Genomic DNA, 70,799 nt, shown 5'->3' on the forward strand with positions numbered 1-70,799 from the left:
CCTCATCTGGGCCCCAAGCAACCTGGGATCCAGGAGGACAAGCTGGGGACACCACAGACATGACCAGTAAAAGGACTGGAAGCTCCTGTTCCATGGGGCACTTGGGCAAAGTCGGTTCTCATTGTTGAGCTTCCCAACACCAGCACAATTCAAACAGAGCCACTTAAAAGTTATCTGATCTCTGGTCGGTTCCCGAGTTCTGAGATTTAGCCAGTTACCATGGCAGCCGCTGTCCAATTAAAATGCTCACATTTATAGAAACTGGCTGAAGCATTTGAATCTGACAGGGCTGAAACGCCGAACAGAGAATGTCATTCCCCAGACACATAAGGATGCTTTATCCAGAAACCATGGCGGTGTCTGGCCTGAGAGACAGACCCGAAACTCTAGGCCCTGGCACCGATGGACCGCATGACCAGGAGTAAGCATCCTACCAGAAGGTGTCCCCCACTGACACTTTCGGTGCCTGCGTTACCGTCATTAATGCACTCACTGCGTTGAGCACCTTCTCTGCGTCAGGCAAGGCACTGAGGATAGATGGTGAGCACCTCAGTGTCCTGTGCTCACCTGGGCAGGTTTTCAGGGAGGTCAATGAGAAGCCAGAGAAGCATCACACAGTATGAGAAAGACAATGAGAACAGAGGGTGGGGCTGCTGAGGTACCAGACCAGGGAAGGGGATCGTAGGTACTTCAGGTGAAACCTAAGCTGGGTCTTGAAGGGTGAGCAAATGTTAGCTGGAATGCAGTGGAGGACTGGACAGACCCGAGGAAAGGTGCTCAGGGGGAGAGAACAGCGGATGCAAAAAGCCCAGATGGGAGAGCATTCAGGGCGCAGCCGGCAAGTCAATGCGACCAGAGCATGGAGAGTGAGGGTGAGAGAGGAGAGATGCAGCTCAAGAAGAAAGGGGGTCCCTTGGTTCTCACGGGCTTCCGGCTGCCTGGCTCCCCTTTAAAATCAAATAGCCCAGGTTCTAGCTGGTTTGGCTCAGTGGACAGAGCGTCAGCCCTCGGACTGAAGGGTCCCGGTTTCCATTCTGGTCAAGGGCACGCACCTTATACCTTGGTTGCAGGCTCGATCCCCGGCCGTGGCCCTGGTGAGGACACATGCAGGAGGCAACCAATTGATGTGTCTCTCTCACCTCGATGCTTCTCTCCCACTCCCTTCCACTCTCTCTAAAAAATCAATGGAAAAATATCCTGGGGTGAGGATTAACCAAAAACAATAAATAAGAATACAATAAAATAGCCCAGGAACAAAATAGTTACAGGGAGGTGCTCTGCTTGGGGAAGGAGGGGCGCTGTCCCCAAGGAGAAGGGAGCTGAAAGGGGATGCCACGGCCACAGCTCCCCAATGCCCATCAGCCCAGCCAACCCCAACCCCTCCTTAACCAAGAGCTGTCCACCTCCCGCCTCCTGTCTCCTCCCAATGGCACCGCAGCTCAGATCCCCTGGACGTGCCATTTCAACTTCTCAGTCATTCCATTCAGCTCTTGGAGCAGGTAGTAACAATGCATTGCACCCCAATCTAGGTTTGGCACTGTGCTCCGTACTTTACAGGCTAAATGCATTCATTCCAAAAATTATGTTTAAGCACCTTCTATGCAACAGGCAATATAATTCAAAATCTAGGGACATGGCCATGAAGAAAACAACAAACTCCTGGCCCTCAAGTAACATGTTCTCGGGGTTACGTCACATGTCAGGAGGTCACAGTAGTCTGAAGATATAAAATCCAGTATAGGGACAGAGAATGACGGAGAGGGATGGTCAGAAAGGCGGTCACCTGAGCCGAGACCTGAGGTAAGTGAAGAAGTAAGACATGTGGAAACCTGGAGGGAGAATATATCATACTGCGGGGACAGCACAGGCACAGACCCTGTGGTGGACATGTCACTGCTGTGCTCCATCGGTGAGGCTGGAGGAGCAGGAGCAAGGACCCGGGCAGGAGGAGACCAGGCCAGGTCAGTGGAGGAGCGTCAGACCGTTCTCAGAGTCACGTGAAAAGGTTGGGTACCGGTGTTGTTCCAACATTACAGATAGAGCAGCTGGGGTTACGTAATAAGCCCAGGGCCCCAAACCTGTTCTAGACAGAGCTGGGACTCAAACCAAGGCGCTCAATCTTTAGAACACGTGCCCTTCATTGCTCCCTTAGAATGTCTGATCAACATGCTGCAGATAACTCCCTGACGGGGGTGCTCAGAGGTAGAGCATCGACCCATGCACTGAAGGGTCAAGGGTTCGATTCCTGGCCAAGGGCGAGTACCTGGGTCACAAATTCAACCTCCAGCCCTGGTGGGGGCACATGCAGCAGGCAGCCAATTGATGTGTCTCACATCAATGTTTCTCTCTCTCCCTCTCTCTAAAGAATCAATAGAAAAAAATATCCTCGGGTGAGAATTAACAAAAAACAGCAGCAACAACAACAAACTGCAGATAAGTTGGAAAAGATCAGTAAGGTCCCAGCCTCCACACCAAAAAATGTAAAGGGGGCATCAAGGGCTTGAACAACAATTTAGCTACTTTGTTTTTAACAGCAAAATGACCAGACACAATACCTTTCCCCTAGTAAGAGGGAAATGGTAGGTCAATTGTGACACGTGCCTGCAGAGAGTATGCCATGCACAGTCATTTAGAAAGACGTTACGGAAGAGTTTGCAACGACATGGAAAGATGATCAAAATATGTTGTGGTCCTGGCCGGTTTGGCTCAGTGTATAGAGCATCGGCCTGCGGAATGAGGGGTCCCGGTTTCAATTCCAGTCAAGGGCATGTACCTTGGTTGTGGGCACATCCCCAGTAGGGGGTGTGCAGGAGGCAGCTGATCGATGTTTCTCTCTCATTGATGTTTCTAACTCTCTATCCCTCTACCTTCCTCTCTGTAAAAAATCAATAAAAAATATTTTTAAAAATATATATGTGTATATATATATATGTATATATATATATATTGATAAAATATATATATATATATATATATATATATATATATATATATATATATATATATATGTTGTGAAGCCAGTGGGTGTGGCTCAGTGGTTGAGCGCTGACCTATGAACCAAGAGGTCACAGTTTGATTCCTGCTCAGGGCATATGTCCAGGTTGCAAGCTTGATCCTCAGTGTGGGGCGTGCAGGAGGCAGCTGATCAGTGATTCTCTCTTATCATTGATGTTTCTCTCTCTCTCTCTCTCTCTCTCTCTCTCTTCTTCTCTAAAACCAATAAAAAAATATTTTTCAAAAGTATGTTGTGAAATGAAGCCACCACACAGAAGGATCCCATTTTTGTAATAGCTAAATGATGTGCACATATATGTTTAGGAAAAAACTGGAAGGAATCAAACAAAAATGTTAATAAACTGCTACCCCAGGGGGTGGAACTGTTGGTAGTTTTCCTTCTGTTGGTTGAGTAGCATTTACTACAAGGAATAGAAATGATTTTTGCTAAGAAAAAGCTCACACCAGAAAGCTGCCTGGGCTGGCCAGCCACTGGGGGGGCCGGACTTGGGCTCCTCTCGCCCCCACCCCTCCCTGACCTGTGCCGCATCCCCCTGAGAATCACCTGCAGGCTGGAGACCCTTAGAATGAGGCAGCTCCCTGGCCTGAGCTGGAAATCCGGGCGCACTGGCAGCCTCACCTCGCTTCTCACCGAAGACATCACGATCCCGCAGGCACATCGGCCGGGGTGCCAGAGCATCGGGGTAATTAGCACTTGACTTGTCAAAGGGCCCGCTGCTATTTTTAAAACCTTTTCGGCATGTAGGTTTCACAGAGGATTCCAGAGTCTTTCTCAGTCCACCCAGGGCTTCAGGAGAGCACATGGACCAATTAATAACTTAGTAAAAGTCACCCAGAACTTTAGGGGCGACGCGTTCCTCCCCCTCCTTCCCTACTGGTCCTCCTGGAAATGAAGGGGAGGTAAGCCAACCAGGACTTCCTCACCTGCACCCCCTTCTCTTCCACCCTGGACGGCACCTGAAGCCACTCGCTTACTAGACCCCTGATGTAGGAGGCGGGGGGCCGGCTGCCGGCACTGCCACTCACCGGTGTGGGACCTCAGAGGGTTATGTACCTTCTCTGTACCTCGTGGAAAACAACGGGGGTGAGACAGAGCCCCGGGCCTCCCCGGCTGTTGTCTTCAGTCAAAGGTCAGCACACCAGGGCCCCCAGGCTAAATGCCGCCTACCTCCTGTTTCTGTAAATAAAGTTTTACTGGAACACAGCCAAGTACGTTCCTTGACATACTGTCTGTGGCTCCTTTCCTGCTACAATGGCAGAGCTGAGTAGTTAGGACAGAGACTATGTGGCCTGCAAAGCCTAAAATATTTCCTAAACAGTCATTATCTGGCCCTTTGCAGGAAAAGGTTGTCAACCCAGAGTGAGGACAGACTCTCCCAGACCCAAAACTTGAGACAAGCATTCGGGAGAGAGGGATTTATCAAGGACATGCTGCCTAGAGGAGTAAGGGGCTGGAGGGACCAGGGCTCGGCGGGGAAGGAGACCGCGCCAGGGTGTGACGGCAGATAAAGGCTCAGCCTCAGCCTGACCCCCTCGGAGCACCTCGGCTCCCTTGCAGGTAAAGGGGCTCCGTGGTCCCTGAAGAAGGAGCAGGTGTAAACCCAGGAGAAGCCAAGCCTGCAGGAGACGCCAGTGCACAAGTCCCTGCCCAAGCACGTGAGCCACGTTGCAATGTTTCCTCCTTGCTGCCGGCTAGGGAGGAGGAAGTGTCTGAGGCCTCTTTACAGCTGCGAGTGGAGTGAGCTCATGCAGGCGAGGTGCCCGGCTCAGCACCCAGCGCGGACCTCAGAGGAGGCACTCAGAAGAGGAGCTGCACAAGCCATGGGTCTGGCCGTGTGCTGAGCTCTGGGGCCACAGAGAAATGCAGCGCAGTCTTTGCCCCCTCGGAGGGGCTGGGCTGGCCGTTGGGAAATGCAGCATGTAACGTCCCCCAGGGCCCTCGCTGGTTTTCTTATCCAGGAGGTGGGCGAGGGCGGGGCAGGGAAGAAGTCTTTCTTTTTTTCATGTGTTTTATTGATTTTTATTTTATTTTTTAGAGAGGAAGGGAGAGGGAGAGAGAGAGAGAAACATTGATGAAAGAGAAACATCCATTGGCTGCCTCCTGCCCCTCCCCCACCTCCCCCCCCCCCCTAGCAGAGACCGAGCCCACAACCTAGGCATGTGCCCTGACCAGGACTTGAAGCTGCGACCTCTGGGTTGCCAGGCTGGGGAAAGAAAAGGCTTGGTGATGGGGAATGACATGTCACTGGCAGCTGCTGGGAGTTAGTGGGGGTGTCTCTCTCTGTGTCCACAGTTTTCCTTCTCATGAGGACACCAGTCAGATGGAATGAGAGCCCACTGGAACGGCCTCATGTTGATTTAATTACCTCCTTCCAGGTCCTATCCCCAAATACAGTCATGCCTGGGGTACTGGGGGTTAGGACTTCAGCATATGGATTTGGGGGGGTCACAGTTCAGCCCAGAACAGCTGACACTTGGGGAAGCTCACTCTGGTTCTGGTAGGGAGGTCACTTGGAGAACAGAAAGCAGGGGTGGCAGGCTGGGTGAAACCCCGTCGCAGCCGTCCAGCCAATGAGGCCCTGAAGCCACGAGGGCTGAGGCCACCAGCTGTGGGATGGCCACGCAGCAGTTGCCACGCCGAATGGGCCCTGCCTCCAGCTGTGACTGCCCTTCAGATCCAGCAGCAGCGAGAGGAGGAGGACAGCCGCGTGCTGCCACACAAAGGCAGCCAGCTGGTGCCCCGAGCGCCAAGGCCCACTGAGCAAGTGTCCCGGCCAACAGAGGCACAAAGCCAGCGTCACCGGTCCCCTGGCCCAGCCTTGGGGGTTGGACCTCCGGGGCAGCACCTGGGTGTCGAGGTGGTGCCCCCATTGTCCTGACTTGTTCCCAGAGTCCTCATCCTCCAGTGCTAGCTGACCATCAAAGGAGCCTTGCACCCTACAGGGTTAGCGTCTCCCTCTCCCCCCCCCGCCCCCCCCGGAAAGGGCGCCACTTCCTCGGACTGTCCTCAGAGGTGCCCGGCTGCTCATACCGCTACTTCCCAAAGAACCCATTCATCTGTCTCCTTTGGGCCAGGGCTCTGCAGCTTCCACCCTTTGTGGTTACAGATGTTTCTTTCTCTCCCTCTTTCCCTCTCCCCCCCGCCAACACACACATACACACATACACACACATACATACACACATACACATATACACACACATACACACATGCACATATACACATACACACGTACATACATGTACACACATACACACACATACACACGTACACACACGTACACACACATACACACACATACACACATACACACATACACACACATACACACACGTACACACGTACACACACGTACACACATGTACACACACATACACACACACACACACCCCATCCACAGTTCCTAAAACTCCACCGCTCAAAGATGTATTCCTTCAGCCCAGTCTCCTGGGAGAAGGGGGTGCAGCACATTACGTCACCATCACCTGAGTGTGACTTTATTCCTCAGCTTCTTCCCCGGCATTAGCCAAGTGCTAAGAAAGTACCAAGCATTTTGAAGGGCAGGGTTACTGAAAAGAGATGGCATGGCATGGCGGGGTGGGGGTGGGGGCGGTGGTTAAGCAGGAAAGAGGCAGCTACCCTCTCTGCCCACCTCAGTCAGCCCGATGCTGTAAGCCAGGGGTCTGCAAACCTTTTCAGGAAACGGCTGGACAGTAAACAGCCTGGGCTCTGCGGGCCACAGAGTCCTTTGAAGTCACTCAGTTCTGCCTTCGCAGCATCAGAGCAGCCGCAGGCGATAAGCGAATGAGTGGGCGTAGCTGTGTCCCAGTAACATTTTAACTCGGCACTGAAATTTGAGTTTCGTAGAATTTTCATAAAACGCTATCCTCCTTTTAATTTTTTCCAAACATTTACAAACGTGAAACCCACCCTTAGCTTGCCTGCCGTGCAGACACAGGAGGGGCTCGTTTGCCCAAGAGCCAGAGCTCGCTGGCCCCTGCTCTCCATGGACCACATAATGTGCATCTTCCCCGTCTTGTTCGCATGTCCCCTCACAAGGACCAGCCCTTGGACGTCCCTTGCTATTCGCCATCCTTGCCTCCTCTTCTCTGGCTGGAGCGGAAAAAAAGTGACTCCCTGTTCTGTGTGCTTTGTCCGCGATCCCCGGGGGTCTGCTTTCGAGTGTGGAGGAGATGACAGGGTGACAAATGGGCTGGCACGCAGGCTCTGCAGAACAGTGGCCGCGAGGTGCGTGCCAGTTGACTGAGAAGCGAGCCCGGGCAGGTTCCGTCTGCCTTCCCCGCCCCAGCCCACATCTGAGGCATCGGGCCCCAAGGGTTCCACCTGCCACCCTTCTGGGGCACTGCTCCCAAGTTACCAACGGTATTTGTTATTATTGTTATCGCCACCTGATTTTAGACATACCACCCCCATTAATAAAAATAACAATCCTGCCTGGCCAGCGTGGCTCAGTGGTTGAGCATGGACCTATGAACCAGGAGGTCACGGTTCAATTCCCAGTCAGGACACATGCCTGAGTTGCGGGCTCAATCCCCAGTGTGGGGGTGCAGGAAGCCGCCAAGCAATGATTCTCTCTCATCATTGATGTTTCTATCTCTCTCTCCCTTTCCCTTCCTCTCTGAAACCAATAAAAATATCTTTTAAGAAAAATAACAATCTTCACTTGTATTGGGTACGCAGCCTGGGCCAGGTGCCCTGTAAACTTTCTAGGCTGCTGCTCACTGAATGGGCCAGGCTCTGAGTCCGATGCTTCTCAGCAGTGAGTGTTCCCGGGAACCTATGGCATCAGTCCTGTGACTATCAGAATCCAGTTATCCTGTGATCCCACTGCATGCAAAAGAGGATGCAAACAGCCAATATCCATCTACTCTGTGCCCGACACGGCGCTAAGTCATTTACATACATCATTTCACTGAATCGGAACAATCCTTCAGAGTAGGTTCGTTAGTGTCCCTGTTTCACAGAAGAAGAAACTGAGGCTTGGAGAGGTTCGAGAGGGCCTAGAATCCATTCTACTGGGTCAGGGGCCAGCACACTGCATCCCACAGCCCAAATCTGGCCCGCCACATGCTTTGCAAGTACAGATTTTGGCTGAGAAAACAAGCGAAGGAAATTGACCACACCCAAGGTCACGCAGATGGACAGTCTTTGTCCCTGGCTCTCCCTCCCTCACAGCCACCCTGCGCGATTATAGGATCCCAATTCCTCAGAGACAGAAATAAACACTCTGAGAACTTCAAGTCCGAGTCCAAGCTCATACAGCTGACAAATGGTGGGGCTGGGGTGCTTTGCGGGCACAGCACTGCCATGCTGAGGTGCAGGAAGCCACCCAGCCCTCCCCTGACTCTCCCAGGAAATGAAGAGCTGGGCATCCCAGCAAGCAGCGCGCAGGGGTTTCAGCCCAAGAACAAGTCCTAGGTCTGCTCTAAAAGCAGGTGAGCTACTGGGGGGAGGGGGTGGCCTCAGGGGGAACCTGGAGGAGCCAGGGGAGAAGGAGGAGGCAGGAGAAGAAGCCAGGCAAAGATGCAGGTTCCCTGGGAGTGTGGCCTCAGCCTGCCCTGCGGGAGCTCTGGGGTATGAATGGTACTTCAGAGCTCTCTCACCACTGGCTCTGGGCTGTCCCAGTGTGGCCTGGGGGAGGGGAGAAGAGAGGTGCCACTTTGAGCCCTTGACAACAGTCAACATTCACAGCAGCTGGGGGTGTGGTCCCTTGTTAGAAGGGACCTTGGCGGGCGCCATCAGCATCTGCAATGGGCAGGTGAGCCTGGAGGCCCAGACCTCATGAACTGGCTCTGTGACTCTCGGTAAACCACATTCCCTGCCCCTTCCTATCCCTCTCCCTCCCTCCTCTCTTCCTCTGGACCTACCTCCTCCTCCATCACTTTCCAGCACAGGCGGGGCGGGCCTGGCCAGGGCTCCTGGCTCCTATATCCGACCCCGCAATCACAGCGGGAGATGAAGGTTCTAGGAAGCGTCCCCGTTTGGCCTCTTGGGGCCTAGGCCCACCCACCCTGCGCCCCAGCCTTCGGCCTGCCTGTGAGGGGATTCCCTGACGTGATCAGGAGGCAGGGCAGGGCAGCAGCCATGAACTAGGCCGGGATTAATGAATGAGAGCGAGGACGACAGCCAGGCAGCGCCTCCTCACCAGCCGGTGCGGCACCCCCGCAGGGCGAGCAGCTGCCCACCTGGCCTGCTGCCTGGCACGGGATGGCACATGGAGCTGGCCAGGGCAGGGCAAGGGATCAGTTCTAGGGCAGAGATCATTCAGAGGGTCCCAATGCTATAAAGTTTGAAACAGAAACATCCTCATCTACTCTGCTGCCCATCCTTCTGTCCTTTCTCCCTCCCTCCCTCCCTCCCTCCCTCTCTCTCTCCCTCCCTGTCTTCTTTCCTTCCTTCCACCATTATTCACGGAGTGCATACATGTCACAAACTGCTGAAAGCAGGGGAAACGTGGTGAACAAAATAGATAGGGTTCCTACCTCCACTCTACGAGCGTTGCAAGGTCATGAATCACTCAGATGCACAAGGAGAACACCGGTTCCTTGTTTCCCAGGATAATCTTCCTCAGTGCCCCCCCCCCCCCCCCACTGCTGGGAAGTGGCAGGATCTGGGACCACACTTGGAACTCCCTGGTGTACTAGGTGTACCGGTTAATAAGGCGGATTTTTTTCAGTAGACAGAGTTACACATGTTGCTATATATGCGATTTGATATGTATCCTATTTTGTTATATTGACAACAAGCTTCAAAACTTCATATGTCAAATTTGCTGAAGGTGTTAACATCATAGATATTTTTACGCTTAAAAATGTCGAATTTCGTGCCAAAAAAAAGAGAGCATTTGTGGGAAGTTTTAATTCATTATTTTATTTGGAAGAAAAGTGTTGCTGAAAGTTATCATATACTTCGGGAAGCTTATGGTGAACATGCTCCATTTCAAGATACTTGTGAACACTGGTTTAAATGCTTTAAAAGTGATAATTTCGATGTGAAAGACAAAGAGCGTTCAGGTCAACCAAAAAAGTTTGAAGACCAACAATTACAAACATTATTGGATGAAGATGCGTGTCAAACTCAAAACAACTTGCAGAAAGATTAAATGTTGCTCAGCAAACAATTTCCAATTGTTTACAAGCAATGGGAAAAATTTTAAAGGAAGGAAAATGGGTGCCACATCAATTGAATGAAAGACAAATGGAAAACCTAAGTCATCAGTAAAATGTTGCTTCAACGGCACAAAAGAAAGTCTTTTTTGCATTGAACTGTGACTGGTGATGAAAAGTGGATTTATTTTGAGAATCCCCAAATGCACAAAATCACGGGTTGATCCAGGTCAACCATCAACATCGCCTTCAAAGCCACATTGCTTCAGAAAGAAGACAACACTCTGCATTTGGTGGGATCAGGAAGGTGTGGTGTATTATGAGTTTCTAAAACCAGGTGAAACTGTTAATACTGATCGCTATAGGCAACAAATAATCAATTTGAACCACGCTTTGATCATAAAACTACCAGACTGGGCCAGAAGACACAGCAAAGTAATTTTGCTTCATGATGATGCACCATCACACACTTCAAAACCAGTTAAACACACGTTAAAAGATCTTGTCTGGGAAGTATTAACCCACCCCCTATATTCATCAGACCTTGCTCCTTCAGATTACCACTTGTTCTGATCGATGGCACACCCACTTTCTGAGCAGCACTTCAAAACATATGAAGAAGTGGAAAATTGGGTCTCTGAATGGTCTGCCTCAAAACAAGAAAAGTTCTATTGGGACGGTACCCACAAATTACCTGAAAGATGGGAGAAATGTGTAGCTAGCGATGGACATTACTTTGAATAAAGCACTTTTGATGTTTCTCTTTAAATTATTGTGTTTTCTTTGATTACAAAATCCGAAATATTAACCGGTTAATAATTAATCCGCATTATTAACCGGTTAAGAGTTAATCCACATTTTTAACCGGTTAAGAGTTAATTCATATTATAACTGGTTAATACAGATTTTGTAATCAAAGAAAACATGGTAATTTCAAGAGAAACATCAAAAGTGCTTTATTCAAAGTAATGTCCATCACTAGCTACACATTTCTCCCATCTTTCAGGTAATTTGTGGATACCGTCCCAATAGAACTTTTCTTGTTTTGAGGCAGACCATTCAGAGACCCAATTTTCCACTTCTTCGTACGTTTTGAAGTGCTGCTCAGAAAGTGGGTGTGCCATCGATCAGAACAAGTAATCTGAAGGAGCAGGACAACAAAGTAGCATACATATCAAATCGCATATGTATCAACATACGAGTAACTCCAGCTATTGAAAAAATCTGCATTATTAACCGGTACGCCTGGTATGGCACCGCCCTGCTGTTTCCCGGAGAAGGGCACTTCGGAAGCCCTTGGTTTCTTTTGGATAAAGGCTGGGGCTTTTCCATCTTCTCCTTGCCGCCCCCTCCAGGGTGGTGTCTGAGTGTGAGGGAGGAAGGGATAACCAGATAAGGAGTAGTGGGGGGAGGGTCCCATGGAGGAACCCTCCGTCCTCCACACTGGCCTCCGCTCCAGAGTAGGTGCCTCGTCTCTCCCCTCCCAGACTCCTCGCGGCCCTGGTCCTGTCTGGAGGGCAGCAGCTGCTGCAGGGGCCTCCCCAGTCCCCTTCACTGGCCAGAGCTCCCACCTGCCTCACAGCCGCTGCAGACGTTAGCTGGTAGCCTGTCACACCTGCACCCTTCTCCAGAGTTTTGCCCTTGGTGGAAGGGAGGTGCCCCCGCCCCCCCAGAGTTGGACCCTGGCCGATGCTTCCCTGTCCACACTCTACACTGCAGTCCCACTGGCCTTCTTACATCCCGCCACCATGGAGCTTTTGCCCAAGGGTTTAAGTCTCAGGGACGCTCCCTACCTCCCTTCTCCTGGTTAAATTCTAGATATTTACAGGACTCCCGTGGTTCACTCCGTTTGCACTTCCTTGCTCACTTGTGTGGTTTGGACAATACCTGTCTCCCCACTCTCAACTCCACACGCCCGAGGGAGGCATCTCGGGGGGTTACTCAATGGTTTTGCTCACCATTGAATCCCCAGGGCCTAGTACAGCACCTGGCACAACGCCAGGGGTCAATCCATAGTTTTTGACCTCACCAATGAATTCAATGTACACGAATTCATGAATGAACGGAATGCACTGCTTATCTTCTAGCGCCACACGCCAACATCCCTGCTACCTCCTGAACAGCCTGCAAGTGGGGCACTGCTCTCTAGGGACCCTTTTCCCATCCTTGGTGAAAGGAGCCAAGTTCCTGGCCACCAGGAAGTCCTGTTCTGGCAGGAAATGGAGGTTTGTTTGCAAATCGAGCCCAGGGCTCCCGGCCAGGTCCCCAAGCAGAGGCCAAGCCAGCCTCACAAGAGGTCTGACCGATTCAGTTTCACTCGCAGCTATATTTCCCTTCGCGGCCCTTGCCTGAGCCTCGCTTTCTCCACACCCCCCAACCCCTTCCTTTAGTGATCCCATCGCACCACTAGATCAGGGGCCAGCAAACTATGTATGTCTCCTTCCAGAAGCCACCCCACCCCTCAGCTCTCCCTTTGACACTTGGACTCACTGTCAGAATGTTTTTCACCCAGATTTACAGCAAACATGTCCCACCACGTGTTCGAGTTTCCCACATGGGGGACCCACAACTAAAGTCACTGAGCCCACCACTCTAAGGGAAACAGTCCATCTCTGCCCTGCCCACCGTTCCCCTCACCCCCTGCCCCTGCCCCATCCCCCTCACCCTATCCCCCTCACCCTATCCCCCTTACCCCATCCCCCTCACCCCCTGCCCCTCACCCCATTCCCCTCACCCCCTGCCCCTCACCCCCTGCCTCTCACCCCATCCCCCTCATCCCATCCCCCTCACCCCATTCCCCTCACCCCCTGCCCCTGCCCCATCCCCCTCACCCCCTGCCTCTCACCCCATTCCCCTCACCCCTGCCCCTGCCCCATTCACCTCACCCTATCCCCCTTACCCCATCCCCCTCACCCCCTGCCTCTCACCCCATTCCCCTCACCCCCTGCCTCTCACCCCATTCCCCTCACCCCATCCCCCTCACCCCCTGCCTCTCACCCCATTCCCCTCACCCCCTGCCCCTGCCCCATCCCCCTCACCCCCTGCCTCTCACCCCATTCCCCTCACCCCTGCCCCTGCCCCATTCACCTCACCCTATCCCCCTTACCCCATCCCCCTCACCCCCTGCCTCTCACCCCATCCCCCTCACCCCCTGCCTCTCACCCCATTCCCCTCACCCCCTGCCTCTCACCCCATTCCCCTCACCCCCTGCCTCTCACCCCATTCCCCTCACCCCCTGCCTCTCGCCCCATCCCCCTCACCCCCTGCCTCTCACCCCATTCCCCTCACCCCTGCCCCTGCCCCATTCACCTCACCCTATCCCCCTTACCCCATCCCCCTCACCCCCTGCCTCTCACCCCATCCCCCTCACCCCCTGCCTCTCACCCCATCCCCCTCACCCCCTGCCTCTCACCCCATTCCCCTCACCCCTGCCCCTGCCCCATTCACCTCACCCTATCCCCCTTACCCCATCCCCCTCACCCCCTGCCTCTCACCCCATCCCCCTCACCCCCTGCCTCTCACCCCATCCCCCTCACCCCCTGCCTCTCACCCCATTCCCCTCACCCCCTGCCCCTCACCCCATCCCCCTCATCCCATCCCCCTCATCCCATCCCCCTCACCCCCTGCCCCATCCACCTCACCCCATCCCCCTCACCCCCTGCCTCTCACCCCATTCCCCTCACCCCTGCCCCTGCCCCATTCACCTCACCCTATCCCCCTTACCCCATCCCCCTCACCCCCTGCCTCTCACCCCATTCCCCTCACCCCCTGCCCCTGCCCCATTCACCTCACCCTATCCCCCTTACCCCATCCCCCTCACCCCCTGCCTCTCACCCCATTCCCCTCACCCCATCCCCCTCACCCCCTGCCTCTCACCCATCCCCCTCACCCCCTGCCTCTCACCCCATTCCCCTCACCCCATCCCCCTCACCCCCTGCCTCTCACCCATCCCCCTCACCCCCTGCCTCTCACCCCATTCCCCTCACCCCATTCCCCTCACCCCCTGCCTCTCACCCCATCCCCCTCACCCCCTGCCTCTCACCCCATTCCCCTCACCCCCTGCCCCTCACCCCATCCCCCTCATCCCATCCCCCTCACCCCCTGCCTCTCACCCCATCCCCCTCACCCCCTGCCTCTCACCCCATCCCCCTCACCCCCTGCCTCTCACCCCATCCCCCTCACCCCCTGCCTCTCACCCCATCCCCCTCACCCCCTGCCTCTCACCCCATTCCCCTCACCCCCTGCCCCTCACCCCATTCCCCTCACCCCCTGCCCCTCACCCCCTGCCCCATCCACCTCACCCCATCCCCCTCACCCCCTGTCCCTCACCCCATCCCCCTCACCCCCTGTCCCTCGCCCCATTCCCCTCACCCCCTATCCCTGCCCCAGCCACAGCCAAGTGGGTCAAGGGGTGGGTGCCAAGTGCAGCTGGGCAGCAACCTGTGATTTAAGTGCCTGATATAAACACAGTCAGAGAAAGACAAATGCCATATGATTTCATTTATGTGTGGAATCTAAAGAGCGAAATAAATGAACAAAATTGAAACAGACTCATAGATAAGGAGGACAGACGAGTAGTTGCCAGAGGGGAGGAGGGCTGGGGACTGGGTGAAAGGACTGAGAAGTACAGGTTGGTGGTTACAAAATAGTCGTGGGGATGTAAGCACAGCCTGGGGTATAATAATGTGATACTACGTATGGGGCCAGGTGGTACTGGGAATATCAGGGGAACACTTTGTAAAGTATGTGATTGTGTATCCACTGTGCTGTGCACCTGAAACTAATACAAAATAATACCGAATGTAAACTGTCATTGAAAAATAAAAAATTTTTTAAAAGACCAAAGTTTAGCAGATATATTTCCACCAATAATACTCCTTCAGAAAAAAAATGGTCCGATATAGAAAGGTGAGCTAGACCAATCAGATTCTTCTCTTGGGCATTTGGAATAGGGAAATAGAGAGGCGAGGCCATTAGGGGAAGTGGGAGCTATGACTCTCGAGGACAAGTTGGCGCGAGTGGCTGTGATAAGCAAGGAAAAGCGTCCTCATGAGGACGCTTGCGGGTGGGAGAGGAGGAGGTGGGGGCTCCGTGCAGATGGAGATGGAGTCTGTGACAGAGTGGCCCTGCCGCCCTAAGAAAAAGGGCGAGGAGCCTCGTTTCCCCAAAGCTTCCCAAGTCCATCTCCCAGGAGATCAACTGTCCTCTTCTTGGATTATCAGTTAGGCCTCTTTGGTTGCAAATGAGAGAAAATCCAACATAAATGAACTTAAACACTAATGGATAGCTGCAGTCATATAACCAAAAAGTCCAAAGATACTTCAGGCTCAGCTTGATCCAGCAGCTCAAATGATGTCACATGTGACCCAATTTCTTAGTCTCTCTGCCCTGCATTTTGCAAAATGGGCTTCTTCCTCAGTCTCCACTCTGTGCCCTTCCCCATCGTGGGCCACTCTGGACTCTTCCCTCATGGTGTCAGGATGGCTGCCGCTCTCCCGGACCTCACAGCCGCATACCCAACTGGCCGCAAATAGAGATGGAGTCCCTCCCCGCAGCTCCTCCACATTCTGGGACGCAAGCTCTCATTGCCTATCTCTGAACCAACCATTTTGTCCAGGGAGATGGGTTGCACTGATTGAATTAGACCTATCAATCACCTTCAGTTTTCTGATCTATAATAACATTTGAGGGCTTGTTATGTTCCAGGCACTACATCATCCTTTACATGCATTACCACTCTTAATGCTCACAAACAGTGTACAAGTAAGTTAATAAAATTATCCTCATCCTCTATAACAAAAGAGTAATATGCTAACTGGTCACCGACTGGTCGACCGCTCAACCAGTTGCTATGACGTGCACCGACCACCAGGAGGCAGATGCTCAACGCAGGAGTGGAAACCACAGGCATGGAAACATGGAACAGACTGATGAATCTCAGAGGGAAGTGGGGAGGGGGAGGGCGGGAAGAGATTAACCAAAGATGTTACCTGCATACTAGAGGCCCTCCACCTGGCCTGTGCCCTCTTGTAATGCGGGACCCCTCGGGGGATGTCGAAGAGCCGGTTTCAGCCCAATCCCTGCAGACCAGGCTGAGGGACCTCACCGGTGCACGAATCCATGCACCAGGCCTCTAGTGAGAAAATAAAAGCCCACAGAGGGTGGACACCTTGCCCGGGGTCACACAGCCATCACATGGCAGAACTGCTGAATAACTGCAGAACCAAGGGCTAAAAGGGGCCTGAGCTCTCAGCCCCTGTGCCCCCGCCTATTGGGGGAGGGTGTCGCTGGACAGCCCCCCGCTACTGTTATTCTACTTCCTGTTGCTATCCTGCTGACCCAAGTGCTTTGCACAGGGAAAGATATTTTGTCCACAGATTCTCAGGCTTCAGATCAAGTTTACTCAAAAGTCCTGTTCCCATCCTCTGGCTTCCTCTGGACTCTCTATTCTCCCTCCACCTGATCTGTTTCCATGGAAACTGCTGGGCTCCTGCATCCCTTTCATCCTCCTTTCTGGGAAGCAAGGCCTGCTCTCCGGCACCCCGGTAGCCAGGCCTGGCCATTATAAAGACCAAAGAAACACTATCTGGAAGAAATCTTTCCAGGCAGAGGGAGGAACCAGGTTGGGCTTCTGATTTTTTCTTTGATGTGCTCTCCAGGAGCACCAGGTGCTCTGAGGAGCTCTGCCAATTACCTCCGCCCAGTGGATGCTGGCTGGAAAGTTGTTTGTCATCTGTTCTGCATCTCGTCACCTCATAGTCGGCAGCCCCCGCCCCGCCCCCCGGGGGGAAGTGGTTCTGGGGTCTGAGGCAGAGGGCAAGTTGAGCAGGTCTTCTTATGAATGCTAGGTACTGGGTTACAGCAGCGATTTCAACAGGTATGCTGCACGAATTTTTAAAACATGAAATACCTGACTACGTAGTCAGAGGCACTGACTTCTCTTCCCCTAGATTGTCAAATAAATTTAAAAAATGACAACAGCCAACGCAACAATAGCCGTCCAGTGTGACTGAATCAAAAATATATTTTCTTTGTCAGATTGGCAAGCAATATATTTTTTGGTGTGCCACAGAATTTCAGTAATTAGTTCGTGTGTGTCATGAGATGAAAAGGGTTGAAAATCTCTGGGCTACAGCATTCAGGATGCAGCTGGTGGGCTGAGGTGCAAAAGGGAAGATGGCATCCAACTTGCCCCCTCTGGGGAAGGGAGGAGCCAGCCACCCGCTGGACCCCCGGGCAGCCTGGGAACAGTGGGCGTGGCATCACCCCTTACCACTGACAGGCACCCCGAGGCTCTGTGGCCAGGATCTGGGAAGACTGTACACATTGTCCGGGGACTTGCACCTGGTCCGCAAGGACTCCCTGTCACCTGGGGAGTGGAAACTGGAGGAGCCAGCGGGTTCTCGGCAGCCTACCCTGCCGGGGCCTGGTTGGGTGCTAACTCTCTGGGCTTTGGTTTTCTAATCTTTAAAATGGGCCCGATTCTTGCCTGGCACACCTGGTAGGCTGGCTGTGACCCCCTAACCAAACAGGACGTATGTCCAGTCTCTGTAAAGGCATCTGAATGTGTCCTTGGGGGCGTGGTCATCATCCTCATTGTCCTAAAACGTGAGGGGAGATCGCTGAGGAGCTGCGAAACCTCAGACACCTAAAAAAACCAGCTCCTCAATGCATAGAGATACAGACATAAAAGAGTTTCATTTTTTATCACCCACTGCTTTCAAATATGTTCGTGGAATCTCTTGCCCATCCCTTGGCGATTTCTTGGTCTGAGTCCATGTTTTCCTTCTCGTGTTCAGGTAGCTCATCTTGATCCAGTTCAGTTTCAAAGCGCTCCTCTTCCCCACTGCAAACGGCACGGGGCCTCGACTCCAGGGCTCCAGGGCTCCGCTGGGAGAGGAGGCTGGCCCTGGGCACCTCCCCCGGGAGGGGGGGGGGGCGTTGAGGCGGCCAGGAGAAGAGGGAGGACGAGATCTTAACTCGCTGACCCCCCTGGGTTGTGGGCTGTCCTCTGGGGAGCCAGGGGTCCCTGCCCAGGGTAATGAAGGTTTTCTTGGAGACATTTTCAGCTCTACCCTAGCCTCTTTCAACACCTGGACCCACCAGCAGGTACGTGGGTTCTGTTCCTCCTTCAAACTCCACGTGTGCCTTTCCCAGGAGCACAAAGACCTCCAAGGGCTGCGGGTAACCAGAACAGGGTGCCATCACCCCCACCTTCCTTCTTAAGCATGGGATAGCCGGGTCCGGGCCTTCTCACCGCACCGAGTCTGGGGCCCGGACTCCAGAATTCTGCTCTGGGAGCAGGTGTGCTTGCCCGTGTCCCCTTGGGGCAGGCACCCCGCGACCTGGAGAGGTCTTCTGGAGGCCCCTGCGGCAAAGCATGGCTTCAGAGGAGACACAGGTGCTGCCCTCCCCACAGGCGAAGGCCCCTCCCGCTCCCTCTCACAGATTCTCCTTTCAGAGGTTCTCCTTTCACAGGTTCTCCTTTCACAGCCCGTGGCCGGTTGGAAGGAGCGGGCAGCAGACAGGAGGTGCCTGGCTTCTGGGGAGAAGCTTTGCAAGCAAAGTACTGGGCCCTTTTGTGCTACTATTTCAGAACAGCAAGTGAATCTCCCCGCCAGCCTGGATTAATGATAACTGCGTCTTAATGTGCCAGCGAACTCCTTGACCACATCCTTTTGGCCCTTACCCTGACGCTGTGCTACCAGTGCTATGACGACCTCTGTTTCTACTAGGGCCCAAAGAGGGGAAATCGCTTCCTCCAGGCCTCACTGCCGCTCAGCGGGTTTTGCACTCTCATCTGTCTGAGCCCAAAGCGGGGCTTGTAACTCCTACGTGTGCCTGCTTTGCTGGCTCGGCTTGGAGACAAGGGACAAAGGGGCTTGCTTGGGCTCGGTGGCCTTCCCTGGGCCTGTCTCTGGGAGAGCTGGGGATGCGCCTCCCGGAAAGAGATTCCAGCCGTGCGTCTAAAATGAACAATGCAGGGCTGTCCCAGGGAGGGGTTTGGGGGTCACCGCGGCCACCCTGCAGTCATACCCAGTCAAGCCAACATCCTCCCCATCCCAACAGCTCTGAAAATAGGAAGCAGGAGTTCCACTCTCTCTCCCTCACCAGGAAAACAAGCAGCAAGGGGGTAACAGCTTTGGTCTTTAGAGAGCCAGGATGGGCTCTGTGGCCCCACAGATCTGGGCCGGGGGTTGGGGGGCAGGAGGAGTGGGGGAGGGGGGCGCAAAGGAACCCAGTGACAGTGTCAGAGCTGGAAGTGGCTGAGCCAGACCGCTGAGTGGCTGGGCAGCACGGGGGTTAAGAGCTTGAGGTTAGCCTTCCCTCTGGGCCTCACGCTGGGGTTAGCCCTTCCAGGAGCCATTCACGACCCCAGGAGCGGGATGCTGGCCAAGAATTTCCTGCGGAGCCGACCACTGATTTCTGGCTCCATAAAGGGTAGGGGGAGCACCAGCTCTTTTTTAATCCTCAGAACAATTCTAACAGGTAAATATGCACATTCCCATTTTGCAGAAGAGAAAAGTCGAGGCACAGACAGGGAGGTTATGTAATCTGCATAAGCGGCCTGATTCTCGAAACCACAGGGCCATCCTGTGCCCCCAGAGGCAGGCAAGAGAGCCCGTGGCTTTGGTGAGTCCTCAGCCCAGGGCTCTCCCCTGCCGGCAAGGGGAGGGGATGAGCACAGGCCATACACGCTGGCTTTCCCTGACTCCTCTCTCCTGCGCTCCTGTAAGTCCTCTGTACACGTTTGCTCTGGGCAGAAAACGAGTGGGTTTGGAACCGCACTCTGTATTGCCCCTCAGGGCTCACTCTGGGCGGGTCTCTCCTCCTGAGGGACAACCTCTCCCCCTCGACCTCCTTTCCGTTCTCACCTCCTTCCCTCTCCCTCTCCCTTTGGAAGGCAGTTCAGTTCAGGTAACGCTCATTAGCACATGTTAATAAGTATCAATTCATTTCTCAGTCACTCAGCTGGAGAGGAGAGGAGAGAAAGGACGACTAAGCTGCCACTCTGGGGGTTACGGGTGCACAAGGCCAGGACAGACCCCAGGGAGAAGGGGGAGGGAGCGCAGTTCCCAGCTTGGGGAGTCCTGTCTGCGGTCCCCAGGACTGTGCCCCCTGAGACCCGTATGGAGCATCCCTAGGTCCGTGTTGGACCTTGCCTGCCCAGGCCTACGCAGTTTCCCACGATATCCCTAGGTGGGCGTGGCTAAGATGCTGGAGGGAGTGTCTAGTTCTGTCACTCCCTGGGCAAAGGTCTAAAAGGCCCCCCTCCCCCCGAACCCGGCCAGGGGGAGGCAAATACCAGGGGGCAGAGGGAGGCACCCCAGGAAGGGCAAAAACCAAGACCCAGGGGCAGTAGGAGCCTCTCCTCCACTCCCATCTGGATTCTCCCTGGTTGGCCCTGAGTCTAGCCACCCCCAGAAGAGCCTTGAGAATGAGCAGCTTCTCCCCAAGACTGGGCCCCACTAAGGGGCCAGGAGCGCGTGAAAACAGAGCTGGGTGCAAATTCTTGCCCGGCTGATTATTTGCTGGCATGTCGTTTAGCCCACATCAGAAAAGTGGTCCCGGGCCTCCGGGCTGTGGAAGAGTCACAGAGAAGGAGGCATGAGGGAGACTAGTGAAATCCGAACTCCAGGTGCTAAATACTTGTCAACATATTCTTAGCATCATTGATGTTGCAGTTCCTACTGCTGTCATTATTGCTACTGTCAACAACAATATGTGGGAGCTGCACTCGAGATGGTCAGAGAGAAGGAGCGGGGAGGCAAGTGCAGCCTCACTCCCCTCTGCACCTAACAGCCTGTCTCCCTGACCCGCCTCTGAGAGGTCTCAGCGCATCCCACTGAGAAACCCTGAGGAGCCCCAGGGCGGCCACCGCCCCTCTGCGACCCAGGCCGATTCTCTGAGCGCGCGCGCCCCCTACTGGCGGCGGGCGCCGGCGCAGCCCCCGAACTGTATATAAAGGCAGCGTGGCTCGCAGGACCTGGCCGAGCGCGGAGTGCGCAGGGAGAGCACGGTGCTGCCTGAGGTCTCCGAGCCGCTCGCCATGGCTGGCCCGCAGCAGCAGCCCCCTTACCTGCACCTGGCCGAGCTGACGGCGTCCCAGTTCCTGGAGATCTGGAAGCACTTTGACGCAGACGGTCAGTAAAGCTCCCAACTTCGGTGCCCATTTGACCCCAGGGGACCTGCGGCGGAAGGGATGGAGCACTGGTGGAGGCGGGCAGGGGGACCTTTGCTTCAGGGGGCATTTTGACTATAGAGCCTGCTGATCTCGGGGGTCCTGAGTTTGGGAGACATCCCGGCTGCTCTGATGACAACTGTCAGTAACTTTTCTGCCCTGACATAGATGACAGAGAGCCCACCGGCTTTTGCAGCCTCGTTCTGGGCAGGTTGGTGCCTTCCCAGAGGCGGCCTGGGGGCTGGCCAGTCTTCCTGTGAGCCGCCCCCCCGCCCCCCATCTCCTCTTCCCGCCTTGCTCTTCAAGGGAACGTCCTGCCTTCAGCTGCCTGCAGCTACAGGTCTCAGAAGCCCACTCATTTCTTTCAAGTTCCCCTTTGGCTGAATACCAGGTTAGCCCTGGGGCCTGGGGCAAGCTGGGGGGCAGGGGTCCTGAAGGGAAACCCTTAGCCTCCCAGCCCTATCAGCGAGGAGCAGGAGAGGAGAATGGCACGGGGCCCTGAACACCCCTGGGCTTCCCCTGCCCGTGTTCCATCCCCCGCAGGCATGCGGAGCCACCCGCAGCAGCAGGGGGTAGGGTGGAGGCAGAGCTGGGTGTCAGCCTGACACGTTCCCGCACGGTGACAATCCTGGGTGCTCTGGGTGATTCCACCTCTGAGTGGGGAGGGAGCACAATGTTAAATGCCTTCTCTGAACAACCCTCTGCTCTGTGTGGTCTTGACATTGGCTCCCCCAAAAAGTGAGGCCTGGACCGAATGCCCCTTGGAGATGGCTCTCAGCACTGAGATCTCCAGGGTCGGTCCTCAGGCAGAAAGGGGGCCCCCCTGGAGAGGCTTCTGATTTCGCTGGGGACTTTTTCTCCAAAAAAAAATTACGTGGCCTGATATTCCTTCTCTGAGATCTTCCCTGGGGTGGGCATCCAAAATGTTCTGGCATCTCAGACCATTGGCAGGGTGGTGGCGAAACGTGTTTATCCCGGGGCTGAGACGGGAGTATGGGAGCCAGAGGGAGGACCAGGGGGTGGCTCATTCCATTCTTCCCCTTCCCTTCCTCAGCTTGGCAGGGCAGGGGTGAGGATGGAGACCCAGAGGTCCTCTGCCCAGAGCACTGGGGAGTCAGGGGTTAATATCTGGGGATGCTAAAGAGTGAAGTTCTGTTCCCTTGGAGCCAACTGAGGAAGCTGGGGGCGCAGAGGACTGGGCATGGGATGTGTGGGTTCGGACCGTGATCTGCCTCTGACTTAGTGAAGGTGGGTAGATGGTTACATCTGTAAAATGGGGCTACGGAGGGCTGGCATTTCTAATCCCCGGCTGCTGCCCTAGAACTTAGTGAAAAAGGCTCTGAGTATTCCAGATGACAAGCGCATTCCCTAAGGATGCTCCTGCTGGCTCATTTGCTCCAGAGACTTGCATGATTCAAGGAAAGTTACCAAGTGGCCAAGGTTATACCACCGGCCTCCTGCCAGATGAGTCAGCTATAAACAGAGGACTCCTCAGTTCTGCTTCTCCCGTCTCCTGGGGACGACCCAGGGCGCTCTCGATAAGCATGCTAATCCTTACATTTACCTGAGACGTGGTGCTTTTCAAAACACAGTCACACCTTCTTGAGTTCCAGGCTGTGGGCCTGCTGGGCAGGTCAGGGTCCTCTCGTGTAAATGAGGAAACAGGCACAGAAGTGACTTCTCCAAGATGGAGCAGCAAGGTGGAGGTGGGGCTGGTGACTGGCCGCACCTGTGCCCCCTCGGACTCCTGGACACCTGCTCTGCCTCCCTCTTGCCCACCGGAGAGGCCCTGACCCAGCCTCAGAGGTTATGGGCAGTTCCTTTCATCCCACAAAGGGGTCCTGGGGTGGCTGGGGCATAGCTACGCTGCAACTAGACTCGAGTCTTTAAAGCCGGGGAACCCGTGGCTCCCTCCTGCTCCGATGGGAAAGGGGAGCGGAATGCTTGCTTCTTGCTTGTCCACCAGGCACCCCATTGCCCTCTGTGGTCACGGCCTCGGACAATCCCAAGGAGGAACCGGGCCTAACAGAGAAGGCAGGCAAAGAGAATTAAAGTGCCTGATAGCACAGAGGTGGTTTAAATTCCACTAAAGGACCCAGAATTAGGCTGTGGACTGCCTGCTCTGTAACTTCCCTACCCGTCCCCGCTCAAACACCAGAGCCTGCACGGAGCTCGCCCCCTCACCCCTGAGGTGTCCCCTGCCCCGTCTGGGCCTCCCTCTTACTAACTCTGGCTTCTGTTTTCATCTTGGGGTTTCTTCCCTGAGTCCCACTGCTGCTCACAAACTCAAAGAGCCCTGGGAGGACTCTGCAGAGGAGGGTCTCAGGAGTGAGCTCGCTGGAGCCCAATTAGCCACAGCCACCAGGGAGAGTGAGCCACCCCCCCCCGCCCCGCCCCCCCACCCCGCACTCTGCAGTAAACAGAGACCAGGAGGCACGGCTCTGAGGAGAGTGGGGCTGGGCGGGGGCTCTGCCCGAACTCAGCCATTCCTAACCAGAAGGAAGAACCATCATCCTGGTGACTTTGCTCAAGGAGTTCGATTTTTTTCAAAATTATCATTAGCCTTTCAGTTGAGAAAGGAAGAAGGTGTTTGAAAAGGGAGAGATCACAGAGCAAAGAGGAGGGGGTCAGGAATCCTGTCCCCTCGTCCCCTGTACCAGCCCCGACTCCTCCACAGAGGTCAGCCAGGGTCATGCATTTGGGAGGTTCTGATGTCAGCTCCCAAAAGCAGCCAAGCGCTCCCTGTGACTCGGGCGGGGCTGTGGCCCTTCCCTATCGCCTCGCTGCGGAGGGCCCTTCGGTGGCCTGACGTGTCTGCGTCCGCTCTGCTGCTGCTGCCCGGGCACTTCTTTGCCAAGAACTTTCTCACTCTGCAAGGTGCAGGCGGCCGAGGGTGACCAGCTCAGAGCTCACACTGACCTTTGCCCTTTGGAAGCAACTGAGCTGGGTTCCCTCCCAGGGGCCAGCGGCAGCTCCCAGGCCAAGAAGCAATCCCACTCGCTCCAAGAACCTATCCATGTGCGTGCGATACGCTCACGCATGTGCACAGTCCTATGAGCCGGGCCCCCTTACCAAATACTGAAAATGTGGGGGGAACGGGCTTCCCTAGGGAACAGAATAAATCAGGCTCATCGCCGCAGTGGAACGTTATGCCACCAGTGAAAAGGAGGCGGCGCTTGGTCCTGACGTGGAAAAATGTCCACGGTGCATTCTTCAGGCTTTAAAAACTGTGGCAGAACGCTACGCGAGTATGAGCCCATCTTTGTTATCCATGGACCAGGTTTGCTGGAAAAGATTTCAAAGAATATAAGAGTCGTTCTCCCTGCAGAGTAGATGAAGTGAAATTAAAAGGCATTTTCTTTTCTAAGTTAATTTCCACCGTGTGTGACATATTCACAAGAGCATGTGTTTCTTGTATAATCAGCAAAACAAGAAAGATGTAAAAGAAAGTAATTTTAGGGACACCTCTCCCACCACCACCCCCACCCCCCGGAAAGAAACATACACACCCCATCTCCAGGGTGAGACTGCCCGGACTCTTGGGCGCTTGTCTGCTTCCAGGTGGCCCGGTGACCCGGGGCGCTCTCTACACCACTCTTGGGCACAGAGCCTTATTGCCACCTGTGTGGCCCACGCCTTGAAAAGGAGTGACAGGAAGGAAAGCCCAGTGTTTCTCCTCTCTCCTACACCCAGTCGTTATGACAGGACCTCCCTCCAACCCCCCCGCCCCCATCACTGAGGACACTTGCCCTGGTGGGGGGAGGGGAGGCGAACACCAGCGCCTCTCCGAGGGGGAGCGAGGCCGGGCAGCTGCGTTGATTGGATATTAAATATTCAGTCAAGGCTCGTGGCCCGCTAAATAGGAACATGCCCAACCGGGGTTACGAATATCTGGCACCTATTAAGTATTTACACAAATACCGCGACGTTTGCAATGCAATAGAACTGTGCTATTTATAAGGTTAATTACAGGGTTTATAAAAATGATTGCTTCTTGGCACCCTCAAGTCAGAGGGCTCTGGTTCGGGAGCCAAGGCCGAAGTTGTGTGAGAGGCCTCCTTTCACCCTGTCAGGGTGTCTCCCTGGGGGCTGCCTCATTTGGGGGTGGTGTCAGGGTCTGGGCTCCCTGGGAGCAGCCTCCTGCCCCACCTGGGGAGGCCCTAGGAATAAGTACCCCAGCGCCGCCTCGGCCGTCACTCCCGACGCCCCACTTGTTGCATGAACAGCGCCCTTCGGTGTGGAGCGCCCACGGTGCCAGTCCTGAGCTGGGTGCCCTCTGTGCAGATCCCTCGCCCCAGCGCCCTGCCTCTCTGCAGAGGGGGTTGTGCCAGCCTGGGAGGCAGCTGTGTCTGGGAAGAGCTGGGGCCCCAGGGGGCAGCCCCAGGGACAGGTGTTCACAAACAAGGTGCTTCAGCCGCCTCCCCAGGGCAGCCCCCAGCCCAGCCAGCCCCTCCCTGCCGCTCGCCTTGGCTATTCCCCTCTGGACTCCAGTGGTTTCACTAGCGGAGGCCCCTGGGGGAGGCTCCAGGGCCACGGAGACCCAGTGGGGGAACCTCTTCAATCCCAGGGGCCAGAATTAACAGAGCAGCGTGCAGCTCCTCAGCAGGGCCTGGCGGCTCTCCTGGCCCCTTGCGGCACGCGCCCTCCCTTGCCCAGCCGGTCCCATCTGGGGCCTCTGGCTTTGGCTCTCTCCCCTCCTCTCCGGCTCTCTACGGTCTCCCCTCCTCTCTCGCCCAATCTGCCCCATCCTTCTGGCCTCGCCCACGCCTGGGAATCCGCCCAGCACTAGCTGCCAGCTGTCCACAGGTTCAGGGGACCCGGCCCAGCTCCGAGCCACCATTCCAGAAGCACAGACTCCAAGTCAAGTAGCTGTTTACGCTGGGATCCCCGCTGGGGGGGGGGGGGGAGAGAGAGAGAGAGAGAGAGAGAGAGAGAGAGAGAGAGAGAGAGAGAGAGAGAGATTGTTTGTGTGTGTGTGTGTGTGTGTGTGTGTGTGTCAGAGAAACCAAGACATACACAGATATGGACAGAGGTCGTGCCTGAGATACATAGAAGGAAACAAGGCCGTTAGCTGTGACTAAAGTCTCCCCCACACACTCCCTCTAACACGGGGTGCATAATGCAGGCTACTCACCTGGCAGGGTCCGAGGACCAGGCGGGCGGGAGTGGAGAGCTCTTTGTACACGGTGGGCCCACGCACAGTAATGTTACTATGGAGGCAGAGCCTGAGGAAGCCAGTCTCCCCCCTTAAAGGGTGTAGCTCGGGCTGGAGGGCAGGGGGCGGTCAAGCAGCCTGACCTCCTGTGCAGCTTGAGGAGGAAGTCCGAGCGGCCTGTCTCCCCTCCTGGGTTGCTCTTAGTTAGCTATGCAGCACAGAGGCACCCAGGCAGGTGAGCTGCACCCGCCAGCACCCAGCCAGGGCTCTCCAGCCTGCGTCCGCACGAGGGCCTGTGAGAGCACAGGTGTCCCGGCCTCCCTCCAGAAGCCTCTGGCTCAGCAGGTCTGCGGTGGGACCGAGACTCTGCCTTTTTAATGAGTCTCCCTCCCTACTCCCCTCCCCACCCCCCGTGATGCCACCACTGTCAGGCCCCAGACCACACTTTGAGGAGCACTGGTCCAGGCCCTTGGAGTTAATAGAGACGAGTCACTTGTCAGTACAAGACCCAGGTCACCATCTTGGGGCTCACATCAGCCCCCAGCCTCACCTTGAGTAAAAGCCAAAGGCATGGTCTTTCTGTGAAGATACAGGCGTTGGGGAGCCGTGGTCCTCAGACGCTGGTGCTCCCATGTGGTTAAAATGCAGGTTCTGGTTCAGCAGGACTGGGGTGGGGCCTGGGATTCTGCATCTCTAACAACCTAGTATTCCATAGATCACACTTCCAACAGCAAGCCCTTATCCGCCAGACACACTAAATCAGAATCTCCGTTTTAATAAGATCCCCAGGCAGCTCCTGCACACCCTAAGATTTCAGACACGCTGCTTAAAGCAGCCCTGACCCCCGGCTGCACATTGGAATCACCTGGGAAGCTTTGAAAACATGCCCATGAGAAGGCCTCGCCTCATCAATTAAGTCAGAAGCTCGGGGGAGGGGGTCCACGCGGCAGTGATGTTTTAAAAGCTTTCCAGGTGATTCCTGCCAGGCCAGTGTGGCTCAGTGTCAACCTATGAACCAGGTCACAGTTCCATTCCCGGTCAGGGTACACGCAGGTTGTGGGCTCGATCCCCGGTATGGGGCGTGCAGGAGGCAGCGGATCCGTGATTCTCTCTCATCATTGATGTTTCTCTCTCTCTCCCCCTCTCCCTTCCTCTCTGAAATCAATAAAAATATATTTTAAAAGCTTCCCAGGTGATTCCAACACAGCCTGGGCCGAGAACCAGCCCCCTAAGACAGCTGTCATTGGTGGGTTCAGACCTTCAGAGCACAGAGGATAAAAACGGTGCTTTCCGGGTGGTGACACTTCACGTTTTGCTTCCGTCACATCCCCTTGCGTGGCTGTCACAATAGCCCTGGAAAGGAGAAAGGGCATCCGGAGTCATACCCAAGGGAGGTGACGAAACTGAGGCTTAGACGCTGGCTTGCTCGGCGTCACAGGAACAGTCACGGAGCTGATGGCAGAATATACCTCTTCAGTCAGGCTCCTCTTTCCTGTTCGGTTCTTAGAAAGTCTGTGCTCCTATGTCTCAGGTAGGCGTCTCTCCACTGTGATCAGAGCACCCTTCAGTCGAGGCTTTCCGAGTACTTGTGGTCAGATAAATTGTAAAGAAGTGTTGTCTCACTTTAAATTGGAGAAAACTGAGGCACAATGGTGGTGGAAAATGGTAGCAAGAGTAAACTAAGGGCCTGGCCAGGATTTTCTCCGTAGTTAGAGCATGGGCCTGAGGACCAAAGGGTCACGGGTTCGATTCCTGATCAAGGGCATGTATCTCAGTTGCAGGCTCGATCTCCAGGTGCATGCAGGAGGCAAGCAATCTCACGTGTCTCTCTCACATCAATATTTCCCTCTCTATCCTTCTCCCCTCTATCTCTCTAAAAAAAAAAAAAAAAAAAAGGAAAAACTAAGAGTAAACTAAGAAAGGGTGCAGGGTCTCTGGCTCCCACCCAGTCCTCTCTTCATAAGGTTCACAGAATAGGTTTGATAGAGGTTAGACATGATGGTTGCCATGGTGACCACATTCATATAGATACCCATCCATATGAGATCTGCTTGGTGGCCAGTCACCTTCCCCCTGACCCCATAAGAAAGTAGGAGGGTCGCAGAAAAAGCAAACGGCTTGCCCAGTGCGGAGGCCTCTCTGGAAGCAGGCAGGCCATCCTCCACCCCAGCCTCGGGTAATAGGTGCTTTCCAGGTGCCGGAAGGGAGTTGCTCTGAGGGAGCCAAAGTAGCAAGGTCTCCCCCGACCCCCGGTCCCCTGCCTCCTCCCCCCTCGCCTCTCCCCCACCCCCCCCACCCCCCTCAGTGGTGGAGGACGCCCTTCGGGCCCTGCAGGCTCTGCAGCTCCAGCCGGTCTATGTAATCTCCGCTTCTCACCCTCCACCTTCAGCTGGTAGATTCACGTCCGTCTTGCCTGGCTGCCTCCCCCAGGAGACCATTAAATGCTCTTGAAAAATAGGCTCATATCTAGAACGTGGCTACAGCTCCCTGAGCTCCTGCCGAAGCGTTGAACTGTTCAGTTCAAAAAATAAAGGCTTGTTGAATTGCACACATCTCTGCCCCTTTGTTGGGGTCACAGGGAGGTGATGTACCCCTGGCCTGGCGAGAGGGGCTCATCCAGCCTCGGGAACCTCCTGCCGCTGGTGCTGCTCAAGCCGGATCAGGAGGGGGCTCTCTCCAGTGGCAGGACCCCCGCTCCGGCCCCTCTCGCTGCCTCGGACTTCACCCTTCCCTTTCTCCTCTCCCTGCCCAGAGGGACCTCCCCTGCCCACCCCTGTCCAAGGCCCCGGCAGACATGCCAGCCACTTTCTGACACACTGGAGAAACAGACGCACACTCACCCAGGTGTCCACCCAGCCCGGCTCCGGCCACCTCTGAGGCCTCCACGTCGCGCACCTCCCAGTGCAAGCCCGAGCGGCCTTTCCAACCCCAGCCTCCCGCTCCTGGGAGCTGCACCTGGACCCACCACTTACCCAAGCTTCCTGCCTGAGAAATGGGAGAACAGCCAGACCCTGCAGGGAGGGGCCAGGGAGAGAAAAAGCACTTGTTCCTCCCCCTCAGGAGTTACCGTCTACTAACCCAGTGGTCGGCAAACTCATTAGTCAACAGAGCCAAATATCAACAGTACGATTGAAATTTCTTTTGAGAGCCAAATTTTTTAACTTAAACTTCTTCTAACGCCACTTCTTCAAAATAGACTCGCCCAGGCCGTGGTATTTTGTGGAAGAGCCACACTCAAGGGACCAAAGAGCCGCATGTGGCTCGTGAGCCGAGGTTGGCCGACCACTGCACTAACCAGATGACTTCCTTTTTGCCTAGAAAGCCCCTCCTCCTTCCTCTCCTGCCCTCACTCCGCCACTCTGGCTGGCCTCGCCCACCAGCTATTAGGCACACACTCGTGAAATTCCAACTCCCCCAAGAAGCTTTGCAGAACATCTTGGAAGAAACATGACTACTCTATCTTGGTATTGGGGGCTGGAAGGGGGGGCGGGGGACTCAAGTCTCGTTTCCCCATTACAATCACATCTTCTCCCTGGAGACAAAAATACTTTATCTCACGTGATTCTTTATATACAATTGTGGCATCCTCTCCACTAGAGGGCGCCTCTAAAGTTATTTATTTGTAAGTGAATTCTCCAAGAGAGCCTGGGGAGAGTCTAAGAACAAACCACACCTACACTGAGTAGCCAGATTATTATGATCTCTGAACGCATAATAATCTGGCCACTCAGTGTGTGTGTATATATATATATTATAGGCCCGGTGCATGAATTCATGCATGGGTGGGGTACGGCTAGCCTGGCCAGGGGGAGGGGACATGGGCAGTTGGCCGGCCTGCCTGCTGGTCAAACTCCTGGTCGAGGGGACAATTTGCATATTAGCCTTTTATTATGTAGAATATACACTGAGTGGCCAGATTATTATGCGTTCAGAGATCATAATCTGGCCACTCAGTGTATATCCTCCTCCATCCATCCCCCACAGGCCCCACCAAGGCCAGGGCAAATACTCCTTTAGTTTGTAATTCCATTCTCCCCGGAAGCAAACGAACAGCCATCCCCCTTTTCTGCTCCAGTTGAATGTTCTGCGTGGAAACCTTGTGTAACTAACTGCTTTAGATAAGATTTGGAACTTTAGGCCTGTGGTTTCCAATTTGCTGGACATGAAAATGACCTAGGGGGCTTTAACAAATATATCACCCCCCAAACCAATTACATCAGAACATCAGGAGGTGGGAGCCAGTCGTTCATATTGTTTTAAAGATCCCAAGAGATTCCAAATCAGAGCACGCAGCCTGGGGAGCAGTGCTTGGGCCTGATTCCCCACCCACAAATGCCTCCTCCCGTCACAGCCACAGCCCAGGCCAGTGGGCCTTGTCCGTGGCCTCAGCTCACCCAGGTCTCTAGGTCATCTGGAGTTCAAGACTTGAGAACCTCACGGACTTCTCACTGCTTACCTGATCTTGTAAGTCAGGCGTTGATCTTGGGACCTGGTCCTCAAAAGCACTTTTTACCTTATACACAGGGTCTGGTTATTGAATGCAAGCAGTAGCAACATTTATGGTGCGCTCATAATGGGTTGGGTGGTGGAATTTACATCCAAATTCCCATTTAATTAACATAGCCCAGATGGGTAGAGTAACTTTTCCAAAGTCATAGAGCTGGTAAGTGCAGCAGGACCAGGGTTTGAACCTGGGTCCACAGAGCCCCTCTATCCATTACAATGCCGTGGGTTGCCTCCCCCATGCTTAATCCCGGTGACCAACTCTCCCCGGTGCCCCCATCCCACAGGAGAGATCACCTTTCTCTTTCCACTCTTTCCTTCCTTACCAGTTTCCTGGAGCTCTTGAAACAAAGTACCACAAACTGGGTGGCTTAAAACAACCAAAATTTATTCTCTTACAGTTCTGGAGGCTAGAAGTCCAAAGTCAAGGTGTCAGCAAGGTTGTTTCGGGCTCCGAGAGGCACAACGTATCCTGTGTCTTTCTCATGGCTTCTAGGGTTGCCAGCAATCCATGGTGCTCCTGAGCGCGGAGATGCTCACTCTGATCTCTGCCTCTGTCTTCACGAGGCCAACTTCCCTGTGTGTCTGTGTTTCCCCATGGCCTTCTCATAAGAACATGTCATTGGATTTAGGGCCCGCCCTAGTCTAGTATGACCTCATTTTAACTGATTGCATCGTGGCAAAGAGCCTATTTTCAAATAAGTCACATTCTGAGGTTCCAGGCGGACATGGATTCCAGGGAGTCACTGGTCAACTCCGTACACCCTCCCAACCCCAGAGACCCAAGTTTTGCTTCTGACCTCATTCAGGTGACTAGGGCCGGCCACCTGCTGACAAACCTGGATGCTGGTGGCCTGTTGTCCCCTGTCCCATCTCCAGCTCCTGCTGCTTGCCCAGCCGCTTATGGACAGCTCCCAGCTCTTGCTCACCTCGGTGCTGGCCCAGACGCTGGGCCCGCCCCATGTTCTCTGACTACTGCATGAATACCCCAAAGACGCACTATCTCGCCAAAACCGGTTTGGCTCAGTGGATAGAGCATCGGCCTGCGGACTGAAGGGTCCCAGGTTCGATTCCGGTCAAGGGCACGTGACTTGGTTGCGGGCACATCCCCAGTGGGAGGTGTGCAGGAGGCAGCTGATCGATGTTTCTCTCTCATCGATGTTTCTGACTCTCTATCCCTCTTCCTTCCTCTCTGTAAAATATCAATAAAATATATTAAAAAAAAAAAAAAAAGACGCACTATCTCTACAGTTGCAAATGTCTGAGGGCAGGACCCACATCCCTAACAGTCTGGGGCTGGCCAGACACCTGCTTGTTGACCAGTGAGACGTTCTCCGTGAAGCCCCCCACTTCCCCACTGTACCCCCCTCCATTGGTCTTACCTATTTAGCTCTGAGGTTAAGTGCTTTTTTTGTCTTTGCTATCTTTGCAGGAAATGGGTATATTGAAGGTAAAGAACTAGAAAACTTCTTCCAAGAGCTGGAGAAGACAAGAAAAGTCTCTGGCATGGTAAGCCCAGCCCCCTTTCCCATTGTGTGGGATTTCTGTCATCTGACCATGGCTTTTTTTTTTTTTTTAATTTGTATTGATTTCAGAGAGGAGAAAGAGAGATAGAAACATCAATGAGAGAGCCGAAACCGGTTTGGCTCAGTGGATAGAGCGTCGGCCTGCGGACTGAAGGGTCCCGGGTTCGATTCCGGTCAAGGGCATGTACCTTGGTTGCGGGCACATCCCCAGTGGGAGGTGTGCAGGAGGCAGCTGATCGATGTTTCTCTCTCATCGATGTTTCTAGCTCTCCATCCCTCTCCTTCCTCTCTGTAGAAAATAAATAAAATTAAAAAAAAAAAGAAAGAAACATCAATGAGAGAAAAATCATTGTTAGTTGCCTCCTGTATGCCCCCCACTGGGGATCAAGACTGCAAACCCAGGCATGTGCCCTGACCGGTCATCGAACCATGACCTCCTTGTTCATAGGTTGATGCTCAACCACTGAGCTATGCTGAGCTATGCCAGCTGGGCTGACCAGGGCTTTAAGCATTGTCCCAAGCTATGCATCCCATCAGCCAGCCTGACAGCTCTGGTCTCACTCAACCCTTTTATTTGTAAGGATTTTTTAAAAATGGACTACTCTCTAAAAAGAGTACCATATCTCAGTATCACTGGAATGTCTGGGATTGATATTCATAAATGAACAGCAGATTGATGAACCCCTCAAAGCTGCAAAGCTTTGTGTCTGTGTATCTGTATATAAAAAGTATCATTTCCTAGTGGAGAGTCCACAGCCTGTCTAAGATGCTCAGAGGGGTCCTGACTCAAGAGTGGATGCCTAGGGGGGTTCAAGTGCTTTTATTCTAGACCAGCAGTTCTCAGCCTCAGCACTACTGACATTGGGGATGGATAATCCTTTGTCGTGGAGACTATCCTGTGTATTGTAGGATGATTAGCGGCATCCCTGGCCTCTACACACCAGATGCCAGTAGCTCCTTTCCAAGTTGTGACAATCAAAACTGTCTCTAGACATTGCTACATGTCCCTGCTGCAGGGGGGGTGGGGAGGGGTCAGAATCGTCCCCACTGGAGAACCACTTTCCTAAACCAACAAAGGCTGGCATCCTCATCAAAGGCCTAGAGGAAAACGGAGGATTGCTCCAAAGCAGCATCTGAATCAATGGTACTGGCTGGCTCGTGTGCGGAGGTGTCAGACCACCCTGCTTAGCCTGCCAGAAGTGACTCCGAATCTTGTCCCAGCCCCTTAATGGCAGGGATGTTGTTCCCCATGCCAGCCGGGTACTATGGAATTCACTAAAGCCTTTTGGAGGAGCATCTGAAATATGAAAAAGGTGAGGTGATTAGAACCATGCCTGGTCCTCAAATATATGGAGTCAGACCCACTTCCGCCCCCAGCTCTGGAGGGTCCTTTGGGGGGTCTCTCTAACGCCCCCTGCTGCGTGTCTGTTGGCCAATCCACTGCTTATTAGCATCTTTGTGGAGCAGTTCTGGGGATGAGTCACAAATCCGCCACTGAGCTCCTGGTTCAAAGCTTAGCAGAGCGCTCCAGTGAGGAGGAGGTTCAAGCAATGGGCTTATGCGATGGAGGTGATTCATGGGTTTATCAACAGCTTCCCCATCACCCCTCGTTACCAAGATAATGAAGCCTGGATCAGAGAAAACACAGGCTCCACAGCTGATCGTGGGATCGTGGTGTAGGGAAATGTGTATTATGAAGTGCTCCAAGTCTGACATCCTTCTCTTAGTCGCTTGCCTTCCTCAGATGGCATCAGGGGTGATTTTCAAGTCTGTCAACTACAATCTCAACTGATACTGTCCCAGACTGGTTTAAGTCCTTTCGAGTCCATAGAGCAGCTGTTATGTGGTAGAAAGAACACTGGCCTTGGAAGCGGGAGCCGTGAGTTCAAATTCTGTCTATACTTACTGGTAGACCCCAGGAGAAGTCACTTCATCTCGGCTTCCATTTGTGGGTAGAATGGATAGGCTCCTCACATGGGACCCAGTGGCAAAATCAGCCTCCTTTGTCTTTCCACAGACGTCCAAGAGTGACAACTTGGGGGAGAAGATGAAGGCGTTCATGCAGAAGTATGACAAGAACTCGGATGGGAAAATCGAGATGGCAGAGGTGAGTCCTGCTGTCCTGGCTCAGAGCTCTGCGGGAATGGCCATGTCACCTGTACCTCTCCCAGGCACAAGCACCCATCTAGGGACCTAAATGAGGCGGTGACCTTAAAGCCCTGCCCCCAGCCTGAGCATTGGGGCTGACCAAAGGGGCTTTCTCTGTGTCCCACAAGGAGCAACCAACGTTGGCCTAAGACAGGGATGAAGATCTTAAATGCTCTCAGGGTCCATCAAGTATTGTAAATGTGCGATGAGCCCAGCTGAAGACAGAAGGGACAGTGAAGACTGGGGAACAGGAGAGTTTGTGCCCAACCTAAAGGCATCCAAAGGCAACATTTTTTTAAAAAGGCAAAATTTTTTATAATATAGGGGTGCGCGAAAGTAGGTTAAATTACCAGCCATCATTACATAAAAGATAAATCATAAGGATATGAAATAATAATAATAAGACAAATAACACAATCAAAAATCAATAATACAAGAATAAACTGTTTTTGCATACTCACAACTGTAAACCTACTTTCGCCCACCTCTGTCTATATGGCATGTATAATTTATGTGTAATATACTTTATATATTATATACACATATACATTTGTATATGAATAGCTATATACATATTGTTAAAAGATAAATCGAGGCATATTAAAAAATTCAAGAGTCTTTTTAGCAAAGATCTATTGAAACTGGGCAGCGCCCAACAGGAAATGGTTAGGAACATTCCACCAGCAGGAGCTAAGGGAGAGACTTTTATAGAGAAGAGACAGAAGTGAAGCAGATTTTGATAAGTGTGTGGGGACTGTGGGTCACACAGTCTCTGTCATGACTCTTCAGCTCTGCACTGCCATGGTGGCACACAGCAGCCACAGACGGTGTGCACATGCATGGCCTTGGCATGTTCCAGTACAAGTTCACTTGCAGATTTGACCATGAACCTTAGTTTACTGACTTCTGGCTTAGACTATGATGAGGAAGGCTGTGGGTAGGGTTGACTCCAGGTGGAGGCGGCCAGTGTCCAGCTCTGCTTCTCTGCAGTTCTCTTGGTTCTGTTCTCTGCCCCGAAAACAGCTTCATCCTCAGGCTGGTAGCAAGCTGGCTGCAGCAGTTCCGGGCATCACATCCACATCCAGAGGCAGAAAGGGCTCCTCTCATTTGGTCCCTCATAAGAGCAAGGAAACCTTTCCCAGGTGTACCCTCAAAAGACCTCCCCTCCCGTTTCATGGGCCAGGACTAGGTCACATGCCTACCCATAAGCCAATCACTGGTGAGGGAAATAAGATTAGCACATTTAACTGAAACTAATCGGGATTTGCCTGTGACCCAGGATGCTGGGAGCAAAAGGCCGGGCAGGGAAGGCCACTTGGGTGGGCAGCCAACAGGCCTTGCTGCACAAGAGCACTTGCTTTTTTTTTTTAAAGGCAGTTGGGCTATAATTTACATCAATAAACTGCATTGATTGAATCGATTTGAAGTGTATAATTCCATGAGTTCACACAGCTGTAGACAGCCATGTAATCACCACCAAATCAAGATTCGGCATCTCTCTCACCCCCAAAAGGTTCCTTCGCCTGGTGCAGGCCATCAGATCACCTTGCATGTTTTAGGAAGTTACGTTTATGGAACAATCTATTCAGTATGCTTTAGAGTCTGGGTCCTTGGCCCCACTTTCAGTCCCTCCAGCTGCTCATACAGCTGGGGTGACGATGCACTTCTCAGAACAGCCTTCTGCCCCTTCCAAGGGCTGTTCTCAGGAAGGAAGCAAAATGCGACTCCCACGCTGCCTTGCCCCTGGCCACTTCCCATTCTTCCTGCGGGAGGTCTGCTCGGCTCCCCGGCAGGGCCTCCATAACGTCACTGTCGCTCTCTGATCCACAGCTGGCGCAGATCCTGCCCACCGAGGAGAACTTCCTGCTGTGCTTCAGGCAGCACGTGGGCTCCAGCGCGGAGTTCATGGAGGTGAGGCTGAGGTGCTGCCCTCCTGGTGTTCAGAGCCAGGCCCACCCGGATGCCTGCGAGTGGTCCCTGGGAGACGCTAAACCCCTTAGAGCGCAGCTACTCAGTGTGGTCCATGGACCCGCACCATCAGCATCACCACCATCATGGCACCTTGTTCGAAGCACTGAGTCAGAACCCACAGTTTAACAAGCTCCCTGGGTGGTGTGTGTACATTAAAGTGTGAGGAATAAGGTGAGAAGCAAGCCAAGGTCAAGTACACTTGGGAAGTGCTGGGTAAACGCCATCTCCCCTTCGGGGATTTGCCACAGACATTTACATATCATGGGCTCCAAATCCTGCAGTAGAGAGACCCGTTTCACTGGGTTTGGCTCGAGGATCACCCATACTGTCTTCTCAGTGCCATCGGTGTCCCTCGAGGTCAGGGTTCCAAGGAGATGCTTGGGGAGGATGGGTGTGTGTATCACCCTCACGCTGGAAAAGTTCCCAGTATCTTCCAGGTTTGCTCTTTGACTGTGGTCTGGGCTTCATTGGCCCCTTTTAAATGGGCATTACTGTCTGTACAATAGACATTCTTCGGTCAGTGAACGAGGACACCCAAACTCAAGTGTCTTTTGAGTCATATTCAACCAATGGTTAAACCATGTGAAATTGCTGATCTTTAACCATTTTTTACTTATAAGAATTGTAATTCCATATGGTTCCACCAAATACATTACTAATCCTGATGGCCAGCCAACCACCAATTATTTCTCGCTCTTTTTCTGGGGCTCTGCACCCTGGCCATTCAATGTATGTGTCCCTGGGAGGGAAACTCAACCCATGCCCCGCACACCCTGCCTGCTGTGATGAACAATGACTGGCCTTCAATTTGACTGAGTTGCCATTCGTCCTGTTAAACCCATTTCCAGCCACCAGTCTCCCCCTCTCAGTGAGTCGCTGCTAAAAGGACTGGGGAGCTAGCTCCAAACCCACATCACAGTGGTTTCCCCACGTATGGGTAGAATGGTTTCCCCACGTATGGGTAGAATGGTTTCCCCACGTATGGGTAGAATGGTTTCCCCACGTATGGGTAGAAAGTGGGTTAGAAAGAGCCTGCTCAGAGTCAGGGGAGTCTCTTTCAGTAGCAGCTTGCCTGAGCATCAGGTAAGGATTGAGTTTTATGGGGCTTTAAAAGATTGTCTCCAGATGGCAAAATTCCCTAAGATGGTAATTGACATTCTGGATTCTGTCCCCAGTCCTTCAGGTGTGGGGGAGACAGGGTGGGGGGGAGGGGAGGGCAGGGGGAGTCTGCATATACTTTAAACCTGTCACCTGTCAGGGTGCTGCTTTTGAGAGAGTCCATTTTTCTGTCTATAGTAAAGGCAGCGTTATGGTTCTTTGGCCTGGATTCCATCTCTGATCTGGAAGATGTGGATGATGGTAGCTTGCCGGGGGCAGAGATGCTTAAAGAGGAGCAATGGCCCCTCGGTCTCTCTCTCTCTCTCTCTCTCTCTCTCTCTCTCTCTCTCTCTCTCTCTCTCTCTCTCAGAATTAGTGGTTTCTGTAGAGTTGATATCATTCCATATTCTTACCTGCCTTTATCTTTTAAGCCCCAGCATAACTGCTGAGCTAACACCCCCCAAGTTTCCTGGGACCCCACCATTCTCCAGCAGCATCCCCTCTTGGGGTTGTCCATTTGTTCCGCTTTTATCCGCTGGAAAGATGAAGTGGTCCCTCGGCAGCCCTGGAAGCTAGTGCTGTCAGACAGCGCCCATCCCGCTGCTCAGCACAACATTTTAATTTCTAATTTTAGCGACACCTCGGGTTTCTTTGAGATTTCACAAAGCCCAAGCCTCTTGAACTCTTTTCCTTGAACAGGAAGAAAATAATGACACATTGATGGATGAGCACAAAGTGCTGGAGGGCAGAGATGTGAGCGCCTGAGGGTGGGGGTGGGGCGGCTCCGGGGAGGGAGGCGGAGGGAGGAAGGAGGGGAGGGAGGGAGGTTAGGCCGGACCTGCTGGGATATTCTCACTCTCAGAAGCAGCCAGATACTTTGCTGGGCACGGTGCCCTGAGAAGGTGGGCTCCCTCAGGTTACCCTCCCTGTAAGCATTTGGGGACTGTCTGCCTTTCCCCGTCAAGACTCAACCTAGTCAGGGGTCCTCAAACTTTTTAAACAGGGTGCCAGTTCACTGTCCCTCAGACCGTTGGAGGGCCGGACTATAGTTTAAAAAAAAACTATGAACAAATTGCTATGCGCACTGCGGGCCCGGGACGAGTCGGCTGCTAAGCAGGACAGGCAGCGGCACCTGGCGGGCCGGATAAATGTCCTCGGCGGGCCGCATGTGGCCTGCGGGCCGTAGTTTGAGGACTCCTGAATGAACACAATTCTGATGCACTAAATGCATGCAGGTGGTTGGTGAAGTCATATTTGAAAACCGCATGTATTTCTTAGTGCTTCCTCAAAGGTGGGCTTTTGGGGCAGGGGAAGGAATATTTTGATGGAACTAGGCTTTTTTGCCCCCCCCCCCCCCCCGGGGAAAATCCGCTCCCCTCATTAAATACCATCAACCCACATCATCTGTGGTATGGGCCCACACTGTTATTGGGTCTTGCTCATGTCTAATAACTTTTCAAAAATCAGGACCGGGGGTGGAAGGAGAGACCTTTTTAGGAAAAAAGTTAAATTAAATGAAAATAAATTAAAATCAGAGCCAACTTTCTTGAGCCACTACTGTACTATGAGAATTATACAACCTTGTTAGCTGGTATGGAGGACAGACCCTAAAATATCTATAAACTCTCATACTCCTGACAGTAAAAGGAGCATGATATAGAGAAGTGGGGGGTAGGAGATCAGATTTAGGAAAAGAGTTAGGGCTTGCTGATTCTTGGAAAACCGAGTGTTGCCGGTGTCTCTGAGGGCAGTTGGGAGCTGAGGGAGAAGGGAATAAAAAGCAAGAAGAGAAAACTTGAGAAAAAAATCTAAGAAATATGATCAGGCAACAAAACAGATGAAATACTTAGAAAACAGGGTTCTTTGAGCCTTTTGTCACAGATACAGGCAGCCCCCTGCCCCAGCCCCCCCGGTTCTCCCTCCTGTCCACTGGATGGCTGGGGTGCAGACGGGGGTTTCGGGGCACTTGTCTACAGGACACACGCCTACCTCTAAAGATGGGGTCAACCCCTCTTGAACCACATGGGTTGAGCATGAGAGAGGGGTGTTTCCTAAAATACATAAATACATAAGAAAAGAAAGCTTTTTATCAGAAAGAGGTGTGTGGGGGGTGCCTTGATATAGTCAACACTGATTACACTATCAATTCTGTCCCACCTTCAGACACGGCTGCCACATGCATCGGGCTGGGGGATGGAGGAGGGAGCACAGTGAAGAGTAACCAAAGCCTGTTTCTGCTCCTTCCAGAAGGTTCTTACCCTTGTTCCCAGCCTCCACCAGAAAATGAGAAGCTTCCAGAGCAGTCAAAGGACACCCTATATACTTAGCAGAAATCAGATCCCCCAGATCCTCGTATTAGCCCTGGGAAAAGCTGCTAACCTGGTTAGAGGAGGATCCAAAAGAGACCCGGACCTTCCGCCAGTTAGAGTGGGGAGGCCTTGTCCCACCAGTTGTCTTCCTTCTCTCTGTGACCTTGGCCAAGACACTCCCCTGCATGTCTTCACGTACAACACGAGCGACTGGGCCAGGCCATCTCCACCTCCCCACCCCGCTGTGCGATTCTCCAATATCAAGGCTCACCGGGGCCATTAGCGGGGAACGGAGGGAGGTGTGCAGGTGTCCGGAGGCCCCGCGAATAGGCTGGCGTTCCATTGCAGGCTTGGCGGAAGTACGACACAGACAGAAGTGGCTACATTGAAGCCAATGAGCTCAAGGTACGATGGGCCTTGGGGAGGGTGTGAGGGTTCGGAGAATGGGGCTGGGGCCAGATTGGGGGTGGTTTAAGGAACCTGGGGAAGGAGGAGACATTGGGTGAGGAACACGGATTTGGTCAATTTTAGACTCAGGTCTGGCTCAGGGCAGCCGAGTGGAATCAGTAACATGGAGCTACAGGGCGCAGAGGTCAACCAAACCCCACTGCCCCGCACACAGTGCCCGGATAGGCACCCTAGGCAACCCCGGCAGATCGGCCTTCTGGCTGGTACGTCTCCCCCTGTACTCCTCGGGGACCAGTGATCCCAGGCACTGCGCAGCCCGGTCCTGGGCTCTCTGAGGAGCCAGAGCCAGTTTCTAATGCCTTTTCTATGGGGTGAGGCCGCACCCAGGAGTCACCTCCAGACCTCCAAGCTCACTCCACAAACATGAGAGGGCTCAGGGATTTAAGGGATGAGCGATGAGGGGACTGACTGACTGAGTTGGGAGCTCTGAAGAAACTTTTTGTATTCCAGGGATTCCTGTCTGACCTGCTGAAGAAGGCCAACCGGCCGTATGATGAACCCAAGCTCCAGGAGTACACCCAAACCATAGTGAGTGGGCAGAGGGGCCCCTCCTCCCTGGGGGCGCAGGACTGGGGCCAAGCCGCTGGGATTGTGGTTTGCAGAGTTTTGTTGGCTGATTCTTCGGGCCCCGGTGAAGGGACACCTAGTGGCAGCTGGAGAAGGGACTCTCGCTCGTGGCCCCACACAGCCTCTCTCTGAGGTGCTCACTGAGACCAGGAGCATGTGTTTCCATGACAACCGCCGCAGCACTGGAGAGGATAAACTTGGAGAGGGTGGGCCTGTGGGGCTGGCCTGCTGTCCTTGGCGGCCTTCTTCCCGAGGAGGGGAGAGGGGAACAGTGACCGAGTCCTGACTGTCTCTCCCCAGTGACCAGTCGAGACCAGGCTGGCCCCTGGCCCCTGGCCCCCAGGTGACCTCAGAGGAGGCATGAGCCTGCTCCCCGCATCGTCCTCCCTCTCCAGAGGGGGAAGGTCAACGCGAATAACCCAAGCATCTCTTTCTGTCCCTAACAGCTGCGCATGTTTGACTTGAATGGCGATGGCAAACTGGGCCTCTCGGAGATGTCCCGGTAGGTGCCTGCCCTCCACCCCCGCATCATGTGCTACCATCTCTGCTCTCAGATCCATCACTGGGACAGGGGACAGGTCAGGCCTCACGAAGCTCAATGCAAAGCCTGATAGAATCGCGAAGGCCACGCCTCAGTGGGTCTGTCTGCCTCTTTTCAGAACTTTCCACTAACTCCAGATTATTAGGTGCTCAGCGACCTCTTCCACACCCACAGGCTCGGCTCCTGCACCCCACCCGGTGCGAGCTGTTCTCGCCTCTGCTCGGCCTCTGACCTCCGCTCTAACGTTTTCTTTCCAGACTCCTGCCTGTACAGGAAAACTTCCTGCTTAAATTTCAGGTAAAAGAGCCACTTTGCTTTTCTTGGTTCCTCCCTTCCTCTCATCCCTCTGAGCTTCACCTTCCACCCTCCTGGCCCCCAATCTACACACACAAACACACAAACAAACACACACACACACACACACACACACACACACACACACACACACACACACGGCCTCTGCTTCTCTCTCTAACACCTTGGACCTTCCAGGGCATGAAGCTGACCTCAGAGGAGTTCAACGCCATCTTCACATTTTACGACAAGGTACGAGGGAGGACGGTGTGGGGTGGGAACCAGAGGGCCCCGTCACCAGGGCAGCCCCTGCCAGAATGGCTGCGCTTCGTCCTTAGGAACAGGCGAGCTGCGGGGGCAGCTGGGGCGGTGTGGTCTCTCCCTGTCCCTTCGTATCCCTGCAGCATCCTCTGCTGCGTGAGAAGGTAAATGTCACCGCGATCCATGGCCTGTGGAACCCAAGGCTTTGGTTCCTTAAAGGCACAGAGAGAACTGTTCGTGGTAGAGGGTTCTGTTCAGCTGGGGTGTGATAGGGTGTTGGGGGCCAAGGGCAGGAGGTGCCAGGACCGCTCTCCTGCTGTCAGGTCCTGACGCCAGGTGTTCCGCTGGGACGTTGGGAATGAGAGAGTGCCACCCCCCCCCTCCCTCAGCTGTCCCCTGTCCAGGAGACTCCCAGGGTCTCCCTCATAACCTTATAACCGTAGGGCTGGGGTAAGCCCCTGTCTTCCTCCTGGCATCTTATTATGGGATGTGACACTCCGTTAGCTAAATGCTCCCTGAGCCTCGCTTCCATTTCAATGCAAAGGAGAAACACCCTGGTGAAGGGCTACCCGAAGTGTGCCCTGGAGCGCCCCGCCTCTGAATGGACTGGGCAAGTCAGAGTGACTGTAGTTTGGCACCTCACGGTCTGAGTGCAGGGGAGGTTAGCCTGAACGGGTGGGGAAGCCAGGGGCGAAGTCTGCGGCCATGGGGCTGACTGCTAGCCCTGTACGCACTCTCTGCGCCCGCCCCCAGGACGGCAGCGGCTACATTGACGAGAACGAGCTGGACGCCCTTCTGAAGGACCTGTACGAGAAAAACAAGAAGGTGAGCAGCGGCCCAGGGCCAAGGCGAGGGGGTATCCTGGGGGAGGGTGGAGAGGAGGCGTGGAGGGCACTTGGCTCCCCTCTGATCAGCCACACAAGGCAGAAACCGTTTTTTAGGTGGTTGTTTTGTGTCTGTTTGAATAGTTGGTTGATTGGCTTATATTTCTTTTTTATTTAACTCTGGTAAATACACATAACATAAGGTTTACCATCTCACCCCTGTTTCCGGGTACAGCTCAGGGCTAGCAAATGCATTTATGATGTTGTGCAACCATCACCACCACCCATCCCCCGAACTCTTCCTCCTGCAAAACGGAAGCTCCATTCTCTTTTAACAACTCCCCAGCCCTCCCCGCCCCAGGCCCTGGCAGCCACCCTCTGTCTCCTGTCCCTATAAACCTGACAACTCTAGGGACCTCGCATAGGCAGAATCACACAGTATTTGTTTTCTTGTGACTGGCTTATTTCACTGAACACCCTCAAGGTTCGTCTGTGTTGTAGACTGTGTCAGAATCCCCCTCCTTTTGAAGGCTGACTAATCCTTCCCTGTGTGTTGCTGCCACACTACGTTTCTCCACTCATCTGTGGATGGCACTTAGGTGGCTTCCACCTGTGGGCTGTTGTGAATGACTGCTGTGGTGACTGGCCCAGCTCATGGAAGTGTCAACCACATGCCAACAACAACAAAGACTTTTTTTTACACAAGGAGAGATTTTGGAGAGCAGAGCCCAGTGGGAGGTGAAGGTATTCTGAGTTAAGTCATGGTAGAATCGGGAGCTGGGCCAGGGGCTAAAAGGAGCCACAGAAGCATTTGTTCCCCTCAGAGAAAATTCGGAGCCTGGACTCCTTTACTTTGCCGGTTCTGTTGCCGATAGGACAGACCCCAGGAGGCCTCTGTGGCCTCAGCTGGGTGCCCTGGGTGGGAGGGTCGGGTGCCCTGGGTGAGAGGGGTCAGGTGCCCTGGGTGAGAGGGGTCAGGTGCCCTGGGTGAGAGGGGTCAGGTGCCCTGGGTGGGAGGGGTCAGTGCCCTGGGTGAGAGGGGTCAGGTGCCCTGGGTGAGAGGGGTCAGGTGCCCTGGATGAGAGGGGTCAGGTGCCCTGGGTGAGAGGGGTCAGGTGCCCTGGGTGAGAGGGGTCAGTGCCCTGGGTGAGAGGGGTCAGGTGCCCTGGATGAGAGGGGTCAGGTGCCCTGGGTGGGAGGGGTCAGGTGCCCTGGGTGTGAGGGTCGGGTGCCCTGGGTGAGAGGGGTCAGGTGCCCTGGGTGGGAGGGTCGGGTGCCCTGGGTGAGAGGGGTCAGGTGCCCTGGGTGAGAGGGGTCAGGTGCCCTGGGTGGGAGGGTCGGGTGCCCTGGGTGAGAGGGGTCAGGTGCCCTGGGTGGGAGGGGTCAGGTGCCCTGTGTGTGAGGGTCGGGTGCCCTGGGTGAGAGGGGTCAGGTGCCCTGGGTGGGAGGGTCGGGTGCCCTGGGTGAGAGGGGTCAGGTGCCCTGGGTGGGAGGGGTCAGGTGCTCTGGATGAGAGGGGTCAGGTGCCCTGGGTGGGAGGGGTCAGGTGCCCTGGGTGGGAGGGTCGGGTGCCCTGGGTGAGAGGGGTCAGGTGCCCTGGGTGGGAGGGGTCAGGTGCCCTGGGTGTGAGGGTCGGGTGCCCTGGGTGAGAGGGGTCAGGTGCCCTGGGTGGGAGGGTCGGGTGCCCTGGGTGAGAGGGGTCAGGTGCCCTGGGTGGGAGGGGTCAGGTGCTCTGGATGAGAGGGGTCAGGTGCCCTGGGTGAGAGGGGTCAGGTGCCCTGGGTGAGAGGGGTCAGGTGCCCTGGGTGAGAGGGGTCAGGTGCCCTGGGTGGGAGGGGTCACGTGCCCTGGGTGGGAGGGTCAGGTGCCCTGGGTGGGGGGGTCAGGTGCCCTGGGTGGGGGGGTCAGGTGCCCTGGGTGGGGGGGTCAGGTGCCCTGGGAGGGAGGGGTCAGGTGCCCTGGGTGGGGGGTCAGGTGCCCTGGGTGGGGGGGTCAGGTGCCCTGGGTGGGGGGGTCAGGGGGATGACAACTAGAGGTGAGCCTTTGCAGCCGCCCTCCTCCACCTTCTGGAAACGTCTTCCTCTGAGCGAAAGGTTTGGCTGTCGGCTGCTTCCTTTAATTAGAAGGTGAACACTCTGTAATATCTTGCGTGTCTAACTGCCTTGGCTGCCAGGCAAGAGCTAAATTTACTGCTCAGTTTCGGGGCGGGGCCGGGGGGGGGGCGGGGAGAGAATCATTGCAGCCTCTGAGTCCGGCTCCCTTTCTGATCGCTTTCCGACCTCTTTATCTTTATCCTGAGTATCACCTTCATGCCTTTCATCCCACATTTATTTTTTCTCTCGATGGTGCCCACAGCTGCCTTCTGAAAGGGGCAGGAAATGTTTTTCCTAGGAAGGACGAGCACTCCCCAAGTGCTTGAACGTGGCAGACATTTTCCAGGCACCAAATTCTAGGAGAAAATTATTTGCTCACTTTCATGCACCCAAGGAGAGTGGGGCATCATAATGGAAAATCTCTTTACCTGTAATTGTATCGATGAGGCACGAATGGTCTCCACATGGCCCTGCCTCGAGGCCGGGCTGATGGGCCCTGAAGGCATGCGTCCATCCTCCGGCCTGCCCTGGATTTCCTGGTCATCGCCGGACAGGCTCTCTCTTCATTACTGACAACTCCCACGGCGGCACAGGGTCGCTCAAGATGGGGAAACACAAAACCAGTCAGATGCTGAAAGTGAGAAAACAGGGGGATTCATAACGATGTTTCCCTTGGCGCCTCCCACCTGCAGTCAGCTTTGGATTTGGCACCTGGGGATGCAGAGAACGAATCTGGGGGAGAGAGCTGCGTGTGGGAAGAACAGCCCTGAGCTGGGAAGGAAAGGCTGCTTTTGGTCAACCACGGGGCAGATGTGCGTGCCATTTTGATGGAGCAGGAGCTGTCATCTCTTTCCCGAGCAGAATGATGTTGGCGGCTCCTGGGATAGGCTGATGGGATCAGGCCTATGTCTCACCTTCTAAGGCACCTGTCACTCGTGCGAGGCCTCCCCAGCTCCAGCAAAGCTTTTGTTTCTTTTCTTTTCTTTTTAAATATATTTTTATTGATTTCAGAGAGGAGGGAAGAGGGAGAGAGAGATAGAAACATCCATGATGAGAATCATGGTGGATCGGCTGCCTCCTGCAAGTCCCCCACTGGGGATCGAGTCCACAACCCGGGCATGTGCCCTTGACCAGAATCGAACCTGGGACCTTTCAGTTCACAGGCCAACGCTCTACCCACTGAGCCAAACCGGCCAGGGCTCCAGCAAAGCTTTTAGAGACAAGACGCAGACAGCCCTTCCCCCGAGGCTGCTGCCTCCTGATGCCGCACTAAACGGGGGCAGAGGGGTGTCTGCTCAAGCTGGGAGTTCCTATTTGGGGTCCCATCCTTGGTTCCTACTCAGGCACACCCCAGTGTTATGAGGTAGGTGGCATTTCCAGGGACCTCACAACTTTAGGGAAGATGTCCCCCAAAGCTGGAGAAGCCCGCAGAGTGCCTGCGGGTCGGGTGGTAGCACCAAGCCAGGAATCAGTGACAGGAGGGGGTGCCCTGAAACAACGCCGAAAGGGGAAGACTGAGGCCAGGTGAGCCAGGTGGAGAGAGAGACTTCAGGACTCGGGGACTAGGGGTGTTTAGGGCTGTGAGCTGGCCAGTCCTTTGGTACATACCTTAGTCTTTATAGCTCAGTTTGCTCAAGAACAGAATGGGGATCATGACCCCTCAGCCTAGAAAGAGAATTATTATTATTATTTTGTTATTCCTCACCTGAGGATATCTTTCCCACTGATTTTTAGAGAAAGTGGAAGGGGTGGAGGGAAGGAAAGAGAGAACATCGATGTGAGACACATGGGTTGGCTGCCTCCCGCACATGCCCAGACTGGGGTTTGGGATGGAACCCACAGCCCCAGTACTCACCCTTGACCGGGAATCGAATCTGAGACCCATCCGTGCGTGGGCCAACACCAGCCCAGGCAAAAACTATCTTTTAAAAAATATCTATGGCCCTAGCCGGCTTGGCTCAGTGGATAGAGTGTCAGCCTGTGGACTTAAGGGTCCCAGGTTAGATTCCGGACAAGGGCACATGCCTGGGTTGCAGGCTCGATCCCCAGTGGAGGATGTGCAGGAGGCAGCCAGTCAATGATTCTCTCTCATCATTGATGTTTCTATCTCTCTCTCCTTCTCCCTTATTCTCTGAAATCAATAAAGAGATACATTTAATAAAAAAGAAAAAGAAAAATGTATAAAAAATATATCTGAAAAAAAATATATCTGTGGACATTTTCAATACAAGAGGAGGGGGAGGAGGAAAGACAGTTGTTTAAGTGATTTTCCCATGTTGGAGATGACTTTGCCATATTTCAGGCCCATTGGCTATTTGCATCCAAAGCAATGACTATAAAGCAAGGACGGACACCTCTGAAATACTGGGTACAGCTCCTGGCCTCCACAAAAAAGCGAGTATCTCAATAGAGCCAGCCATCATCTGCTTGCTGGTGGAGAGCCTTGCCTTCAATGAAAACAAACAAAAAACCCACAGCACTGTGAAGCGCGACAAAGCAGAGCGCAGTAACACAGGTGCGCCCGCGTCCCCCTTAAGGCATGTCCAGCGCTGCGTGCCTTTAAGGCTGCCTCCGTGCACCGCGGGGCTGTGGGCGTGCCATCCTGCCTTAGGAGCCCCTCAAAGCCACAGGGAGCCCGTGGGCACGAAGAGGCCGGTGAGCTTTGCTGCTGGAGGACACGGGTCAGAATTCCTTACTTAAACGGCGAGGCTTAGGGAAGTGTGGTCCAGGGGCCTGGAGGCAAGGCCGGGAGCTTCCCGGGCACCCTCTCCCTCGCCGGCAGGGACGAAGAGAGGAAAGGGGGCCCGTGCGGTGGAGGCACAGAGGGCGGCTGCCAGCACCACAGCTGCCCCTTTTGGAAGCCATGCTCCGTGTCAGGTACGGAGCTGAATGGTGTTCACATCCACTCCCTCATCTAGTCATCCCCACCGCTCAGGAGGCGAGTGCCATTCCTGTGCCCACGGCACAGACAAGGCAGCAGAGACCCAGGTTGAATCCTTTCCCCAAAGCAATGCACCAGTAAGTGAAAAAGGGCTGTAGCCCAGGTCTTCCTGACGCCAAACCCATCTTTGTATTCCTCCCAGCTGCCTGCGCTGCGATGGGTAAGAGGAAGGGCCTGCCGGTGTGCTGTGAACGAGTGGATGGGCTGTTTGTGTGGTGCCACCCACCGAGCCAGCTCTCACCACCCCCCCTGTCTCTCCTAGGAAATGAATATCCAGGAGCTCACCAACTACAGAAAGAGCGTCATGTCCTTGGCCGAGGCGGGGAAGCTCTACCGCAAGGACCTGGAGATTGTCCTCTGCAGCGAGACCCCCCTGTAAAGAGGAGACGGAGGCGGCCTCTCCTCCTCCCCAAACCCTGCCCCCACGGCCCTGACACTCCTCCCCAGACCTGGAGATCTCGGGCGCCCCTCCCCACGCCCCTGCCACCCGCAGAGCAGGAAAGGAGAGAGGAGGATGGGCAGCTGACAGGCCTCCTGGAGCCCCCTCCAGCCCACCCCCGGCCTGACCAGGCACACGGCTCTGCCTACAGAGGGGACCAACCAAGCATGGGAGGTGGGCAGGGCGCGGTGGGGGGTTCCCCGATTCTCTTCGCTGTGATGCATGAGCTCATTTGCTATGTAATTTAGGCTTCTGTGTCCAGCTGGGTGGACCCTTCCCTCCTGCTCCCTGGCGCCTCTCCCCCAGGCCACCACCCGTCCCACCCGTCCTAGTTCCATCCGCCACTTGCTAATGGTGTAGCTGTCTTCTCAGAGTTCCTGTTTGTGGAGGCATCGCCGTTCCTTGTCTTCTCCACTCAGCATGCTCCTTTTCTCTCTGGGCTTCTTGTCTTCTTGTTTACCAAAGAGGAGTTTACAGACAATAAAGTGGAAACGTCTGCTGGTCCAGCGCTCCTCTCTCTCTCTCTCTCTCTCTCTCTCTCTCTCTCTCTCTCTCTCCCTCCCTCCCTCCCTCTCTCTCTCTCTCTCTCTCTCTCTCTCTCTCTCTCTCTCTCTCTCTCTCTCTCGGCTAGCCTAGCCGCGCTTCCTGCCAAGGGGGGAGCCTGCACTCACGTGGGTGGGGAGGGTCGTCAGGACCCCCAACTGGGGTGTCACCACTAGAAACGGGGCGTAGGAGCCCAGAGCTCTGCGCTTTCACTGAAGAGTCACTGCCTGCCTCTTCATCACCTGCCACTCTTTGCTCCTTGTTTGTTCCTCCATCTCCAGGATTGTGCTAAACAGTGTATCGAGGGGTTTCTCTTAGCCCTTTGGAGAGGCGCTGGAATTGTCTCCCCTGTACAGACAAGGAAACTGAAGATAATAACGAGCCCCAACGGCCAGTTGGGGCCAGAGCCAGGGTACGACGCCTGCAGATCAGAGCCACATTCTTACAGTAGGGAGACCACTGGGCTGTGGCATAGGGGGACTGAGTGACCCCCTCCAATCCACCAGGAGTGCGGGACCTCCACAAACGTAGCTTCTCCTCCTCAGAGTGCGCTTCACCTCACAACACCCCATCAGATGCCCCTGGAATAGGACGAGCTTAGCCTTCGGGGCCACAGAGCTCGTTGAGGTGCTAGGACAGAGAACTGATGGTTTTTAATGCTCTCATTTATTGACTGCCTACAAGGTGCATTTGACATTTCCTCGTTTAATCCCACAACAATCCCATGAGATGGATACTATTTTCAGATGAATAAATTGAAGTTCAAAGGCATTAGGTAACTTGTTCAAGTGGATACAACTCCTAAGTGGCAGAGCTAGGACTCAACTACAGGCTGGTCTGACCCCGAGGTCCCCTTGGGCGCTGTCCTCTGATAGCCAGGAACCCGCTGGAGCAATAGGCCACCACGGGGTGGGTATGGCTGGGTCAGATCTAAGCCCCACTTCTTTCTGAGAGAAGCCATCCTGTTCACAGCCCGGATGGCGCAGCCCAGTGGGCCACCGTCTGACCTCCATCCACCTGCCACAGCTGCCTGGGCCAAGCGTGACATCTGGCCAGTGAGAGCCCCAGAATCTCGGGTTGAGAACCAGGGCTCTCAGGTGGGACATGTGGTACTGAAGCCCGTTGGTGACACAGCTCCGAGGGTCAGAGGTGGCACCATGGCAATCCAAAACCAAGCCTGGGCCGATGCTGGGAAGAGCAGAAACAATGAAAATCAGCATAAACGGGCACCAAAGCCAGAGGAAGCCAGTTCAGATGGGGGAACTGCAAGTCAGTCAAGAGAGGGAGACGTGAGAAATAAAGCCCAAGGCCCAGCGGGCGTGGCCCAGTGGTGGAGCATCAATCTATGAACCAGGAGCTCACGGTTCGATTCCCAGTCAGGGCACATGCCCAGGGCTGTGGGCTGATCCCTAGTGAAGTGCATGCAGGAAGCAACCGATCCATGATTCTCTCTCATCATTGATGTTTCTCTCTCTCTCTCTCTTCCTCTTCCTTCCTCTCTGAAATCAATAAAAACACATTAGAAAGAAAGAAAGAAAGAAAGAAAGAAAGAAAGAAAGAAAGAAAGAAAGAAAGAAAGAAGAAAGAAAGCTCAAGGACCCGACAGGACGGGCTAGTGAAGGGCCCACAGAGGGGTTGAGATTTCACTCTCCCCGGCTGCTTTGTGACGCCTCCCTTCTCCTCCTTTCAGTCCTGGCTCCACTGGCACCTTCTTAGTGAGGCCCGCAGCCCCTGTTCCCCTTTGCCCCTCCCCCCAACATCATCGCCCCTCCAGGCATATCTTTCTCCATAGCACTATGACCCTGGGCCCCAGCACCCCACCCCACCCTGTGCCACGCCCACCTAGAACTACATCCTCAAGGGGGGTGTGCTCACATCCTATCGCTCTGCCAACATCTGCTCAACCCACACTCCTCGCTGATCAATGATTCTCATCATTAATGTTTCGAACTCTCCCCCTCTACCTTCCTCTCTGAAATCAAACCTCCTCCTCACCTCGGGCCCCTCAACTCCCCAGAGTAATGGCCCCAAAACATGTCTGAGCCCTAATCCCCGGGCGTAGTAAATACACTGTCACCAGGCAAAGCAGAATGAAGGCTTTGTTCCAACCCGCTGGCTTTAGGAGCTCATCCTGGGTTATCCAGGTGGGCCTGAGCACCGCCAGGTCCCTGGGTGTGAAAGACAAAGGCAAGTCAGAGTGAGCGGGTGAGAGAGACTCAGCCAGCCTTCCAGATGGAAGCGGGAAGCATCTGAAACCAGGCAAGGCAGGACAACAGATTCCCCGGAGAGCCTGCAATTCTGTGATTGTAGCCCATTGTGGACTTCTGACGTCCAGAGCTGCAGGATAATGCATTCACGTTGTTTTAAGCCACCAAGCTTGTGGTCATTGGTTACAGCAGCCCCAAAAAGTAAATACACAGGCGAAAACATGGTCCTGCCCCCATCTTCCTGTCACAGGATGAAGTGTGGGTGAGGACGAGTCTCCCTCAGTGTTTCTGTGAGGGCTGAGGCAATCCGGGGTGCGCACACGGAGCCCAGTGCCTGGCACACAGTATGGTCAAGCGGCAGCTGTGGGGATACATTCACGGGGGCTGCCCAGGGCTCATAAGGACTCGGTTGGTTCCAAATCTGTGAAATCCTACACCCCTGCCACCCCTCAGAGAAGACGCCACCTGGACCACTGCCTCCTGTTTTGGGGACGTGAGCCCTCCAAATCTGGCTGACACCCCAAGGAAACAATTCTGTCTGCCCCAGCCCAGGGGCTCACCTGCACACACAGATCCCATGGCAGGGGCTGGGCTGATGCTGAAGAGATCGAGGTGCTGAAAACTGCCCAAAAGCCTGGTTTAGGGGGCTCGTTCTTCCTTACACCCGTCCTCTGCTTCATTCAGAGACCACAGTCTGCTGGGAGAACTTGGCCAGCCACCCCCCTTTGGGTCTCAAGTTCCCCATCTGTAGAATGGGAAGCTTGGAATGAATGGTGTGCAAGTACCTCAACATCTTACCTCCTGACATTTCACTGAAGAGCATGTATTACAATAGCAAACACGTGTGTAAAAGGTGACTGACATCATTAACCTCTAGGGAAATGCAAAACTGCAACGAGCCCAGCAGGCGTGGCTCAGTGGCTGAGCATCGACCTATGAACCAGGAGGTCACGGTTCAATTCCCAGTCAGAACACATGCTTGGGTCACGGCTCGATCCTCCTTGTGGGATGTGCAGGAGGCAGCTGATCAATGATTCCCTCTCATCATTGATGTTTTGAACTCTCCCTCAACCTTCCTCTCTGAAATCAATACAAATATATTTTTTTAAAAAACACACACCCCACAATGAGATGCCACTGCACACCAATAAAAAACCAAAGATCGTTTTGAAAAGTTTTATTTCCATTTACAAGAGCAGAGTCTACAAAATTGGTGTGGGTTACAGGGAGTTGAAAAAAGGCAAGGCTTCCTCACAGAGCCAGAAAACCCAGTATAAATCAATAGGACCAAGAGTTTAAATAACCACAGGGAACTCCTACACCCCTTCCTGCATGCCTGCGTAACCCACTCTCCTTCTGCTGGATCTGGGGTTAGCAGTCCGCTCTCACGAAGCCGTCTGCTTCTGCACTGAGGCGAGCCCTGGAAACCCTGGCTCGGTCGCGGGGATAGTCAGAGAGCTGCTTAAGTCATGGCAGCTCAGAGGCCTGCACCCAGAGTCAATCCTTTAAAGTTTGGACGGTTTGAAGTACCTGGTGCATCATTTCCTCTGACCTCTAAGACTGTCCTTTTATCGCTGAAGACTCAAGCTGCAGCCTGCATCTCAGAGCTGAGCCTTCAGGCAAACATCACAGAAAACAAAAACAGGTGGCAGAGACTTTGTGGCCAGGATTAAGCTGTCACTCTAACCAGTAATGTCAGCATGGAGGGCGGAGACTTCTCTATCAGGATACAGTACAGAACTGTTTCATAAGACTTTAATGGGTGTTTCCCCTGAGGGTAAAAACATGTGGGCGGGGGGGGACTGACAAATCTCCAGGGACTCCCCCCAAAACATACAATGTCTAAAATACATTAACAGACACAATGGAGCCGAACATCGAAATAGGCGGCACTGATGACAAGACCATATATCTGCCTCCGAGAGCGAACGTTCACGGAGCTGCTATAGCTTCCATAGTGGCGCTTGAGAAAGTGAGGCCTAATACCAGTGGCGGAAATGTGTCCATCTTGACAGGGTTTGTTCTGTCTGCGGTTCCATTGTTGTATGATGCTCCACCAAAACCCTTGGAGCCATATATACAACCTAATCGCGGAATGCGGCGTCCACAGGGCGTCCTCTTACCATGGAGTGAAGAGTCGGCCAAATTAACAGGTGATATATCTGACAAAATCGTCAAGACTGCACTAGCACTCCTGTACTAGTGATTCGGAAACCGCAACAAAACCCGATGTCACAAATCACTAGGAGATTTAACGCTTTGTATGCCACTGTTCACCCAGGCATTCAGCCACCTACGGTTGACTTAGATCCTTCTCATGACTACAAGGAGGCAGCAGCGTGGCTGGCATCGAAGAGCTTAGACATAGTTGTTCTGAAGACTCTCTTGTTTGCAGACGATTACCCAAGGCTAGGCCCCACAGGCAAAACTTTTATAGCCCAACTTCGTCTTATTGCATCATTCGCTGAGATGACTCCATACCTGACAATCAAGTCATTCTGTGGGGACGGATACACAAAAGGAATGACTCTTCCTAGAGTAGGTGATGAGATTGGTGCTTTTGTAGAGGCTGAAACGCTCCTTAAAGAACGTCATGGAGGAATCATGTTTCCATATTGTAAGGTGTTACGCCTCACGGGTCATGAAGCTCTAGCACCAGTTAACTTCCCGAACCTTTGCAAGGTGGCTAACACAAGGAAGAGGAAGATTGATGGCACATTCAGAGATTATCGATCCACAGAGGAATCATCATCAAATCTTACAGACAAGTAAGTAGAAGAGGCTGTAACGCATCCTCCAATGAAAAAGAGAACAATGAGCAGTAAAGACATTAATGGTATCAAGAAATTGTTACCATTAACAGATGAAGAAATTATAGCCGGATATAATGACTCCAAGAAAGAAGACACATGAGACCTGGAGAGTTCAATTAAATCACTCAATGATCTAATAGCTTACTTGTCCCGGCCTGCCTCAGGGCCAATAGGGAACTAATCCATGGCACATGGTTAACGCCTTACTTTATTCTCACAAAACTTACTAATAAAAAAAAAATTAAAATAAAATAAAATACATTAGCATTTCGTCCAAGCATAACCTCAGGAAGACTGAGCATGTCTTCTGATCTGACAACTCTCCTCATGCAAATCTTTTTTTTTTTTTTTTAAATATATTTTATTGATTTTTTACAGAGAGGAAGGAAGAGGGATAGAGAGTTAGAAACATCGATGAGAGAGAAACATCGATCAGCTGCCTCTAGCACACCTCCTACTGGGGATGTGCCCGCAACCAAGTTACGTGCCCTTGACCGGAATCGAACCTGGGACCTTTCAGTCCGCAGGCTGACGCTCTATCCACTGAGCCAAACCGGTTTTGGCTCCTCATGCAAATCTTACAACAGTAACTCATCACACACCCCGAATCGTTCCTGGCATCTCTTTCAATGAGGTGCAAAAACAAATCTCTGTGATTTTCCAGGGCTCCCCTGGGAAATCTCAAAGATCATCGGAGGGGTCAAAGATATCCTGAATGTTCCCTTCCATTTTTTTCAGTATTTATTAAAATATTTGGGAAGGTAAAATCTAAAGAATTGTCAGAAGAGATCCAGACTCCTGATTAACATATGCGCATAGGTGCCTGACAAACAAACCCTGCCTACCCATTTAATTAAGTGATAAAATTTAAAGGTAAACAGACCCAAGAGTGTTGAAGACCTATGGCCACATACAAACTTACACACAAATGTTCACAGCAGCATAATTCATAATAGCCAAAAAGTGGAACCAACCCAACCGTCCATCAACTGATGAATGGAGACACAAAATGTGGTAGGACGCGGTGTTGCTCACACTCGAGTTAGGTGGAGTTGACACCCAACCCAGCGACAGCCACCCCCATGGGAACGCAGCCAGAGTTACTCAGAGAACTATGAATAGCGGGGTTAACAGCTGTCACGCTATCAACTCTGCCTGCTGTTTGCCCTCAACTAAACAGAGGTGGCCCCTGGTATTCAAAACCTCATGTACCTGATAAGAGCCTTCCAGATGCTCAGGGCAAAGTGGCCCCATGGGTCCTTAAAGGGGTCACCATACCAGATGACACACGAAATGGAATTGTCAGATCCGCCCTCTCGCTTGTCTACCATCTTGTAAGGAAACCACAGCAAGGTCCTCTGGAGCAGACAAAGAAGCGATTCAATGCAATGTTCTCGACCATCCGGCCAGGGCCACCCCTCCAGTTGACCTGCACACATCCCCGAATCCGAGAGAAGCTGGCTCCTGATTGCAGCGAAAGGGATGGGCCGAGCCCTCATTGTGCAGGTTGAGCTCATGGCCACCTTTGCTGAGATGATGCCGTATGTGGCGATGAAGGCCTTCATCGAGGAAGGTCTGCCTCATGCTAGTCTACTTTCTGGAGTCGGCCATGAGAGTAAGCAATTTGGAGCTAGAACACAGCCTCCTTGAGAAACACGGCCCATCAATGTTCCCTTTTCTAAAGGCTTTAAGACTTGAGGGGCATGAACTCCTTGCTCCTGTGAGCTCCCCAAACCTGTGCCAGGTTGCAAACACAAGGAAGATCCTACGCTCCTTGGCTACAAGTCACCACGGAGCAGCTCTCACACGTACCTGAGCATGAAGTAGTAGGCGCTGCCTCAGCAAAACCACCCCCAGGAGGCGGCTACGGGACGCCTGACATGCTGAGGGATCAGGCTCGTGTTAGGCTGACTGAACAAGTACCAGTCTTGCTGTGGCCTCTGAGGAGGCCCCATCTCCTGCAGATATGATTGAACAGCTGCTTGCAGCTATTAGTCCTAATGGCAGTCGTACTTAATTAAAAAAAAAAAAAAGCGGTATATCCAAACAATGGAATATTATTCACCCATAAAACGCAATGAAGCACTGATCCACACTACAACATGGATGAGCCTCAAAGACATCAGGCTAAGCAAAAAAAAAGCCCACAAAAGGCCACACATTGTATAATTCCATTTACATGAAATGTCCAGAATAGGCAAACCCATTGATGCTGACAGCAGATTAACGGGTGCCAGGGGCTGCAGGTGGGGAGAGAGTAACGGGGAGTGACTGCTAGTGAGTACGGGGTTTCATTTGAAAAATGTTCTGGAATTAGGTAGAATTAGATAGTGCCGGTGGTTGCACAACCGATTAATATCCTAAAACCCCCTGACCTAACTCTCTGAAAAGGTAAGTAATATCTTAATTTTCTTTTTAAAAAACTTACCCGGGCGTGGCTCGTGAAATGATTAAAATAAGCAGTATAAACATGGCTTGCTCATAAGCAAAGGGTCTTCTGGTAAGACACAGAATCTCAGTCATCTGGACTAACCTTCCAGTTATAGGCAATGGTGTTGGTCAGCACACCAAGGAGGCAGGCCCACAGAACCTGAGCAGACACCACACATTTCAAACATAACACATCCCGAGTTTCTTCCAGGGGCAGCACATCAAATAACACGAACAGAATTCCTTTTCGAGACTTTGTCCTCCACAGCGCCCTTTCACCCGGGGACACACTGACACGTTACCGAAGGGCAGTCTGCAGCGTCAAAACTACTTTCATAATAATGCTAACATGTTACTTATGTTCACATGCAATGTGTTCGTCACCGCTATTTTCAAAGGAATCAATACGCATTTTTTTACCGTCTCTGTTTCGATTGCTAATGAGGTGAACAGCAATAGTTTTAACCCACATAAACAAAAGCTCTTTGGGTAATCTTGGTAAGTTTTAAGAATGTAGAGGAGGAAGATCACATGTTAAATACATGGCGTAGGCGTGCTCCCCCTTCCCGGAGCACACCCCGCCTTCCCCTGCCGCCTCTTCTTCCCCCACAGGCGTGCATCTCCTGAACTCTAGGGAGCCCACGGGACTTGCAGCCAGGGAGCAACGGGCAGCGGCAGCTGGTCCTGGGCTAGGCCCCCGAATATGTCCCCAAGGCCCCTTTCATCTGACTTCTCAGTGAGCCAACGCCGCCCGCCTGGGCTCATGTCCCCGCCTCGTCTCTCTCCTGTGACTTCTTCTATCCTAGGCCCTTCCTTGTGTCACTGTCCCCAGCTTTAATAAATGTCCTCTAAAATACTTTTAAAATAGTGTAAAAAGGAACAGAATAAGAAATGATATAACACCCCCGCCACCCTGTGCCCTTCGCCAAAGCACCTCATCAGTCCAAAGAGTCGGTCCGTTTGTCCACTGATTGAAGAAGAAAAGAAGCAGCACAAAGCTAGTGAGACCGAAGGAACAGAAAACATATAATGCTGCTGCCGACAGGGATTTATTCAACCAAGAAGGACTGAACAAACTGGTACCCATCAGCTTCCTTTACGGAGAGGGAGCAGTCATGGCTTGCAAATGAAGGAAGTAAAGAAAAGTAAAGATGAAGAACGGACATGAGAGGACCTGCGATCAGGCCCGTGTTGAGAAGCCTGACTCACTCACTGGCACTCTGCTCCAAGCAAATGGTACCCGCAGTTTAAGAAAATAGACTCCAAGAAAACACCTACTCATCAGAACAAGGTTCAGTTAGCCTGCTGAGGACCCAGGTGCAATTCTTTCGTATGAAATAGTAATAGAATGCGGGGATAATGATCTGCCATGAACTGAGGTGTGAGCTTCAATTCACCCTCTGCATCAGAGGGTCCCACCCCCAAGAAAAATACTTACAGGCTCCCCAACCCAGCGGCAGCCGCCCAGGACAGAGCTGACAGCACACAGAGACGCTCCCCTGGGCTCCCTGCCTCCCATGCGCTGCGAGGAGTCGAGGGGGAGGGGGACTTGGCCTCAGGGAGCAGCTGCCAGGACAGGGCAGGCGGGCGGGTTGGGGCGATAGCACAGAAGCAATGCATACTATGAACAGACCACACGTGCACTGAGGGGCTTGTCCCGTTGCGGGAATAAGGGTGGGGGTGCTGGCCAGGTGGGAGGAATCGTAGCTAACGGAGAAATAGACAGAAAGAGACAGACAGAAGTGGTTGGTGGAACTGTCTGTCGTCCTTGTAAGTGGACACTTTTAAGGTGCATGAGTTGGAGTGCCACAGGGCCCTGAGGGGTGGGTTAGGAGGGGGGAGCCCAGCAGAGACGCAAAAAACCCAGACTGGACGGAAAGTCAGAGGCTGGGAAAGCAGTTGAGACTCAGATCCCGCAGGTGTACACAAAGGGCACGCGCTCCATTGCGCTAAACCAGCGACAGGAACACGAGATCCACACCTGCTTCCCAGGGCCCTGCCCCGACGTGCGGCTCGCCGAGGACAGCGCATCCACTGTCACTCGGCTCCTCTGCTGCGAAGTGTCTCATTGTGGGACAACCTGGGTTTGGAACACGAACCCCAGGCGTTGGGCCGCACTCACCCTGGGGGTTACACGGAGACGAACCTCTCTCGGCTTCCAGAGCCCCACACAAAAGGCCTCGTCTCTCATCCGATTCATCTCGTTGATTTCAACCGGCCCCTCCCTCTGCCCTCGCTGCCCTCAGTCACACTCCAGGGACACTGTCTGCTCTGTCACTGCCCCTCTTCAGGGCCGACCAGGTAAATGACAGGAGGGCCCAGTGCTAAGAGAACATGGGGCCTCCTCCAAAACATTCATTCAGAATTTCAAGGCATGAAACCACATGCAGGGGGTGTGAATGCACAGCTCGCAGGCCCTGAAGCCAGCCCGCCTTCCTGCACCAGCCAGGGCAGAGCGGGGCCCACCGAGGTGTGCGCCACCCGCCACGACCCCACGGCATTGTGGGGAGCAGGAGAGGGGCTGTCAGGCTTCGCTGCGCCCAACAGGACCCAGCATCTCACCGTCCCCCCTTCAGAGGGATTGTGAACACTTGTTAGAGCAGAAATTGCAACTGGAAGGTCAAGGCTAAGGAAAAGCAAGGTTAAAACCCCACACAGAGCGAAGCCTCGGAGAGTCTTCCTGATCACAACACTGAGCCCTACATCACAGAGCTGGCCCGGCCCGGCCCGGCCTCAGTGTGCACGGGCAGCGGCTCCCCGGCAGCACTCTCAGCACCAAGTATCGGCCTGGAGGGGGGACTCCTCAGCTCACCCCAAAGTGCTGAAGAAGGGGGGCTGCTACTCAGGACTCCCTTTCCGGGGTCACTCTTCTTGGCCGCTGGTTTCCTGAAAATCACTCAAGTCAAGAGACACTCCTGAGAAGATGGGCTATTTCATTAAGGCCAAGGCGGCGGGCAGGGGCGCTGAAGAGCCACAGCAAAAACAGAACGGGCAAACGAAGCGGGCCCCAAAGGGCAGGGAGGCCCCGAGCTCCGGAGAAAACGTGTTAGAGCTTCTCTCCACTAAGGAGAGCCGGCGGGTACACACCCCACCCCCGGCCCCACACACCACGAGCTGCAGCATCGCGGGAGCGACAAGTCAGAGAAAGCAGTTGAATCCCAGGGTAAGAAAAACACGAAGTCTGACGAGTCAGAAGTATTGAGCCCAGGACCAAATACATCTTGTCCGCAGTGGTACCAAAGAGGTGGCCTCCCCCTCTTCTGCCCGCACAGAGGCCTCGCTCTGCCATCGCGGGGCAGCGAGGAAGGCGTACAGCCTGGGCTCTATTGAGAAGATCCAGAGGGACACCACCCGAGCCTGCGGAAGGCCGCCAGCAGTGAGCGGGGCTCTGCAGCACAAATGAAGTCAGGAAGAAAAAGAGTGGGCTGAAAATGGGCAGCCTTCCAATCCCAGGGGCACTACGCGACCCCGCCCCCCCCCCCCCCCCCCCCCCCCCCCGGTGGGCATGTGTTGGAAGAATCGGATGGGGAAGGCCGCCCGGCCAGTGTGGCCCAGTTGGTTGGGTGTCGTCCTATGCACCGAAAGGTTGCCGGTTCGATTCCGGGTTGAGGCACATGCCTGCTTTGTGGGTTGGTGGGCATACAGGAGGCAGCCAATCAACTATCTCGCTCAGCGATGTTTCTCTCTCTCTCTCCCTTTCCCTCTCCATCTCTCTCAAAAATCAATAAAAATATTTTTTTAAAAAGCAAGGCAAGGAGGGAGGTAGTGCTCCCTGCCTGTGGTCAGTGCTCACCTGAAAAATAAACGGCAAAGCCGAGCAGGCCCCGGTGAAGACCATCGGCAGCGGGCATGTGGATGCGCAGCCAGGCAGCCCCTCGGGAAGGAGGGAGAGCAGAAGCTGCTTGAGGACGTGAAAACGAGCACCTACAAAATCTGACACCTGAAGAGAAAAAATGAGAAAAACAAGAAAGGCCCTATAAAATGTACATGTGTTCTGAACAGGAGAGCCATGAGCACAGAGAAGGGGGGACCGCCAACTTGAGACACATTTCAGGACAAACACACAGAGAAAGACTCTTGCAATGAGCCGTGACCCTCTAAACAGCTCCGAGAAGTCAACAGTCCCAGGAGACTTCCCGGAAGCCGCCCGCAGCAACCAGCCCGCGCCTTGGCCCCCCTCCAGGAAGAGGTGGCACCTTGCTCCCAACAACAAGCCAACCTGTGGAGTCGCCCTCTTCCTGCCGAAGGAGCCCGGCCTGGACAGGAAGCCCCAACACCAGTTCCCAGGGGTCACCGCCGGCCTCAGGTGCAGTGCCTGTCTCCCAGTTGGTACAGCTGGGATCCCCCCAACAGATGCAAGAAGCCCTTCCCTTCTAAAGAGCCGGACGCCACAGGCCACTGGTCCTTTCCAAGACGTCCATGGTCACACCAAGACGCCCAGCCCCCGGGGAGGCCACCACCCTGTCCCTCCCCCTAACGGTTCCCCAAAGAACGAATTTCACCTTTCCCCAGAGGGTACAGCAGAGCTCACAGACAGCAACCTGCGCTTGGGTTTTATCAAGATGCTGCCTACAGCTTCTTCCCACCGCCACCAAGGAGCCAGTCTGTAAGGGCCTCCCGGAGGTCGCCAGGACTGGGTCCCACCCTTCATTCCAGGCTCATCTAAGGCCCCGCCTGTGCTCTGCTGAAACCCTTCGCTTGTGCAGGGGGGCCACTGTGTCACAGTGTCAAGGAGGAACCAACTCGGTTCCTCCAAAGGTGGCCAGGCCCAGCCCACCCGCCATCGCCTCCCCCAGCAGCCCTCCCCGGTTCTTCCGCCGGCTGCCCCACCTGTGGAGACTGGCCGCGCTCCAGCACGGCCCCCGCGGTCTGTAGCGCACAGGAGATCCCACCCTGTCTGACAACTGCTCCGCGATGCTTGGGGCCGTTCGCCTCGCTTGGAAAATGCATGTGTGCTTGGCGGTTCCGTCTGCAGTGAACTCCACACCCGATGCCCCAGCTCCATGGCTACCACACTTGTAGGGGGACCGAGAATCTCCAGCACCACCCGTCGATGACCTCCACCACTGACCTGGTCTGTGTCACCAGCCCTCACCATGCCAGGGTGACCGTTAGAATCCCAGGACAGCAGCTCCACCGGCTCTGCGAGAGCCACCTCTTTGCTTTAAAATGACCAGCACCCCGCCCAGGGCGCCATGCCTCACCCAACTCTGACTGTCCCGGCACCGCCACAGTGTCCCCAGGTGCTACGGGGAGCCCTGGCACCGCCACAGTGTCCCCAGGTGCTACGGGGAGCCCTGGCACCGCCACAGTGTCCCCAGGTGCTACGGGGAGCCCTGGCACCGCCACAGTGTCCCCAGGTGCTACGGGGAGCCCTGGCACCGCCACAGTGTCCCCAGGTGCTACGGGGAGCCCTGGCACTGCCACAGTGTCCCAGGTGCTACGGGGAGCCCTGGCACCGCCACAGTGTCCCCAGGTGCTACGGGGAGCCCTGGCACCGAGCTCCCAGGATCACAGGTGCAGGTGGCAGCACAGGTCCCTGGGACTGCAAGGGGGACTCCGACGGCCACACTCACCGCTCCTGACACGCACCTCCCGGAGTCAGACTTCACACTGATCCTTGTCCCCGGGGTCACTGACCAGATCCCCCAACTCCTCAGAGCATAGACCAGTTCAAGGCAAACACTGGATGGGCACTGGTTCCCGTAGCCTGAGGCAGGGCACACCCAGGGTGCTCCTTGCCGGACCCACAGCGTTTCAAAGCTTGATGCCTGGTTCCAGGCATCGCAGGGGCTGCACCAGTGACTACGGCTGAGGGAGCGCCCCAGAAACCAGCTCCGTGAGCATTCGGAAAAACAGCTCCCAGCATCGGGATGAACCTTCATCACCCGTGAGCAGCGACACCTCCTGATGGTTTGGAATCACCGGGAATATGTGGTGAAGGAGGGAAGCGAGAGGAGAGCCAAACCTGTGCCTGACTCCTCTCTGGAGGACAACTGCTCATTAAAGACGAGGAGGCCACGGCCCTCATCACACCCAGGACGCGCCAGCAGGGGGCGCCAAGAGCAGGTGCTTTCAGAGCATCTCCTACGTGGTGGGGACCTCCAGTGCCTCCAGCTCCTCTTTCACGTCAGTCTCCTGCTGGGCCTTCCCGATTCTGGGGTTTGTGGTTAAAAGAAAACAATGTGTTCACCACAAAGAGGCCTTCTTCCCCACAGAACCGACTGCTTAATTTTAATTGTAGCCCAGGTTTTAATTAATCGTAAAGGAACTAACAATTGATATTGCAATGAAAACTGTGTCCCAGTCAGGTACAGCTGCCCAGCCAATTCAGGAACCAGTAATGTCAGAGAAACAGGGCTGGGTTAGGAGTCCGCAGTCCAGCAACTTAGAAAAACCCTGTGGCATGATTTCATTGCATCCTCCAGACCGTGCCTGGAAGTAGGCAGAGACCAACAGAAAGGTAATCTTGCCCGATCGACCAGCATGGCTCAGTGGTTGAGCGGCGACCTATGAACCAGGAGGTCACCGTTCAATTCCCGGTCAGGGCACATGCCCGCATTGCGAGCTCGATCCCTAGTTAGGGCTGTGCAGGAAACAGCCAATCAATGATTCTCTCATCATTGATGCTTCTATCTCTCTCTGCCTTTCCCTTCCTCTCTGAAATCAATCAAAAATAGTAATATTTTTTAAAAAGAGTGAAAAAAAAGAAAGAAAAGTAATCATGCCAAACGTCAGCACAGCAAGCAGCCACTTCCTGAGGGCTCGCTGCATAGGGGACACTGCAAAGCAGTGATTCTCAACCGGAGGCAAGTCTGTCCCTTCTCTGCTCCCCAGGGACATGTGGCAATGTCTGGAGATACTTTTTATTGTTACAACGTGGAGAGCCAGGGATGCTGCTAATCATCCTACAATACATAGACAGCCTCCCCCCCCACACCCCCGCAAGACAAAGCATTATCCGTCCCCAAATGTCAATAGTGCTAAAGCTGAGAAACTCCGGTCAGGAATAAAGGCATTCGAAACCCCCACGCACCTCACGACCCCTCTGATCATCTAAGTTAGTCCGTCAACTTCCCCTGGGGGAAGTACTTATACCCATACGCAGGCACAAAGCTTTGCAGTTTGGGGCACGGGGGTGGGTCATTAATTCCTGCCACCCATTCATGAAACCCATCCCCCCCCCAACACCAGGCACCCAGGGATAGCGAGGTCAGGTGCTCTTTTTAGAGAGTCTGTCCTTGTAAAGAAAAGAAACCCCTCTCAAAAGAACCTTTGGCACATTTGACCTTATTCAAATCTCACAGCATGCCAGCGGGTTGGAACTGTGAGGGTCACCATGTAGCAGAGGAGACTGGGGTGCAGGTAACTCTCCAGGTGACACAGCAGGCTGGGCAGCTGCCGGAGGGTGAGGTGAGTGCGGCGGGCTGGGAACCAGGTTCCAGTCTGGCTTTCCATCGGGGTCACACTCCCCTCCCGGACCCCTCCCCGCTCTGGGAGATGAGGTCAGCAGACCAGCCCCATCCCCCTGCCCTCACCAGGGCAGACGTGCGGACATGGACACCTGGCATGAAGCAGAGGCCACTCCCTTCATGGGTCCCAAATTTTCGGGGAGAGGGACCCTGCCCTGACCCTCCCTTTCTGGTGGGCTCTGGGCTCCCGGCTCCAGGCGGGAAGCCTCACCGTCTCCGTCAGCTCCTCTTCCTCTCCAACCACGCTCACCTGCGGACATGACGAGCCCCACCAGTAGCTGCTTCATGGAGTGAGCATGTCGGCACCGAGGCCCTGCCCCTGTGTATCCAGCCTGCCCACTCGGGGCCGCCGCCCCTCTGTGCTCCTCGAAAGCCAGCGGCCAACCAACGTGTGGAAATTAATGAGGAACGGGCGTCCTCGAGGTTTCCTTGTGTTTCCTCCACTCAGCCTCTCCCTCGTTGCCTCAGTCTCTCTGCTTTGTTCCCTTGCAAGAGGCTGCTGTGGGCCCAGCGGGACTGGCGCCAGGGCTCGGCCATCCATGCCCCGAGGGGCTCGTCCTCTGTCCGCACTTCCTGGCGGCACCCTTTAGTCTGATCACAGGGTTCCTGCCGAAACCACCTAGCATCAGCACTTCGAGTCCCTGGAGGCCTGTGACGATCAAGAAACTGCGTTCAAGCCAAGTGTGTTCAGAGGCACATTCCTCTTAGTTTGCGGACACACATACACAAATCTAACAGTTTTTGTTTCAGAAAACAACCAGATTTAACAAATGCTACCCATTTCTCTACGTGCACCAGGGCTCTGAAAATGGGTCGACGTTATGTTAGCACTCAGCTCCCCACCCCACCACCTGCTATTCCTTTCCGTCAGCACCCCTCTCTGGGACAAGCGCTGAGTCAGAACACCCCCTCGCCGGATATTTCTTACTGAAATGGGACCGTCGTGGAGCCAGAATCGACATGTCATACTGCTTGGGGTGTTTGGACATCTTACAGAAAAGGCATCTACTGCCCACTTCTGGCCCCTACCTGGGCTCATCTCTTAAGGGGCCCAGCTCCTTTCCTTGGCTGGATCTCTCATCCCACCTGTGCACGGGTGGCTTTTGGGAAGGGGATGGGGAGTGCCCAGCTGACGATGGTCCCCACAGCGGGAGAAGGCTGGTTTCCGTGACGCTGGTCCACTAAGGACAACGTGGGAAGGACAAAGCATGGCTGGTCAGCTCGGCAGCACCACGGCCCAGAGTGATGGGACACACGCTGCACCCAGAACAGGCCGAAAGGGATGAACCCGCCACTTGGTGGAGGAGAAACAGGGCAACAGGCCCGGAGAGGGTAAGTGAATGTCTCGGGATCGCAGTCAGTGATGAGGTGGGGACTAGGCGCACTTGCCACTGGGGGCATCATCAGAACCTTACTCTCCTCACCCCACAGAGGCAGGCTGGGAAGATTGGTCTCCTTTCTCCCCACCCCATGCCCCCACTCCCCAACCTCCCTCTGACCCAGAAGGAACAGCCAGCTGCCCTAGGCTGCGACCTGCTGCATTTTTCGTGGAGAGAGAGTGGATTAAGGCGCCAGCGGTAGGAATCTAGGTGGGGCCAGAGCGCCCCTGCTGTCCAATTGCTCAACAACCCAAACAGGTGGGCCTCAGATTCCTTGTGGTCCCTGCCCAGGGAAGCTGAGGGTGGGGTTCAGGGCATACCCCTCCTGGGAGTTGATCCTTTCACTCTCCACCAGCCCCAGGGCGCCTGTGGGTGGGAAAACCATGCCCACCTTGTAACAGGCACTCTCTCTCTCTTGCTGCATCCCTGAATGTGACCACTCAGCATCGGCTATTGATGGCTTTCTGCAGGCTCTGGTACTCTGGGGGCTGGAAGTGACAGGACACTGTTCCAGCTCCATGGGGTTCTTGAGGGAGGCCACAACCAAGGAAGCCTCGTGAGGCAAAGATGTGGCAGCGGTGAGTGCGGTGGGCTGGGAACCAAGTACCAATGGGTCAGAGGGCTCTAACGGCAGGCATGGTGAGCTCTGAGGAGGAAACAGGTGCACAGGTGTCGAGAGAGAGGAAAAGCATTTCTGGGGGAGGGGAGAGGCACGGCCAACGCCCCTCCTTGTCCCTTGTCCCAGCTGCTTCCTCTTCCTCTTCGCCTTCCCTGCTGGCCAGGTCGGTGTCTGGTAGGGCTCCCGTGACTCTCCCAGCCTCACACCTTGACCCTGCCAATCATCACCCGCTTCCCGCAGTCCTGCACAAGTCTGTCCACAATCCACAGCACTGGGAACTATTTCTTACACAGGGGATCCAGCAAAGTCTAAACCAGCCGTCGCCAGCCAGTGGTCCGCAGAACACTGGTGGCCTGTGAGGTCCGAAAGGTTGGCGACCGCTGGTCTGAACCGTCCTTTGCTCCTAAGAAAGAGAAACCTTCCCACGGAAGGAGAAAACAAAGGGGCAAAGGAGTCTTGCCGTGAGGAGTCTCCTTGCAAGTTGAGAGGAAGGAGCAAGTTCACTCTGGGCTGTTGCAGCGGGAGGAGGTGGGCAAGAAGGGATAGGAACCCTGTGGGCAATGGCGCCAGGACACGCGTGTGTGAGAGGGAGAGGAGGAGTTAGGAGCAAAGGTTGGGAGGAGGCAGGCTCAGAATGAGGCTGTGGGACAGCAGCCGGCAATTGGGAGCCACTCAAGTTTAGAAGCAGGAAAGAGACATCATAAAAAGCGTATTTATCAAGATTCCCAGGACAAAGGCTGCCTCCATGCCGTTGCATCTGCTGTGATCATCCTGCATGCCAGCCTGGGAGGGTGGGCCTGTGTGAGCCCCTGGGTCCCGCCCTAGGCCCCTCCCTGCTGCTTCAGTTCCCCTGGTCAGAAGTCCTCCTGCGGCGGGAGGAGGGCGGGGAGAAGGGGGGAGAGTGATGATGAACGGGGGGCAGAGCACAACGCAGGCCCAGGCGACTTGGCCTTCTCCTTGAATCTGCCCCTGAACCACTAAGTCACCTTTAAAAACCCTTCTTCTCAGCCTCCAAGGCCTTCTGACGGCCGCCCTAGACGCTCCGAGTCAACGAGAGACCACTTGGCTCCCACTGTGGGCTTTGGAGTAAGACACTGGACACTGAAGCACACACGGTCAAGGCCCCGGGTCATACCCTCTCTGAGTGCCCATCCAGCTCTGGCTAGCACTGATGGCGGGATCCAGGCGCCTCCTCTGCGTGGCTGTCTCATCTGCTCCTCCAAGCCTCCCTCCTTTCCGGGACCCTCCCTGTCCCCAGACCACCCCGGATTTTTCAACATACCCGGGCTGCCCCGGGCTCTGGGGCAGAGGCCATTGTTTAAGGAATTCTCTGCGGCATCAGAGCAGGGGAGGAGCCCATTCCTGGCAGCGGGCAGCCCATTCGCCCTGGGCAGCAGATTCTCTTCTTTTTCTGATCAGCTTGCGGTTGAATGTGCGGGAACAAGATGGCCACCAGGGAGCAGCAGAAAGCGAAAGCTTTAACTGGAAACGACTCATTTGTCTAGATTCTCTGCCCTCCCTGTAGAACAGCGGTCCCCAACCTTGGCTGTACATTAGATTCACCCGAGGAGCTTCAAACAACACTGATGCCAGTTCCCCAGCTCCATCAATTAACTAAACTAGCCGGGGGTGCACTTCCCTTGAGGAGAAAGAAGTAGAGGGGAAGCAACTTCTGAGGCCACCCTACTTTTCAGCAAGGGTGGAGGACCACTGGGCTAGACCTCTGTGACTCCAAGCAGGGGCCCCCAAGCCACCAGCACCACCAGCACCTCCGGTACCCTGAGCTTGTTGGAAATGCAAAATCTCAGGGCCCATCCAAACCTACTGAATCAGAATCTGTATTTTCACAAGATCTCCAGGAATTCAGGCAGATTAGACTTTGAGGAACGATGGTCCTGGTAACCAGAAGGGCCCGTGGGGTGTTTCCGGTCCAATGGGTATCTACAGGTTATGGGTGCAGAGGTCGAAGCCCAGAGGGCAGAACCCATTTGTTCAAGGTCATTAGCCATGCACTGGGTGGGCTGGCACAGACCTCAGACCTCAGGACCCCGATCCCCGTCCACAGCACCCTGTTCTTCCAGCCCAGAGCTGGGCCTGGGCCCCAAGTGGCAGGCCATGGTGGCGGGCGTTTGGGAGGTTTTGGAAGTTGCCCACAGCTCTCGGGATGTGGACTGTGGGGGTCCCAGAAATAGCTAAGGTACCATCCCTGACTCAAGGTGCTTCCATCCAAGGGCCGTTTACTACTCGAGATCCAGATGAGACCAGGAATTGTAAGTTTTACAGCATAGAGTGGGGATGGAACAGAAGCTCCCCCGTAAGGTTTCAGTGAGAACTGTCTTTGATAACTTGTTTCGTACCTGGCATCTAGCTGGTGCTCAGCATCATGATGACTCCATTCTTCTCAAAGCCTGCTCTTCCCAGGGCCCCGGAGACCTGCACGCTTTGGTGTCTTCTGCAGCCCCCCGAGTTGCTCCTCCCATCTCTTTTTGCCCCCTAATGAAGGGTAACATTTGTTTAGTACTGTACGCACCTTAAAGCAGTTTATATGAGCTCATTTAATCCTACAATAATGCTTTAAGATAGTTTCCCTTCATACCCCGATTTAAAGGTGAAGAAACTCAAGCCCTGGCTGGTTTGGCTCAGTGGATAGAGTGTCGGCCTGCAGACTGAAGGGTACAGTGTTCAATTCCAGTCAAGGGCACATGCCCAGGTTGGGGGCTCGATCCCCAGTAGGGGGCGTGCAGGAGGCAGCCGTTCAATGATTCTCTCTCGTCATTGATGCTTCTACCTCTCTCTCCCTCTCCCTTCATCTCTGAAATCAATAAAAATAAAGGTGAGGAAGCTCAAGAACAGAGCTCCCACATGCACACAACAGGGGTTCCAATCGGGTTATTGGATCAAGCACCCCCTCTCCTAACCACACTGTCTCCTAGGCCTCCAAGGTGAGACTGCCCGGGACGTTCTCTTGGCTCCTCCACAACCCTCAAGCCACACTTTCTCCCTCGATAACTTCTCCGCTGGTCGTTGTGGGGCCAATCTCTAGTCTTTGTTTTGAGCCTTCACCTTCTCCTTTGATTGACAGGCCCACATTTCAAAGGCCAGTGGGCCTTATCCACATGGATGTCTTTCCCTGATACCCAGCCAGTCCCAAGTGCCCAGCCCCTTCCTCTAGCTTGAGCCTCGGTAGTTCGCCCCGTCCGTCTATCTCCATTACAGCACTAAGCTCCTTCTGTCCAGACGTCTAGCTCAGCATGGCCGCGCCGGCCTCCTGCCCCTGACTGTGGGACCCTGGGAAGCAGGAATCTATCCTCAGGGGCCTCTCACAGAGCCAAGCAGCACAGTGAACAGAGGACTTACCCAGCTCTGGGCCCCGTTTCCCCTCCCAGCAACCCTATTCAGCTCCCAGTACTATTGCCATCTGATCCGCTAAGCGCTGAGACTCCTGGACCATCAGCCTTCCATCTCCACCACTCCCCCACTCCCAACCGTCCTCTCTGCTCTGAACTGCCTCCAACTGCCTCGGATCTTTCACTCCCCCCACATTCCAACAGACCAACTGCTCCTCTGACCTTGATATTCTGGAGGAGTCCTGACCAGTACTTTTGTCGACTGTCCCTCCATGTGGGCTTATCTGCTATCTCCTGGTGAATCAATCCAGAGAATGCATCAGGGGTGAGAATAACACAAAAATGATGCTCTGTCCTCAGCACATCATAGCAACATGTATCAGTACTGCTGGTTTTAACTTTGGTGACTTGGAAAAGGTGATATCTAGCAGGTCTCGCCACTGAAGAATTACAATTTTCCCCCTTGGCGATTCTTACCTGTCATTATTATGCCAGGCGACTCCCCCGCCTCTCAACATATAGATACATATACTCTATACATAATATCCACGTACATATGTATGTATACATAACCAATTATTTCTATCAGAATGGACTCATGGATACTTATTTTATTCTATGAGTTACAATCCATTACTATCAATATTTGTTTGTTTGTTTGTTTGTTTGTTTGTTTGCCAAAAGGACCCAGACCTGGCCTTTGGGAGCATCTTGGAGTTAGCTTCCGTGTCCTGACAGCCCCATCATCTCTGAACACTCCTAACTTCCTGGCTGAAAGCCAGTACCGGGCATGGAAGTTTCACACCCCAAACTCCTCTCTGTCCCTCTCTCCTCCTCATCCCGCCCCTCCCAGGCCCACGGGCTCCCCGAGGCCCTACTCACCTTGCTCAGGGGCGCCCCCTCACGTCCACCACAGCCAGTGTCGCCCCGACAGCCTTCGTTGGTCAGCAGCGCGGGCCTGAGCTCACCTCGCGCCCGCGACATCCGCGTGTCCCCTTCCCCCCCCCCGCCCCCGCCCCCCCCGGGGCAGCCAGGCCCTCCGCCCCCTCCCCCTGCCCGGCCCTCGCGCTCGCCGGCCCGCTTCTCCGGCCCATCCTTCCGAACCCCAGGGACCCCGGCGCGCGGCGGCACCGGTCCCGATCCGCAGGGGAACGCCGGGGCGCAGGCACGTCCCTCCGCCGGGACCGCCCTCCTTCCCCACGTGCCGCTCGAGTAGCACCAGGTGTCCGGAGGCCGGGTCTCTGCCGGGGCGACTGACACCCAGAGGCGGCTCGGCCGGGAAAGGGGCTGCAGACGTTTTCTCTTTAGTAACAAAGAAGACGCGTTTACTGGCGGCCCTCTTGGCGCAGTGGGCAGCGCGTCAGTCTCATAATCTGAAGGTCCTGAGTTCGAGCCTCAGAGAGGGCACAGCAGTTTTGCTGTGGCGGCGCCGGGCACACACGGGACTCCACCTCCCAGCAGGAAAGGTGAAGTCACAGGAGTGAGCGTGCTCCCCACCCCCGAGAATACAGGTGAGAAAACACGCG

General features: G+C 54.2%; 1 protein-coding gene across 1 annotated transcript; it reads left to right on the top strand.

The window, feature by feature from the left end:
* The first annotated feature begins 21,093 nt into the window (after positions 1-21,093).
* Positions 21,094-48,967, top strand: CALB2 (calbindin 2). The gene is made up of 11 exons (XM_080643800.1): positions 21,094-21,287; positions 32,416-32,492; positions 34,527-34,616; positions 36,488-36,568; positions 40,384-40,440; positions 40,954-41,031; positions 41,517-41,572; positions 41,869-41,908; positions 42,104-42,157; positions 42,920-42,991; positions 48,287-48,967. The coding sequence occupies exons 1-11, from the start codon at positions 21,194-21,196 to the stop codon at positions 48,401-48,403; spliced, it is 816 nt and encodes a 271-aa protein (XP_080499926.1). The 5' UTR covers positions 21,094-21,193; the 3' UTR covers positions 48,404-48,967.
* The last annotated feature ends 21,832 nt before the right edge of the window (positions 48,968-70,799 follow it).

The sequence above is a fragment of the Plecotus auritus genome (assembly GCF_963455305.1).
Source record: "Plecotus auritus genome assembly, chromosome: 10".
In the NCBI taxonomy this organism is placed as follows: Eukaryota; Metazoa; Chordata; class Mammalia; order Chiroptera; family Vespertilionidae; genus Plecotus; species Plecotus auritus.

Coding starts and splice junctions, on each gene's coding strand:
- CALB2 (XM_080643800.1), top strand. CDS start 21,194: ATGGCTGGCCCGCAGCAGCAGCCCCCTTACCTGCACCTGGCCGAGCTG. Junction 34,617..36,487: donor GGAAAATCGAGATGGCAGAG/GTGAGTCCTGCT, acceptor TCTGATCCACAG/CTGGCGCAGATCCTGCCCAC. Junction 42,158..42,919: donor TCTTCACATTTTACGACAAG/GTACGAGGGAGG, acceptor GCCCGCCCCCAG/GACGGCAGCGGCTACATTGA.